The sequence below is a fragment of the Aplidium turbinatum genome, chromosome 8 (assembly GCF_918807975.1).
Source record: "Aplidium turbinatum chromosome 8, kaAplTurb1.1, whole genome shotgun sequence".
In the NCBI taxonomy this organism is placed as follows: Eukaryota; Metazoa; Chordata; class Ascidiacea; order Aplousobranchia; family Polyclinidae; genus Aplidium; species Aplidium turbinatum.
In genome coordinates this window covers 15,144,330-15,216,234 of record NC_137479.1, presented here as the reverse complement: position 1 = coordinate 15,216,234, position 71,905 = coordinate 15,144,330, and the positions used below count along the sequence as shown (strand labels likewise).

At 37.1% G+C, this 71,905-nt stretch overlaps 5 protein-coding genes across 6 annotated transcripts in view; 2 read left to right on the top strand and 3 right to left on the bottom strand.

The window, feature by feature from the left end:
- LOC145775352 (protein unc-93 homolog A-like) overlaps positions 1 to 9,377 on the bottom strand; it is a 13,904-nt gene extending 4,527 nt beyond the window's left edge. The window contains exon 1 of the mRNA XM_082586640.1: positions 9,241 to 9,377. Coding sequence (XP_082442766.1) covers positions 9,241 to 9,325 — 85 coding nt within the window. The 5' untranslated portion in view covers positions 9,326 to 9,377. The remainder of the gene's footprint in view (positions 1 to 9,240) is intronic.
- Positions 9,378 to 16,723: 7,346 nt separating this feature from the next.
- Positions 16,724 to 21,897, top strand: LOC145775895 (uncharacterized). Its single transcript, XM_082587292.1, has 4 exons — positions 16,724 to 16,904; positions 17,858 to 18,663; positions 20,695 to 20,798; positions 21,401 to 21,897. Exons 1-4 carry the CDS (start codon positions 16,750 to 16,752, stop codon positions 21,659 to 21,661), a joined length of 1,326 nt encoding a protein of 441 aa, XP_082443418.1. The 5' UTR covers positions 16,724 to 16,749; the 3' UTR covers positions 21,662 to 21,897.
- A 5,140-nt stretch (positions 21,898 to 27,037) lies between these two features.
- LOC145775780 (uncharacterized) lies at positions 27,038 to 38,026 on the bottom strand. Its single transcript, XM_082587148.1, has 6 exons — positions 36,934 to 38,026; positions 35,956 to 36,730; positions 35,295 to 35,363; positions 30,380 to 30,468; positions 30,089 to 30,212; positions 27,038 to 29,603 (listed from the first exon to the last, which is right to left on the bottom strand). Exons 2-6 carry the CDS (start codon positions 35,980 to 35,982, stop codon positions 29,469 to 29,471), a joined length of 444 nt encoding a protein of 147 aa, XP_082443274.1. The 5' UTR covers positions 35,983 to 36,730; positions 36,934 to 38,026; the 3' UTR covers positions 27,038 to 29,468.
- Positions 38,027 to 44,013: 5,987 nt separating this feature from the next.
- LOC145775324 (N-acetylglucosaminyl-phosphatidylinositol de-N-acetylase-like) lies at positions 44,014 to 50,982 on the top strand. Of its 2 annotated transcripts, XM_082586599.1 has the most exons (6): positions 44,014 to 44,178; positions 44,696 to 44,813; positions 45,338 to 45,590; positions 46,533 to 46,617; positions 48,199 to 48,353; positions 48,504 to 48,702. In XM_082586599.1, the coding sequence occupies exons 1-6, from the start codon at positions 44,077 to 44,079 to the stop codon at positions 48,559 to 48,561; spliced, it is 771 nt and encodes a 256-aa protein (XP_082442725.1). In that variant the 5' UTR covers positions 44,014 to 44,076; the 3' UTR covers positions 48,562 to 48,702. The 2 variants fall into 2 exon arrangements, with proteins under 2 accessions (XP_082442725.1, XP_082442724.1); XM_082586598.1 differs by lacking the exons at positions 44,014 to 44,178; positions 44,696 to 44,813; positions 45,338 to 45,590; positions 46,533 to 46,617 and having other exon boundaries at positions 48,224 to 48,353; positions 48,504 to 50,982.
- Positions 50,983 to 51,087: 105 nt separating this feature from the next.
- On the bottom strand, positions 51,088 to 65,189 carry LOC145775378 (progesterone-induced-blocking factor 1-like). Its single transcript, XM_082586668.1, has 15 exons — positions 64,890 to 65,189; positions 58,854 to 59,032; positions 58,505 to 58,605; positions 57,625 to 57,783; positions 56,584 to 56,710; positions 56,246 to 56,379; positions 55,850 to 55,985; positions 55,076 to 55,275; positions 54,751 to 54,865; positions 54,308 to 54,451; positions 53,601 to 53,792; positions 53,211 to 53,371; positions 52,987 to 53,059; positions 52,499 to 52,666; positions 51,088 to 52,352 (listed from the first exon to the last, which is right to left on the bottom strand). The coding sequence occupies exons 1-15, from the start codon at positions 65,035 to 65,037 to the stop codon at positions 52,020 to 52,022; spliced, it is 2,370 nt and encodes a 789-aa protein (XP_082442794.1). The 5' UTR covers positions 65,038 to 65,189; the 3' UTR covers positions 51,088 to 52,019.
- Between the last annotated feature and the right edge of the window lie 6,716 nt (positions 65,190 to 71,905).

The following is a 71,905-nucleotide window of genomic DNA, read 5'->3' as shown; positions in this document are numbered from 1 at the left end:
AGATTACGAAAAAAGGGCACTTTTGTTTAATAAAAGGCCAATTTTTTTTCAAGTTTTAAGATAAAACATAGCGATAATGATAATCCGGTATACGAAGAAGGGCACCGTGCTATGTTATGATGATGTAACCTACTGTCAAGCCTTAAAGCAGCCTGCGGCCATGGCCGCTAAGTAGTGCTTGAATGAACCGCCGGTGCTACCTCCTCAATCGGCCAAGTTTGGCCGCCGGTCTCTTCTAGCCAATTATTTAATTTCGCAATAGAATGATCGTGGATTAACTGTCGAAAATATTAGACCGAGAGCCTACGACAGAAGATTTCACCCCATAAGGTACAAAAGGTTTGAGCCCTTGAAGTTACTGGGGTCAACCATGTCACTCACAAAAAGTATGGAAGATTGACCGCACCGGGTGGATCTGGACCCTAGAGCCCCCTAAAAAGCCCAAAAAGGGGGTTAATTTCACCCCATAAGGTACATGGACCAAACTTGGTGAAAACGAAGTTCTATGTCAGGACATCACAAAAATATCAAATCTAACAATATTTTCGAGTGGAAAGGTGATGTAAGACTCCCCCCAAGTGACCCCCCAGGGGGTTAATTTCACCCCATAAGGTACATGGACCAAAGTTGGTCAAAACGAAGTCTTATGTCAGGACATCACAAAAATATCAAATCTAACAATATTTTCGGGTGGAAAGATGATGTAAGATGCCTTCAAAGTGACTTCCCTTAATGTGACCCCCTCGGAAGGTTTATTCCACCCCATAAGGTACATGGACCAAACTTGGTCAAAATGAAGTCTTATGTCAGGACATCACAAAAATATCAAATCTAACAATATTTTCGGGTGGAAAGGTGATGTAAGATGCCTTCAAAGTGACTTCCCTTAATGTGACCCCCTCGGAAGGTTTATTCCACCCCATAAGGTACATGGACCAAACTTGGTCAAAATGAAGTCTTATGTCAGGACATCACAAAAATATCAAATCTAACAATATTTTCGGGTGGAAAGGTGGTGTAAGATGACTTCAAAGTGACTTTCCTTAATGTGACCCCCTCGGAAGGTGTATTTCACCCCGTAAAGTACATGGACCAAACTTGGTCAAAACGAAGTCTTATGTCAGGACATCACAAAAATATCAAATCTAACAATATTTTCGGGTGGAAAGGTGATGTAAGATGTCATCAAAGTGACCCCCAGAGGGTTTATTTCACCATAGAGTACATGGACCAAACGTGGTCAAAACGAAGTCTTCTAGGGCACCACAAAATATCAAATCTAACAATACTCTCAGTTGGAAAGGTGATAAAAGACCTATCCAAAAGTGAATCTCCTCCTATAGTTTAATTTACTTCATCCCTTTCTCGAACCAACCTTGGTGTAACGAAAGTGCTATGCCAGGACAGTACGAATGGATTAAATTTAAAAATATTTTTATATAGGTTTTGATGAAATACATTCACAAGCTGTCCCATGATGCATGAAATGGAACTATAGCCTACTTTACAAAAAGTTTTTGTATAAATCATATTAAGTCAATCGAAAAAAGGCAACAGGACATGACAATACATGGCTTTGTAACACCAAAAACAGAAAGTACGTAAGAAGCATATAGGCTACAGTAGCCAGAAAATTGATCCAAGATCTTGATACCACCACTAAATGTGGACTTAATCGAACAACTGACTATCCAAATCAAAACGTTTCGAAATGAATCATTTGGAACGTTAATTTAGGCAGTAATGAACATTTTCCAGCTGCTACAATAAATAACCCAATAAACCCAATGTAGTAAATTTTTGTTTAATGCCATTTGCTTCATGTCTCCAATCAGTTATTGTAACTGTTCATTCATAAACAGAGATTGTTTGTGTAAATGTAAACGGTAACTCAATTGGTTAGCGCGTCACTTCTGGAACGAAGAAGCTTCAAGATCAATAGCGGCGCTGGTTCGACTCTCGGGGTGTGCGCTTGAGCAACGCACGTTAAGGGCTGCTCTCCATTCAGCGGCATCTAATGGATGGAATAATTCCCCGACAACAAGCCTTCAACAATCGGAAACTTCACTCTGTCAATCTCGGTGACCGGGCCTGCGCCAGTGATTCAAAGCCTCTACAAGTATGCGAAACTGCCAGGATTAAGCTCTGCAAGAAGCTTTCCCAGTCCGAGGATAAAGATTCAATCAATCAATCAATCACTGGTGTCGCTTTTACTTTCTTCGTCTTATTCTTCAGATTCATACAATTCTCCTGTTATATACAGAGAAATAAAGACTGTACGAAACAATTGCTATTATGCACTACAGATATGCGTAACATACAATAGTAATTTTATTATCTTTTACAGACGTCTATTTTTCTTCGAATAATGCAACATTGCAACTTACTATTAACTGGAAAAAGTTCAACATTTATTTGTTATTTAGTGCACCCAGGCATTTTTCTCAAGATTGCAGAAACTATTGGTTATAGGCAGTGGCGCCGGCAGGGGGGGGGCAGGCGGGGCAGCTGCCCCCCCAATGTTTTGGGCATCATCTTTTTTTCTTTTTTTTTTTATCAACACATATATTTTTTTTTTAATATTTGGATCCCAACCTCAAGTAAGTCAACTCAAGTTGCAAGGGGGGGGGGGTGGGGGAGGTAAAAGCTCTCTCTTTAAAAAGAAGTATGGAAAACTGTAAAACCTTGATGACTAAATAGTACAGTAGATAAAAAGATTTTCTACAGAAGCAAAGATATAGACTTTTTAAAGTTTTAACTAACATCACATTGATGTAGAAAAATAACAACCTGTTAAATTTTTGATACCTCAAACTCCCATGACTTCTTCCGCGCACATTTTGGCATTGGTTGCTTGCAGTGATCCTTTCACTTAAACAAAACGTTTTGTTTCAGCAGTTTTGAGTTGTTCGATTCTTTAGTTGTAAAAGAGACTCAATTTCTCCAATATTTATCATTTATGTTTCTTCTTTAATCTCAGCAGAGTGTAAAACTTGTAAAAGTTTTTTTATCCATACGACGTCATGAATGAAATTATATCTCAAATCGGCGTAATGACGTGACATCATCTAAGGATTTTACCGAAAAATAAATTAACAAATTCGATCGTCAAAAGTGTTTGGTGGTGGTAAATATTACGTAATGAAAAAAATGTGATAAGGTTGGAAGACATTACGTCATGTATTTTCAATACAAATATGAAGTTTAAAATTTATTATTTTGTTCATAGTCGTAATCCACCTTCAAAGCGGTACTATAAAGAACAATTTTCGATAAGGGGGGCATCAAGAATAAGTCGACATGACTTTTAACCCTTAGAAGGTTGGGCTCCTGGAGTCTTGCTCAGTTTGGGGGGGGCTGTCAATTCTTCTTATGCTTTAGGAGTGATATCTCTGTTATTTTGGCACGGTTTCAAAATTTGGGATTCACTTTGTATAATTATTCACGCTGAGCATATCCGAAAATTAAAACTATATGAATTTTAGAACTGCTCATATACGTTGAAATGTTGAGGTCACTTATGAGTGTAATTTGTAGCGTGAGTTTACACATTATTTTTTGGTAGAGTAATAAAGAACGTGCATAGTAATGTTGTGATTAATTTTTTTTACATTATTTTACATACAGCCAATGCCATTTACGCTGTTAAACAATTAGGATTAACGAGACATGGGCCAAATTAATTACTTTCATCCAGCTAATGGGAAAATGTTTTACAATAGAATATGAAATATTTCAGAGGATGTGCTGAGAAACGCCTTATATCTTTCAATTTATAACCTTTATTCGCTCAAAATTTCAGCTCAATAGAGGTGAATAAAAGTTAGGAAAAGTCAAGAAATCTCGTAGTCGCAGCCTCAGTGGTTTTAGAGATACAACTGTTGATACAAAAAAGTTGAATTGGCAGCCACCCCCCCCCCCCCAACCTTCAAAGGGTTTGCATTGAGTCAACAGATCTATACCTTAAGGTTTACGTCAGCTCCGGAGATCAGTAAAATATAAGGTTGTCATTTTCAGTGCAACAAGACCATTGATTGATTGGTTTAGTGAGGATTCGTAGTCCCATTGCTTTCATTTTGAGTGATCATACTGATTTTCAATTTATTCCCACAAGACGTTACGTAATGAAAAAATATATAACTAAGGTTGGAAGACATTACGTCATGTCTTTTCAATTCAAAATGAAGTTTAAAATTTATTCTTTTGTTCATAGTCGTAATCCTCCTTCAAAGCGGTAATACAAAGCACAATTTTCGATAAGGGGGCATCAAGAATATGTCGACATGACTTTTAAGGTTTACGTCAGCTCAGGAGATCAGTAAAATATAAGGTTCTCATTATCGTGATTGTAAGCCGCGGGAAATTTTTTCTCTAAAAACAGATTCCCGGGAAGCTAAATATTTTTTCCAGCCCTGGTAAAAAACAAGAGAAATTAAATAATATACTCTGTCTTGCACCAGTGGCGTAGCCAAGGGAGGAGGGTTCGGGGGTTTCAACCTTTCAAATTGAATTTACGGATGTTAATACATTGTTTACAAGAAAAGTTTCAGCCTATGATGTAATTTCTCGTCAAACTGTGCAAGGATGCAAGCCATCTGCAACTGCTGAGATCGCTTGTTCGATCTAGATTAACATCTAAACAGCTATTCGTTATACAAAACTTGAATATATCAGAAATAGCCTAAAGTAACTTCATTGTCTCAAAGCTTTTTGTTTGACACTCATCAAGATGTATGACCTCTATGACGTTACATTTTTTAAACTTTGGGTTGACTTCAGAGCATAAAAGTTAGTGACTTACCGGAATAAGATCGTTTTTTGAATCAACCAAGGAGAAAATTGATAAATAATAAAACTGTAATAATCTCGCAAAAAAAGCAATCAACCTATGTCTCTAAAACAAAGTTTGCCTAATTTTAAACAAAACTGTATTAAAAGAGCGAGTTTTGCCAATACCAAACATTCAAATATCTCAGTCTGAAATTAGCAACATAAAAACATAGAGACTTAGCTTTATTTCCGAAAAATGCCGAAGAAAACATGATCTTATGCTTTTGCTATGCCACCGGACAGCACCATTTTACAGAAATATTCATACGCACATTTTTGTTGAAAATGCTCTCAGAATGCACCAAACTGAAAGTAATTTTTCAAAATTTTCTGGGGGAGGCCCCCCAGACCCCCCGCCGCTAAGTGTCGCCTTCGGCGAACACGCCCTCGGGCTTCGCCCGCCGGCTGTCAACACCCCCCCCTTTCAAAATTTTTGACTATGCTATTGTCTTGCACTGTCAATATTTTGCCCCTCCAATGTTGAAGGTCTGGCGGCGCCACTGGTTATAGGTTCCTAAAACGAAACTTTACAGCCAGTTATTGGCTAATGTTTACAGTAAGAAAGTAAACGACTGATAGACCAGGAGAAAGTTTTATATTTATAAAGGGTAACCCAAGCGACATCCAATGCTGTTTACCTTCTTCTTGACTTTCCTGGATGAGATCAGATTCCACGCAGAGACATCTAAAGATGCTTTATACCTTTACCTTCAAACCACACCACTTTATAAGAACCTCCTTCTTCTTTCCAGCCATACTCTAGCAGCAACGTTGCTGCTTGTTCACTTCTAGTTGAAGATAACCACCATCTTGTGATGAGATGTGTGCGCCTTGTCTTCTGGAGAAGTACTCGTAAACAAAGTGGTAGAGTACTACTATCTACAGTAGCTTCTGGTATGCATGATATCCTTTCATTTTCTTTTTTGGGTTTGTAGCCGTCTAAAAACATTTGTAAACGGACTTCGTTGACATAATTAATTTTCTTGTTTTTGTACATGTTACACACAAAGTTCTCTATGGCGATGATAGTGTCTTCACTAATTTCTTTGTCGTGTCCGAGTTGGCTAAAAGCTGCCTGCGCTTCGTGGTTTCCTAGGAGTAATTTCAGCGGCCGCACTTTCCCTTTCCTGCTAAATGACGAGGTGTAATCAGAATCTGTAAAGGCATGATATGCAGGTAAACACTTGCAAATCGTCACTCCAAGTGCGGTAGGCCTATGCAGCTGGTTGATGTTGATGTACCGCTGCGTGTTATTGCTTTGCAAGCCAGCTTCTATCCATATCTTTAATGAAGGATCAAAAGTTCCATAGCAACGTAAGCCAATTACAAGACAGTCAGTGTCAGACGTGCGGATAACCACATTGCTTGGGGCTGGTACATCGCAGACAGCTTGCTTTATCTCTGTATATAACAGGAGAATTGTATGAATCTGAAGAATAAGATGAAGAAAGTGAAAGCGACAGCAGTGACAATGAAGAATAAAGAAACGACCGTTTACATTTACACGAACAATCTCTGTTTATGAATGAACAGTTACGATAACTGATTGGAGACATGAAGCAAATGGCATTAAATAAAAATTTACTGCATTGGGTTTATTAGGTTATTTATTGTAGCAGCTGGAAAATGTTCATTACTGCCTAAATTAACGTTCCAAATGATTCATTTCAAAACGTTTTGATTTGGATAGTCAGCTGTTCGATTAAGTCCACATTTAGTGGTGGTATCAAGATCTTGGATCAATTTTCTGGCTACTGTAGCCTATATGCTTCTTGTGTACTTTCTGTTTTTGGTGTTACAAAGCCATGTATTGTCATGTCCTGTTGCCTTTTTTCGATTGACTTAATATGATTTATACAAAAACTTTTTGTAAAGTAGGCTATAGTTCCATTTCATGCATCATGGGACAGCTTGTGAATGTATTTCATCAAAACCTATATAAAAATATTTTTAAATTTAATCCATTCGTACTGTCCTGGCATAGCACTTTCGTTACACCAAGGTTGGTTCGAGAAAGGGATGAAGTAAATTAAACTATAGGAGGAGATTCACTTTTGGGTAGGTCTTTTATCACCTTTCCAACTGAGAGTATTGTTAGATTTGATATTTTGTGGTGCCCTAGAAGACTTCGTTTTGACCACGTTTGGTCCATGTACTCTATGGTGAAATAAACCCTCTGGGGGTCACTTTGATGACATCTTACATCACCTTTCCACCCGAAAATATTGTTAGATTTGATATTTTTGTGATGTCCTGACATAAGACTTCGTTTTGACCAAGTTTGGTCCATGTACTTTATGGGGTGAAATACACCTTCCGAGGGGGTCACATTAAGGAAAGTCACTTTGAAGTCATCTTACACCACCTTTCCACCCGAAAATATTGTTAGATTTGATATTTTTGTGATGTCCTGACATAAGACTTCATTTTGACCAAGTTTGGTCCATGTACCTTATGGGGTGGAATAAACCTTCCGAGGGGGTCACATTAAGGGAAGTCACTTTGAAGGCATCTTACATCACCTTTCCACCCGAAAATATTGTTAGATTTGATATTTTTGTGATGTCCTGACATAAGACTTCGTTTTGACCAACTTTGGTCCATGTACCTTATGGGGTGAAATTAACCCCCTGGGGGGTCACTTTGGGGGGAGTCTTACATCACCTTTCCACTCGAAAATATTGTTAGATTTGATATTTTTGTGATGTCCTGACATAGAACTTCGTTTTCACCAAGTTTGGTCCATGTACCTTATGGGGTGAAATTAACCCCCTTTTTGGGCTTTTTAGGGGGCTCTAGGGTCCAGATCCACCCGGTGCGGTCAATCTTCCATACTTTTTGTGAGTGACATGGTTGACCCCAGTAACTTCAAGGGGTCAAACCTTTTGTACCTTATGGGGTGAAATCTTCTGTCGTAGGCTCCCAGACTATATGTAGTATCAAAGAGTGACGCAAAATTAGGTCAGCGCGTCATAATCGCCACTGTTGCATTGTGCGGGGAATATTTGTTATCAATTGATGAAATATAGGCTATCCATCGTCGATCGCCAGCGCTGTAAGTCTTGTTTGTAATTTCCGACGTTTATTTTAACAGAGTCTTAATCCGAAGTGCTAATTTGCATCGGCTGGCAATATTGTTGTTTTTATGTGGATTCGATGTTGTCGGACATTGAACCGTTGTTAAAAAGAAGAACTAAGTTAATTGACATCAATGGGGAAAACATTTTTTGATCATATTTTGCAAAAATTATGCTTCTTTTAGTAATGTCTTTTAGTAATGTAACTTACATCATTAAAATAGCTAAAACCTCAATTGCTAAGGCAACAGGGATCAGATGTCAGTAGATGTAACAGAAAAAATATTTCGCACTTGCTAGTGCATCGTCAGTTATGATAAAGGGCAGTTAAAGCCTACAAGTAATGTTTTAATCATTGAAATACTTATTTTATTACCTTGCCGTCATCGTCAACACATGTCGAACGTTGTTTTTCGTTGCTAAAAAGAATTCTAGGGGAGTGGCGAATTTCTATAAAATCAGCCACATTGGAGACACTCGTGCGAGTGTCGTTTAAATAGTAGGCTACTGGATTACAATCCTGATAAAGCAGTTATTGCGTGGTGCAACGATTCTATTGTAGGACGTCGCCCAGGCCCAGACTTTAACAACGCTAAGTGATCATTTTAGCATTGTTGCAAGTTTAATTCTATTTACTTCACAGTGTAGATTCAAACGATCTGTTATAGCCTGATGCTGCGGGTTCTTTTTGGCAATATCAAATTGCCAAAATCGAATTTGATATCAATATCATGGCAATATCAATTTGATGGCAATATGGATATCAATTTGGATGGCAATATCGAATATCAATTTGGATATCAATTTGGATGGATATCAATTTGATGGCAATATCGAATTTGATATTGCCAAAAAGAACCCGCAGCATCAGGCTATAACAGATCGTTTGAATCTACACTGTGAAGTAAGCAACGATCATGCTGCTAAAAGCGAAACTCATTCAACTACATAATTCTATTTACTTGTGAATGTGCTATCGTTATTTTTATTTTGTATTTTGGCCTCCAAGCACGCAGATTTGGCCGCCGAGAAGGAGCTCCCGGTAGGCCACGATGGCTGCCGAAAAAAACGAGTTATAAGGCCTGTAGCCTACTGTGTTGCAAAATTTTGTGCCGTAAATATTATTTTGAGGCAAAAATGAAAGATTATATTTAGGCTAAAAGCGAATAGCAGAAATTGTTATATTGCAAAATGTGTAGTAGCTTACATGACTTTAAAAGGGCACCATTGCCCCCCTGCCCCTCCATCTGCAGAAAATTTGAGGGCAGGGGGGGCGATCGCCCCTTAATAAACATTACAAAGTAAAGTACTACAGTAGACACTTATCACTCACTTTCAAGTGTCATGTATGAAGCAAAGTTGCATAAGAATGCAACTGCAAGCATGTATACGTTTCTTCTGCATCTGCAGTTTGCCATTTATTTGATTTATTTTTTTCAACAAAAACGAAATGCTATACTATAAACCTACAAGCTTCGTATAAAGAATCAAGATAAAAAGAATTTACATAATCTGTGAAAATTGGTTATAGGTAAATTGTTCGTAAATAGTTGTTCGTAAAACAATTGTTCGTAAACAGTTGTTCGTAAAATTAAATCCGTAAAACAATTCTTTGTACTGTAAAGCATTTCTTCGTATACATCAATTCTCAATTGCATGCACGAAGAAATGCTTTAGGAAGAATTGTTTTACGAAGAATTAATTTTACGAACAATTGTTTATGAACAACAATTGTTTATGAACAATTGTTTACGAACAATTATTTTACGAGCAACTGTTTACGAAAAAAAGTCGGACACCGTGAAAATTGAATGCAAAACTTTTGTTTCATTTTAATTTTTGCACATCGACCATTTGTAGTTTGATAGTCTCCTATATGTATTTCCAGATGGGGCATTCTTCAATTAGGTTATTAAATCCGATATCAGAAGATTAAAAAAATGTATTTAATATTTTATCAAAGATAACGCTATTCGTGTAGAATGTAGATTTACTGCTATTTTTAGAGTGCTGCTCAATAATATATTCTAGAAACATACTTTGTTCATGAAACACACCAAGAAATTTGCCTAAAAATTTTAGAAATAGTTTAGCCTATGTCTCATAATGCTTTACTTCTCAAAAATTTCATAATAGAACTGAAAACATATCAAAACATTGCTCAGGCAATCAAGAATGTTTGCTTATTTTATCATTTTAATTTGTGACTGAAATAACAAAAATACCAAATCAATATTTTACTGCTGAACGTCAAACTAATCATTCATAGCTGAAAATTTCTCTTAATTTCTCTAAACTCAATAGCTCTTGTGAAATAACGAATCTCTCTCCACAACCTTGGACACAGTATAATAATGTGAAAAGTCGTAAAAGTCAATGCTCTGTTTATTTTTAAAGTTACGACTCTTTGGAGAATAGAACACGCGATAATTTTAACAGCTCATTGCACTTTGTTTTACTGCTCAGTTACCATCTTTTGTTGAAATATGCGCGTTATGAAGGCGACGCGACCCTTGGACCAACGGTCGGTTTAATTTCTGTTTTCCAAAAACCTGGACTCAGTCGTTATTGAATTTGTACAGAACAAAATCAAATCGGGTTTTGGATTGAAATATTTTGTTTCACTCACACATGGGCTGTATCCAAGGGGGGGTGAGGGCCGAGGGAGGTGATCACCCCCCCACTTATTTTAGTGGTTTGGAAGGACTAAGACGATTTTATCCCACTGTCTAAAAATCACCTTTCTCCCCCGAATTCTGAAAGTGAATAGAGCCCCTGCACTCACAACTGTTTATCGTAATTTTATGGATCTAAAAACTATCTCTGTCTTATAGGATTAGGCCTGTACTTTGTAGCAAACATTTTGCTTCTCTATTTTCAAACCAGCATCTTCATACCAGTAGTTTAACCTGTTTTTACTTGTATCGCCTTATGTTGTGGCCTACACATTTCCAGCCAGTAAATTAATCATCTGGCATTGATTCAACATCATCAACGTAAAAAGTAATTGATTTACTGACTGGGTTGTTTCAAAGCAACTCATCAGTTTTAACTTTACTGTAAAATAGTAGGCTATTCTTTTGTAAAAAATGCTTGCTTAGGCCTACATCTTTTTTAAATTATCTCGACTAGTTCAGTGTAATTGCGCTAATAATTCTGTTCTCAATTGTTCTGGGACAATAGTATATATACGAATTGCCGACTGTGTACGCTTTTCAGACGTTGGACTTTAAATCGTTTCCTTTTGTGGCGCGTAATCAATTTTATGAACAACAATGTGTTTTAGCAACGCACTCATTTTGTTTTGCAAACAAAGCAAGATCGATCAAACAATTTACTGTACGTGGAAGAGCCACTGTTCAATTAAAATGACAATAAATCGACTTGCACAAAATGGATATTTCGATGATTTATTGGTTTGATTTTAGGTTGTTAATAAAATTTAAAGATGCCATTAAACTACATGTTTAATGCTGTGAACTTTGGCACGGCAGCAATATGTGTGTGGTCAGTTGCCTAAGCACTGCTTTTAATTCAGGTTTCTTGTTGAATTTATGTAGGTTGCTGGTAATAGGAGACAGATGGCTACAAAAGTTTCACTATTTCAATATTTCAGTATGACGCAATATTGCATTACTGTATTTACTGCGCAGTGGAAGAGAACCATGTACCATGGTATGCTAAATGTCAAGACCAGGCTCGTTTTTCTTGCGTTTTGCTTTAAAAATACAGTCTTGGTACTAAAAATATGTCCAATCTTTATTGTGCTTCTCCCACTCTAAGTCAAGGATGAAAAAACTCAACGGTTTTTATCTTTAATGCCAAAGTCAATTGTAGAACTTGGTAAGCCATAGTGTTGTCATTTCTAAGTTCAATTTAACTACGATTGAAAATTAATCATGTTCGGCTGATATATTTTCTTTAGAATTTTAGATACAGCTTTTACTTCCGTAAAGGCAACTTCGTAAGGATGCAATTTATTTCTTCTTTGTCGGAAAGCAACAGCAATGATAAAGTTACCAATAGTGTACGCCTTACGGGAACAAAACCAACAAAAGGAAAAGGTGGCTAAACCACAGAAGTTTACATGCATGTGATGCAGATTTATTAGGCTACCCAGTGCTCCATAGACATCAGCTGGTTTGATTTTTTACGGTTTATCACTTAAATTGTAGGTTTTCCAAAACTCTAGCTCACATTTATGAAATTTCTGATCTACGTGTAAGACAACCTGAGGTATCGGGCAGTGATATCCAAATCTTATTTATTTGAAATGAAACCATTGCTAATCAAACACTGTTTTCAACCAATTACAGATTGAACCGAGGCCTGTGCCAAATATCATAATTCAACTTATTTACGTTGTTCCCACGAAAGCTGTTTATTGCCGATTATTGACGAATGCGCACGGCACGATGAATGAGTGTGTGGTTTGGAAAAAAAATTGTCATGACGTGAGAGAGAAAAGTCAACAATAGTTTTGCACCATGTAATACAAACTCAGGAAATTTGGACCCATTTAAATTTAATAAAACTACAACAATCAACTGACTTGGCAAAACATCCGTGCTTGTTTGTCCAGTTTCGAAAAAAGAAAGCTTGACTCGTCATCATCTGTGTTACACAAAATCTTTTTTGCCAGAAATCATGACGACTCTTATGCTCGCTTTGTAGCGCCGACAAGGGGGTTCAGGGGGTATTTTTGGACCTAGGTCCGAGATGATTTTAGGCCCCCGTAACCTTTCTAAGGGAATTAGGAACTTGAAACACCATCATGTATTCTTTAAAAAAAGTACGTTTTTTTTAAAGTGACGATTTAGGGCCAAAAGATCTTTGTGATAAAGTGCATAAAGTGCCCAGTGCCTGTGCACAACCCCGGAGGTGAAGCATCGTCGATTGATTTTGCAAATAGTAGGGAATTTTGCTTTGCTTGTGTGTACTTTTACCCTAATTCTTTTACAATCGCTGAAACATATTTTAGTTGCAGACCTTCTTAGTCTGTATGCTGTTGTTTTTGGTAGGCTATCATAAGCGCAGTTCCAAACAAGAACTTTCCAATTTCCATCTAGCCTACTAGTTTGCACGTGATGATTCACTCCCATGAAACCAGTATAGCTGATGTTTTTAATGTTTCATGTCACAATAAAGCAAATCGGATTAAAAGATTGGAAGTTTGATCGAATGTAACTCAACAAGGACGATAGGCTACTGTTAAACAAACTTTGCCTATCAAAAAGAGTATTATTAGTATTTGAAATCAAAATTCTAAAGTAACCTACTGAATCTTTTGAAATCTGGATTTTCAAAGTTAAGCGGAAAAAGAAACACAATTCCATAAATTGTTCAAAAAGCATTTTTAATTATTTCAAAACGTAACCTCAACTTAAGTCTGGGATTTTAAAACAAAACAAAAAACTATCAAATTATATAAAAGGAGTTGTTTTAAACATTGCCGTCTCAACAAGCTGCTGTGATTTATCTAATAACTTATTTTCAGATTAAATAGGAATAGGCTACGTGGTTGAAATATACAATATTATAAGCCACTGAATATTATTCCAGAACATATCCAACCTTTCGGTAGACTACGTACTTAACAATTCGTGTCTCTATCTTGCAAATGGAAGAAAAAATTGCCGCCAGGTTGTTTCAATTTTATAGAATGCAATAATCTCAGCACATTCCATGGTGCATGCGCACACAGGAATTTACAAATAAAAAAATGAAAAGAAAGACTCTATTGATGCATTGGGTTCGGAAATTAGCTATAAAATTACTTACATCTTTTAGAAGAAAAACTGAGACATGGTCAATGAAAACATGATGCAATCTAGTCAAGATAAGTTTCTAGGCTGATGATATTTACTGTATAGGCTCAGTACCATAGAGCAACTCTTTGGCCTCTTGGCTACGATTGCAAATGCTATAACAACAGAACAAAGAAAACAAGATTTGTCAAAAATCCGATGTAGCCTACCGAATAATGCAGCATAGTAAAGGTGAATTTTTAGGGATTGGCTTTGCACGTTAGTCCAATGACATCTAATGTATTTCCGACATAACACTATGCAACAAAAAGTTTGTTTTATTAGGTCTTTAGTGATCAAACGTCAGTCGACAATCCTTCTTTTGTTAAAAGTAAGACTACGCTGTGAAAGCAACTTCAAGTCATTATTCTTTTTTAATGTGTTTTCATTACAGCTATACTGGATAATTCGAAAACCGAAATCCACATGGACAACTAAAGCTCAGACCTATGCATAGTTTTTTGAGTGAGGAGTCTGAAGACCTTCTGCTTCTCAAGCGCCTCTTAACAGTGAAATAACATTAATAAATCATGATATTTAGATGTTTGTTTAACCTAACAACGCAAACAAAGCTGAATAATTCATAATAGGGTAGACGCGTAGTCGGTATATGTTTATTTGTCATAGAAGGGCCTTCGTTCGAACGACCGGTAGATGCCGTGAAAGTGGGCTACTGTGTATTTAATAGGTTTGGTTTTTGTTTGTGCGTATACCAGTGAACACAAATGCTGTAGATTAAAGGATTTTCGAAATAACATGTTGTTATAGAGAAGTTTTCGAACTTTTGCTACACGTATCAGAGTGATTAGTGTTTAAAAATAGCTCTTATCAAAGTGTGCTATTGAGTAGTTGATAGTGTTGTGTCATTTTTGTGTTAAGAGGAGTAAACAAGTTCATACCCTTTCAGCAGATACTGTAGACCGTTTTCTTTCTTTTTTTCTGTCAGACAGACATTTTTCATAAAAGCATTTAGAAAATTTAAAAAAAGTTTTATTTAAAAAAAAGTGAATTTATTGTAGTTCTCCAGAAAACATGCGTGGATAGATTAAAAGATTATTCTCCATCAGAGTCGAGTATTAAACTAAATTATAATTTTTCAGATGATAAAAATTAATGATGAAGCGAAATTGCTCAAGACAAAAGTTTGTGGCAAAACGCTCCTAATAAAAAAAAATCTGACAGCCTCTATTCTTGTGAACCCTCAAAAATTCTTTAACAGCAGTTTAGCACAGTTATGATGCCACAAACATTAAAACAACTTGCGCAATCGGATTAAACATTATTGAAAGCATTGGTAGAGAGTTCATTTTCTTGTACCACAAACATATAAAACTCAGTGACGTGAATGGGGTTTAGCTTATTTAACTTTGTTTACGAAGAAAAAAATTATGGACATAACAAAATAAATAAGAAATAACCTTCAAACGTTGTCACCACATGGTTGTGTCCTCGCCAGGAACAGGCTAACAAGTACATCTACAATATACTGTACACACAAAAAAATGACGATTAGAATTTCAATTTGACTGTGCACTAACTACAAACGATAGTTTTGAATTTGATGTAGACACACAAATATGCCCTTGGAAGCGGACTAAGCATGATCATAACGATGGTTTGCTATATATTCAAATGTTTAAAAACAAATAAATTTGTGTTTTGGTAATTCGCAGAAGCTGAAGTACAAAAAAGTTGCTTGAATTAGAAATATAGTAAGTTAGTTTAAGATGAATTTGCTTTGGCGTCTGCAAAAGTAAAAAAACCATAACAGTAATTAACATTTTGGCTCAAACTATGACCCGAAAAACTTTATCTTGTGTATCTTTATTAAGTTATGAAATTACCGGCAGACCAAATTCATTTGCGGTTGCTTATACCTTGTATCAAGCCTGATTTGCTCCATAGAAGATGTTATCGCTCAATCACATGCGTTAAAAGCAACAGAGGATAAAATAATAGTTCTTAGAAAGATGGTTAAATATGTAGCATGAACCTACTCCCGAATGGAAATGTTGAAACAATGATTATCTTCTAAACATTCTTCAAACGTTCAAATGTACAATCAACAGAGCGAATTAGTTCAGTAGCACCACAGCATGTTCATGATCATGGCACTTCGAACCTACGTTTGATGATGTCAAAACCGTGTTGTGTCAAGCAAACGTTGTTGTATGTGAAAGTAAAGTTGGTACGCTTTATCTGTTTGCCATCACAAAGCCTATCGCTGATTGTGGTGGAATTAATTAATGGGGCTTCGTGACAGCTTTATGAAAGTTTGCTTTAATTTATGACAGTTGTTTCAAATACTTTTACCAACCACCAACTGTCTTGCCACGCTCAAAGATTGGTATTGACAAAGCGTATTATTTTTGCAATGGGAAGCTAGAAGCAGACTAAGCTGTTTTGTTTGTATGAGTGTAAAAACAGCGCTTACATGCAAAAAAGCTATAGCAACAGATAGAATCCCAACAGTAAAGGCTGTTTTTCTTTATTCGACGTTTTTTAAGTTGGAATCGTCTCGTTAGTTTCTAACCAATTCATCGTCTTAGGCGTTGAAATAATGTAAAAATGGCACCTTTTACTAGCTGAGATTTCGTGTGAAAAATACGACAGCTTACATACGTTGGTCAAAATCACACCATATTGCGGTTAATTTCAAATTAAATTTGTTAAAGAACAACTTTAACGGCACAACAGAAGAGTCATTGGGATTTCAGATGCTTTCAGAATCAGATGAAGTGTTCATAGTGCGCAGAAAAATTATACGGAAAGCTATCGTACAATGCTAGGCAAACATAGCTGCGCAAATACATGAAAAAGTTTGATGACTCTTGAGAGTTTAATATTAATGTCTTGTCTGGGGAAATGTGAGCAAAATATATTTGTAGATAAATTAAACATAATTTTGAGTCTTAAATAGTGTGATATACACAGGTTTAGGCGAACTTTTAAATTTATTAAACTATTTGCTAGAATCTAGATTATAGAATGTACATCGTGCCAGCAGTTTGTCTGGTCCTTTGAATCTGTTTAAAATGGTATCTGCAGTTTCCGAATTTTCGCCAATTCGTGTGGATATTCGTATTATTTTGAGAGAAGGTTGCAAAGACAACACAAAGCTTGAGATAACAGATGGAACTATTGCACCACCTTCTTCACCAAAAGAACAAGTCCGAAACAAATCAAAAAGGTAGATAACGTTTGAATATTGGTTGTTTAAAAATAGCCGTATAGGGACCAAAACATTTTGGGGATGGAAGGCGAAACAAAAGCTTCCCTAACTTGAGCAATTTTTTAAAAAATGTCCTAATTTGTATGTCGAAACAGCTATCTTCTGAGCTATCACTGTGAAACTGGCCACGTATCTTGGCCAACAGAAACTTTGCGTTTGATCTGTAAGCTTAACATGAAGTGGAAGCAATTATTGCCAGTATTTTCACAATCTTTTTACTACATTTCAATCAGGGATGATTTCAATTTTGGAAATTTGCATAAAGGTTCACAAATAGTAAAAATTATAATTTCATATATTTTGTTGCAAATATCAGTGGACAATATATGAACACTGAACATATACTTGTTTTGGATAGTTGCATCAACGGATTGAACAGATTCAAATAATTTGATATTTTGTGGCTGCTCAAACCAGCATTAAAGATTATATTGATTTTGTGGCGATTGCATCAAGTGGGTTTTATGGTTGCTGAAATCAAAATAGTATAGCCTACAGTTGCAAATGTAGAAAGTTAACAATATTTGGTTATTTTTGTCGCAATAAAACTATTTGTTCTAAGTGAAGCAATCTTACAACGCTTGTTACATTTGCCAAAAATTGTAGGGTTTTGCCCAAATTTGCCACCTTTGACAAACAGACTATCCCTCCCCTGCTCCTTGGCTCGCACCGACGTTTGCTGTTGTTTATTTTTGACCAACGTAAGTTTCCCTTTAAATTAATTGCGGTGTTACATATTCACTAAAGTGTTTGACTGAAAGGACACTTTATTAGTTTCATCAAGTTACTACATGGGAACTATTGGACCAGTTGCAGTTTTTGCCATATTGTGTAAAGATTAGTCCACTTATACAGTAGTGGCATATTTGGAAAAAATAAAAACCTGATAAAATCTCGTTTTGTTTCAACAGAAACGAAAAACATCAAAAGCATCCGATCAAACGCGAATTACACAGTTTACGTTTAAACACACCAAAACTTCATAGCCAAGATTATATAAGTACAAAATCAAGATTTGCAGAACTTCCAAAAAAACTGCCTCAGATTGCTTGGAAAAGTCCTGAATTAGAAAGGGATTCTTCAGCATCGTCTGATACCTCAAAGAAAGTAAACTATCAGGTCAATAATCTGCAACAGCCTGATCATGTTGATGACCAAGTTTTGAATGAACAGGGTCGTTCTCTAAGCCCAAAACGGGAAAACTTCTCGATTAGTCCTTTTTCAGAGCGTCGTGCATCAAGAGTCGCAAAAAAACTCTCCGCTTGGGAAAAGTGTTCATCTATACAGCCTCCAGGCAAAGGATATTTTAAAGGAAAACCTGCTCTTACCCCATTTACAAGGCTGGGATGCTACCGAATGCAAACGTCTAAATCAAAATTATTGTTTCTATCAAAGCCATCAGAAGAAGAAAAAGAAGCCCGTTGTAGCACTGCAGATATTCCTCGACCAGCAACCACTTTCCAATGCAAACAGAGGCCGTATTCTCAGATTCCTCTCAAGTCTAATAGAAAATACCATCATTACTCTCAGTATTTGTCTTCATCACGCGGCAACCGAAATGATAAATACCAGGAAGTGCTTTCAAAATTTAACAAAAGTGAGGCTCAATTTGATACACAGCTAGAAGACGGCACTCCTTCAAGTACCGACATTCACAAGGCAAAAACTAAAAACGTCAAATCAGCGGAAGCATCAATGTCCACTAGCAAAGTTCCAGGTATGCTGTAGCTTACGTAGATTCAAAAATTAAAAAAGCCCCTGATTCCTAAAATGCACTTGTTTTTTTTTCAAATTGGTTCTAGTTTATGAGATACAGCAATGTTTTTGCAGTTTCGAAATTTCAAGTTGCCTACCCATAGATTTAACATCGTATCGTTCACTGGTCAACAGCAAATTTTAAACGGAGATCCGATTTGGTGATTTTTGAAGGGTTTTTGACGCTGATTCCGCAAATCTCTTTATTTTTTCTCCAGCACAATAGGTTTTAAAGATTTTTTATATCTTTGTTGTTTAAATTTGACCAATGTCGACGCAAAGCCCACGCAATTTGACTTAATTGTGACAATTTGGACTTCGAGCTTGCACAACGCAGATTTCACAATGCATTAATTTTTAAGAACGTATTTTTTATGACTAAATACGAAACCAGCTCTGGCAGACTGCTTTGTCGTTACTTTCGCCGAACAACCCAGCAAACATTATTTAGACATCGCTGAAGATAAATGGTTACATGCAATCAAAGCCACCATAAACATACAGAAATTGATTCGACCAACCACTTAAATCCCATGTCATCAGCAACCTCCGACCCCTGTGGTGTGGATTCTTCAACTATGCCCATTTAAACGTATTCTTTTTTGACGCTTTGTCTATGTAAGCTTATGGCAATGGACTGAAATTAAATTGCGTTTTTCTTTGTATTCGTCTTGTTGAACTGTTATAATTTACTAGATGGATGCCCATTTACACTTATTCTTTATTGACGCTTTATCGATATAAACTTACGGCAATGGACTGAAACTAAATTGCGTTTTTTCTTTGTATTCGCCTTCTTAAACTGTTGTAATTTACTAGACGGATGATCAGGTTAATGTATTTCTTGAATTTTGTACCAGAATATTGTTGGAAATCGTGGGAGAACACCAGTTAAGATTTAGGCTTGCAGGTTTTGATTTTAATATTATGTAACCATCTATTTAAAATATAATTTTTATGCGTGTTGATAACATCGGAGTTTGCTTTATTTGTTCGTTTTACGTATTTTTCAAATTTTCTTCTTTTTTTACATGTGCTAGCTGAAGATGCTATTACTATAGCGAAATCGATTCTTAACTTAATAAATTACACTAAGAGGTTAGATTGTTGTGCAAATGCCAGCATTTGATGAATGCAAATTAGCAGTACCATCTAAATACGTAAAAATACCTAAATACCTAAGATATTAAAGTGAAGTATTTTCAAAACCTGATGTGATGGAGAAAAAACGAACGCAGATTCGGAATCAGGGCAGAAGCATCATAAAGAAAAGTTTACTTGCATCTCTGATTAAAAAAATTAGTTAAAATTTGTTGACCAGTGTTATATAGACATGACAGGAAATTATCTTAGACATGTTTCCGAGTTGTATAAACGCTGTTTGGAACTAATCGAGTTGGTTAAATCCAAACAAACAGCTATTTATTGTTTATTTTACAAGAGTGTAGAAACAATCTCTGATAGAAACGTTTTTTAAACAAAACGAAAACAAGATTTAAGCAAATTCGTTTCCTTATGCATTAAACAAATGTTTCAGCAGAATAAATTTTTTTGATTGATTAATTTGAATCTTTATCCTCGTACTGGGAAAGCTTCTTGCAGAGCTTATTTCTGATAGTTTCGCATACTTGTAGAGGCTTTGAATCACTGACGCAGGCCCGGTCACCGAGATTGACAGAGTGAAGTTTCTGATTGTTGAAGTCTTGTTGCCGGAAAATTATTCCATCCAATAAATGCCGCTGAATGGAGAGCAGTCCTTAACGTGCGTTGCTCAAGCGCACACCCCGAGAGTCGAACTAGCTTGATCTTGAAGCTTTTTCGTTCCAGAAGTCACGCGTTAACCAACTGAGCTAACGGGGTGGATTGCTTTAGCTACTGTTCCTTCAAATTAAGTGTCTTAGTGAATAATTTGACTTTCATCAATTAAAATTCGTTTCGAGTGCCTTATTTTATAGGTAAGTAGGGCTATATTGATTTAATATTCTTATGACAGAACCTGAAGTCACACGTACAAGATCAAATGCAACCAACAAATCTTCTGTGAAATCAGACGATGATATCAAAATACCAAAGGTCACACACGCAACAAAGTTACAGGTGAGATGAACTGAAGTCACTTCACTATCATTTAATATATGAAGTTATGGTTTTGAATTGCATGTGACATTTTTTTACAAACCGTTAATTAACGCCTTGAACCTGTCTACTAAGTAGGGTAAACTAGGTTTTGTCTTTTTTTCATAGACGTTTGTGGATGCGGTAACGGGTAGGTTGCGATAAAACTTGATATTGCCTGATGTCTTATCAAACTTGTGTTTTTTTTAGTGTTTTTTGCATGTCACTGATAAGAAAGCCCCAAGTGGGCCACTAATCACCAGCTCCTAACTCAAAGTAATTTTATCAACGTTAAACTTGTTTGCCTTTGTAACCTACAGTCAGGGCCATTGAGACGATATCTTGGGCCTGATGCCAATGAGATTTTTGGGCCGTAAATCAAAAAATTTTGTAAGAAAACGCACTGTATCCAAAGAATACCCGATGGTTTCTTTATGATCCCAGGCCCCTCAAAAAGATTCCGAGCCCCTAAAATTATCCCGGGTCTGGGTCCAAAAGTACCCTCTGGACTCCCTGCCAACGCTACTGCTCACAGTATTTCATTTTATAATACTCTTTCTATTACTTGTTTTTCTTTTTTTCAGGTAAAACAAAACTACACGTTTACAGCTCCATTTCATGAAAGGCCACCAAAGTTTAATACAGCAAAGGCATCTGTGAGAAAAATAATTCCCAAGCCTTCGAAGAAGCAAGATTATCACTTGAAAAAGGACACCGTAATATTTTACCGAAGAAACACTTCCAAGGTGCAACTTTCTCCATTTCGTCGAACAATGAAAATCAACCAAAGCTCGACTGGTATACTCCCTCCTTCTACTAATACGTCTGTGTACATATTTGATTGACTGTGGCCATTGACCAGCAAATGACAAGATAGCCTATGTGGTTGTTTGAATAGTTTACTGTATATCTTATAGGCCTAGCCTATTTTATTGCTCTTTTTCGTACAAAAAATGTTTTTGTGGTTATTGCTTGGGCGTGTTCTGAATATTTTTGTCTTGCTTTGTGCTTCATGTATTTAGTGCTTTTGCTTTGCTATGCAGTAAGTGGGGTCTGCGTTCAAGAAAAACCGTCAAGGTGAGCTTTTAAAACTTGTTTGTTCCTCGAAGATTTGCAAGTTTAATTTGAAATCTAGAAGCACGTAGGCTAAGTTACATTGAATATTCAATAGTCCTCTGTTGAATTGTCCTGATGTGCCGTTCAGTCTGTAAATAGGCTATGCATCATCTTTAAAGGCCCCGGGGTTGCTTTGTGACTACGGATGTTAAAAGGATAATTTCAACCATAATTTCATTCAATTTTCAACCGATAATTTCAAAAGGATAATTTTCAACCGATAATATCATCTTGCAAAGAAAATTGACTTCGAGAGGGTATAATCAAGGCGTGGTGCAGTCAAACCCAATGCTTTACATTACACTTCTGCAATTTTAGCTCTAAAGACGTTTCTTAAATGCATCAAGTTGGAACCAAGAGCTTGATCGGAAGCTGAGTCAATGCTAAAGTAGCTTACAACTAGCAGTTTAAAATTTGTGACTGCTTTGCATTATATGGAATACGGTCCTAAACAAAATTCACTGATGAATTTAATGAAATTAAAGGAAGATGTAATCTAAGTAAGAGAAAGCTGAGAAGAGTAGGCTACTACTCGCAAATTAAAGCTGCAGTGGCAATGATAAATTTAAAGGAAAATGATTTTTTTTTTCCTGAGGACAGAACGCTTATATAACTCCACTTAACTAGCTGAATCATTCGAAGGAAATGTATTCTACCGTAGGCTACATTGCAAAGGGGATTCGATAGTAATTGTTGGAATTGACAAACGTATCAACAAACTCAAACATATCGTCGATGAGTTTGAAGTTCCATGAAAATTTCATCGTATGTCTGTTGTGTAGTTGCGGGCATGTGGGACAAATTTAAACCATTTGTAGGCTACAACAATGACATTTTTCAAGACATTTTGGATGAGTTGGTACTTTTGACAGAAAACCACACAGCAAACTTCAATTGCAAACCAGAACAAACCACCCCATATTTCGAAAGGTTTTTCCAAATAGTTTTGTGATGATTTTTTTTGTGTTCCGGTAGCTACCTCCAACGGTTGCGCTTTGAGAACGTGGTTTTAGCAAAATTACTGAAATTTGTAAAGAATTGTTTGCGCTCCAGTAGGCCTATGACTCAAAACCGATTGAAAAGCCTAACTATGACTTACATGTTGTGCATCAATTCAGACGTCGCAAAATTTTATCATTTGATGCTGTGATCCGTAACTTTGCATTGCAAAAAGTCCAGAAAGGGTTTAATTAATACAGGGATGTCCAAAGTCCGGCCCGCAGGCCAAATCCGGCCCACGAGACGTTCTTGTATGGCCCGCGCCTGTTGTTGTACAATGTGTTATTTTTGGCCTGCAGACACACAAAAATCATATAAATTCAACTTGCAGTTTTCAGAAAAATTATTGTAATCTGGCTCGCGTGGGAAAAAGTTTAGACACTCCTGAATTAAATGGTTGGTTGAACTATTTTCGTTGCCTGTAGGCATATTGTGTGTTTACAAAGCTTTCTAGACAAAATAGTTTGCCTCAATGCCATTTTTGCTGCAATTGTAATCCAGCGATTATTGATGATCTTTACATTGAACGAAGTTCTTTTCATGCTGAGGAAAGTAGGCTAATTTCAGCATAACATGAACATGCAACGCAAGATACAAATCAGGTGTGTATTTGCTAAAAAATATTATGGGGCCCATTTTTCGTATTGTTTCCCGACCAGTGCTGACTTCTCTCGGAGGCCCTGAGTAAGGTAGCCTACTAGGCTTACTACTGTATGATTTTCTCAAAGGAGAGGGGCATTCGAAATGTTTTTTGCAACGAAAATTATTTTTTTAAAAACGCCCATTTCCTCGTTACAGTATAACCAGTAAGGGATATTGGATAAGATTAGTCTACCATAAACTCAGCTTGCCTTGACGATAATTTTTTAATTTGCAGCAGCATAGGTTGCTCATTCATCACGACCTCCTCAGAGTAATCAATGTAACCATGTGAGATTTTTATTAAGGTTGTGTATTGGGAAATTTGCGAGGTAATTGTGTGGAAATCATAGTAGTATCGGTCGTCTGGCAACATTGGTTTAGGATTGATTGATTGCATTTATAAAATTATAAATGTACCGTGTTATAAACCATAACAAATTTGAATAATATTATTCCAGTAGGCCTGCTGGCAGAGTGGCAGGGTGCTAGTGTAGAATTGGCAGCCTTAGTCATTGACGTCATTAGACGATGTAAAGTCATACAAAAAGGTGCAACTACTTTTTGGAAGAAGGAAAAGGGCTTGTTTTTGCAATTTTTTGCTTGTTTGAAACCTGTTTTTGATTGGAAAATCTGCATGCTCTGGCAACTCTTGTTTTGCAATGATTTTCATTTTTCATTTCAAAAGGATTTGAAGTAAATTTAGCTTAGAGTCAAAATTGAAATTCCATTAGCCTCCAGTTTGTACGTTGGATGGACCTCACTAAACTAATGGACCTCACTAAACTAAACTGACGTCAGTGACCAGGGCAGCCAATTATGAATAATCCCCATATTGTCCATAAATTATTCTATCCATTAGGTGCTGCTGAATGACAAATACTGACAAATAAAACATTGATTGATTGATTGAATGAAGAGCTGTCCTCAAAGCACATTATTCAAGTGCAAACCCTAAGTCGACTCCAGCCACCCGCACTTGCTGTTGTTTCTCTGGGCAAGAAACTTTACGACAATTTCCTCTACGGTTGTCGGAAGGCGTAGCCTACACCGATGCATAGCGCTCAAGTCCGCTTTCCCGCAATGCAGGATAAAGATATGAAAAACAAAAACAAGCAACCAAACTAGTTCTGCTTAATATTACTGTTTCTTTGTAGGCTATATAGATACCGTACACAAAGTCAAACGTTTTAGAAACTGAGCTATCAGGGTGCACAGCAAATTGCAAAAAGTTCACTTGACTGCCAATTGGTTGGTTGGTTTTGAATCTTTATCCTCGGACTGACAAAGCCGTGATAGGTACAATATAACTGTAATTAGTAATTTTGTCCAGTTTGCCAAATTGATTTATGTATTGTGTTTGAATATATTTTGGACGAATGTGTGCTGGTATCTGGAGCGAGATTTTAAGGTCAAGCTTTGGCATGTTGAAACTTCCAAAGTGACATATCATTGGTTGTTACATTGCATTATGCACTTGCAGTACGAATGAACTTTTTTTCTAAGGAAAGTGGTTGCAGTATAGAGCAGGAGCATTATAACTAGAGATGTACCGATACCAATATTTTGGCTGATACCGATCCCGATACCGATATCACTTTTTTAGGCCGATACCGATACTGATACCGATATTTTGGCCGATACTTTGGTGTTACAAAAAGAAGCAATTTTGGTATTTGCAAGGAATTATATCAAATGCTAAGTTTTACCTTATTTGCATAAAACTATTAAAAAAAGCTTTAAATTGGCATAATTTATTAAAGATTCAAGAATCCAATCTCAACCGCATTGTTGTGTCATAATAGTAGGTTTTAGTAATGAAAAGCCACCGTAATTGATGATTGGGGTATAAGGGAAGAAACATTACATCATAATTGGGGTTTCTGAAAAATTAATAAAGTGTTTTTCGCAAACTCTCCAAATAGGCTATCATAATTGATAATAAGATGTAAAATGTAAACCAAGTGATTTGTGTAGTCGTACAAAAAACTATTCGACAAGTAATGTGCAACCTAAGGGCGCTTGTTGTTTAGTTGAAAAGCTTTTGCCCGGCCAAGACTATCCAGGTAGCAAAAATGCACAATTCTGCATCGCTCCCACCCCGCCAAATGCTCAAAAAACCCGTGCAACTCGGCTGCCCCCAGCAAGCCGGCTCCACCAGTCGGCGATTCAACTTCCACCCTTAGCCGCAACAAACTCACCAAGCCCAAACAATGTCACGGCAGAATAAGTAGGCCCAAAAAGAAAGCAATGGGACCATGAATCCTCACCAAACCAATCAAAATGGTCTTGTTGCGCCCAAGATGACAACCTTATTGCGAAGAAAGGAGCGTCCCCCCCGGCACAAGGCTGAGCACTCACCAGCACAGCGAGCTGCCGCGACCCCCCAACCACAGCGGTGGAGCTTCCACACTAGCCATTTCAATTCTTGTCGATGTCAATTCTTGCTACAAAACGGCTGCCGAGAAACATATAGTTGATTGGATGGTCTAAATGGCTAGCGTGGAAGCTACACCGTTATGGCCAGCGAATCGCAACAGCCCGCCGCACCAGTGAGCGCCCAGCCCCGTGCCGACAGCAGGGAAGGAAACTCCTGCGCCCACAATGAGAGTCGAGGTTGTGACAAATTGGTGGCAGGTGCCACTGCCGCGGCACCTGCCACTGTTTTTGTGGCAGGTGCCACCGATTTTAGTGGCAGGTGCCACCGATTTTGGTGGCAGGTGCCACGGTTTTTGTGGCAGGTGCCACCGATTTTGTGGCAGGTGCCACTGCTTTTGTGGCAGGTGCCACCGATTTTGGTGGCAGGTGCCACGGTTTTTGTGGCAGGTGCCACCGATTTTGTGGCAGGTGCCACCGATTTTGATGGCAGGTGCCACTGCTTTTGTGGCAGGTGCCACCGATTTTGGTGGCAGGTGTCCTTGATTTTGTGGCAGATGTCACCGATTTTGGTGGCAGGTGTCACCGATTTTGTTACAGGTGTCACCCAAATTCGTGACATGTGTCGCCCAAGTTTATGTTTGTTGAATATTATTCTAGTCATAATAATGCAGCGATAGATTTCACGCTACAGTGGTCACAATAGTTAGCCTCACACTGCTGTAGTAAGGTTCTGCCGATGTTCTACCACCCAAAATCTCACGCAAAATATAGCATTTCATTTGATAAAAATGAATTTATGTAAAATCAAGTTATTTTTGCCAATTTTTAAATTTCGCAGTGACCCTCCAGTTGTGCATATTGCAAGAAAAACTAGTAAAGCAAGTCGTCCCGATCTTCCACTGTCCCTATCTTATGTAAAGGCATCGGCCTATTTGAAACAAAGTTTAACCTAGATCGAGTTAACGCAGCTATAGTATAGGCCTACTAGCTTACTGCGAACTTCAAACACGTTTAATCCCTTTCATCATAGCCGTAGAATTAGGCTAAACATAGAAGAATAAAACAATTTATCATAGAAGAATATTTATTTCATTTATTATTTATTTGCGTCAGACAAAGCTGTGTCCATATCCAAAACAAAACAACGAAATAATACACAAACTGCAAATGCACAAAGGTCACAGAGAGCCACTTTGGATGCCGCCGGTTTAAAAGCTCACTAAATAGGCAGTGTGTTCACATATCTACTGTTATAATTTACTGTTTACATATTTACATATCTATTCTTTACATATCTATTTAATTTACATATCTACTGTTATAATTTACATACAATGAGCGTTGGAAGAATTGAAAGTATTCAGAACGATAAAACAATCAGATGACATCATGTCTGATATAAAGCGATTCGAGGAGTGTATGCAACGGTTAATAAACGAAAACATGTTTTTCCTCAATGAAAGCATCAAACGTTGCTACATTATTCATTACTTTAATGTTCACGGGCACTGACATAACGAGGCAAATTGTGCAATATTCTGAAAGAGTAATTGTAAGCAACAAGCAATCGTTTCATACTTATTATAGAAGAATATAGAATATATTATATTATAGAAGATCTAAACTTGTTCCACAACTGGGATGAGTAAAACGACATACAATAAGATCTAAATAAGTTACAATGTTTTTTACAGCGGGTGAGCATTTAGAAAAATGAGATTTTGCATTATTTGCAGCACAGTACTGAGAGCGTACTTGCCTTGAAATATCATTTTCATCTGAAAGAGAACTCTCAATAAATACACCGAGGTATTTTACAGAGTCTGTGAACACAATTTCAGATTTACCTAGATGTAGCAAATAAGCACGTGAAAGATAAAATTTTTGGGGAGAATAACATACCAAATTACTTTTTAGAATTGAAAGTAATTTCATGTTCAACAGCATACTTGTGGCAAACATCTAACAAATTTTGTAAGCCACACAAACTAGGCGAGATGCAGCAAATGTCATCAGCAAACATAACAGGCTATGATCTAGACAAGAGTTGCCAACATAGCAACCAACTTTTGTTTTATTGAGCTCATAAGAAAGCTAATCAATATATACGGCAAAAAGATAGGGGCTTAACACCCCACCTTGTCTGACTCCGTTGGACACAGTAAATGATTGGGACAAGTGACCTCCCCACATCACTTGCATGGTTTGTTTACTAGCCTAAAGTTTACTAACAGTATTCCCATTAGCGAACAAAATACATAGGCACGTTACGTGTGATAAGCGTTTCAAACAATAAATGATGATTGACTTTGTCGAAGGCTTTTGAAGCATCCAAAAAGACAGAATATACAGGAGTGTCATGACCGATATAAGAGGACACTGCTTGTTTTAATAAGAAAACACTCATGTCAGTACTATGACCAGACTTAAACCCAAATTGATTATCACTGGTATTCAAGAAAGGCAATAGATGATTCAAAATAAAACGTTCAAACAGTTTTGCATTAACCATTTTGGTGGTGCAAACAAAATTTTGTCAATACAAATATATCTATGAAAACGTAGTAGGCCTAATTTACAATTTGACTAAATAACTGGACAACTATCCTCTCAACGGCCCTACATACATCAGACTGTTATGCCCTTAAAAAATTTTGTTAGCCTTCACCTTCAGGCTTAGCTCATGATGTACTGGATTGAAAATCATATTGCTAATTATAAATTTCGTCACTACCAAGATAATGTGTTAGTCCGAAAATAAATACTTAACTTCTTTAGCCTATGTAGTACCGTATGTAGGCTGTTGGTTTATTTGTATTTTATTTCATGTTAAGCCAGAAGGTTCACATCAGGCTACCACGGTACGCTAAAAGAAATACAATATCTTATTAAACACGACATCGACTCCAAAATTATAAAGCAGCGGTTCCCAACCTTTTCACACCGGGGACCTGTAAAAATTACATAAAAATTGGGGACCTTCATCAAACGATCGTAGGGAATAGAATAATCCTATTTGCAATCTTTTGAGGACCAAAGTTGTCTTTGCATACCGTAATGCAAGATTTCCGCATAGACCATGAATTTAAGAAAAAAATTAAAACAAAACGTTAAATCAAAACATTTCAAACAAAAATGTCAATCCATGAAAACACACACAAAATCAATATATTCGGCTACTAGGAAATTTATTGCCGTTTCGCTGTTGCCGTTATCTGAGGAAATAAGGAATTAGAAATAATTGCCTCTACCCAGGGATCAATTTCGAGTAATGGGTAGTACCAAATTTAAGTCATAAGTAAAGTAGACAACCGGAAACAGACATTGTCGTCGGCTGCAGCGTGGGTCAGGTGTACGTCCGCGTCGGAAGGCGTACACCGATGCATAGCGCTCAAGTCCGCTTTCCCGCAATGCAGGATAAAGATAACAAACAAACAAAGGAAGATTATTTCGAACGCCTAGAACCGTTGGACGTGGAGTGAACAACAATTCAGTCTTTGACTCCATGTTTGATGAATTTCACTTTGATAGTCCATTAGGCTTCAACACATCAACAATGATGAGGGCACTAAAGTTTTGAAAAGAACCGGATTTGCAGAAAATCTGTAGAAGTTGCTTCATCTTCGCCATGGGTCTGTTTGGGTGTTGGTTAATCTGTGATGGGCAATAAAAATCGATGAAAATGAAGGCTGCATGCCAGGGCTGAGGCGCGTTGTGATATAAAGCGCGCCTCTTTCCAGAACTAACTGTTCTAATGTAGGGTAGTAGGCCTATTTTCACTGCAAGTCTGCAATGAAAGTTAGGCAATCTGTAGTGCAAAACAATATCAAGCACAATACCATCTGGATGGAATGGGCTACATTTAACCAATAGGTTTATATACTACAGTAATGTAGGCTACAGTAAAGACTACGTATGTGATAAACACGCGAAATAGTTGCCAATAGTGTACCATCGTCAGTCGCCACGGATGTTTCCTAGACTATAACAAACCAATTACTCTTGCATCTCAAAAGAAAATGTTGTTTCAAGAAATGAATTTTTGACATATTTTTGTTTTGTAGCATCACCTTATGGGCTGTCGAACATATAAGAATTTAGAAGTATGATTGTGTTGTTTAAGCAAGCTGGATTCTTACCTTGATCACAAAAATGCCACAATTGTTGGCGTCGTATTGTTTCAGATGAAACAATTCCCCTGGTACCCAGCACACCTCTCTCAACGCCATGTCCGTTTTGCTCACTCGTGTGGTACAGAATATTCTAAAGCAAACACTGTGTAGCCTAAAACACAGAAATGGCAACCAGGCTTTGCTTAAACATGTACCATAATCCGCAAAAACATTACACATGAACATATACACATTGCAATGCAAAACAATGTGAGTTATGCGAAACTAAACTTTTTTTAAATCATAGCCTACTCTCACTTTAAACTGTCACATGCTTTAGAACTTCCTTCTTTTGTCGTCCCATATGGTTCAACCAGATAAACCGTGGAAGAAGGTATGTGAACATACTGCGAACAAAATTAGTTGCATTGGACAGTGGACACACACGATGAAGTGAGAGGAACAGCCTTTTTAGGCCTACAAGTTAAGTTTACCTGGTCAAGTTGCAATCTGCAAATGTGATGACAACATAGCGAAGTTTTTCTATTGCAGTACAAAATAACATATATAGGCTATCTGAAACATTGGGTATGCGCATGGGCAAAGTTACATTATACCACCGCAAAGCAAAGTCATACGGTAAGAACCGGAATGGCCCGTTTCGGTGAGTCCGATTCGATTAGTCCGATTCGGTGAGTCCGATCCCTTAACGGGGGATTTTTTCATTTTTTTTTTTTAAATTATCGGGTACCGTAGCCTAATTATCATTGCCGTTTTAGGGTTAAGGTTTAGGGCTTAAGGTTAGGGCAGGGGTTCTTAACCGGGGGTAAATTTACCCCCAGGGGGTAAATTTCACCTACCGAGGGGGTAAATTTACTGAATCATAAATTAAAGCAAACTTCATTTTTTCAGTTATTAAAAAACTGATAGTGTTGCACTCGATTTCAATTCAAATTTATGCTTAATGTAAGTTTTCTTATTTTTCTTTTATCTCCATGCAAGTAGACTACCGGTAGGCCTACCAGTTTCATTTCAGCAGCGTATGTGTGCTACATTTTTGGAAAAAATGGATACTGGAAAAATTGGATAAGTACTTTCAACAAAATAATATATCCTGGAATCATGTGGGTTTACTTTGCATAGAAGGTGCCCCTTCTATGCTCGGTGCTAAGTCTGGTTTTACAACTCTGGTGAAAAAACGCGCACCGAACATCATTTCTACTCACTGTGCCTTCATCGACATGCACTGGCAAGTAAAACCCTTCTAGAATATTTGAAAGCAGTATTGAAACATGTGGTTGAATGTGTGAATTTTATCAGGGCACGTGCTCTTAATCATCGTCTTTTCAAAGTGGTTTGCAATCAGATGAGATCAGAACACTCTGTTCTCCTTTATCACACCAAAGTTCGGTGGCTCTCTATAGGGGTCTTGTTTTGTCTCGAGTTTTCAAACTACATGGTGAAATCGAGATGTTTCTTAGAGAACGCAAATCCCCATTGAGTAAGCACTTTAGCGACAACAAACTTATTGGTGCATTGGCTTACTTGACAGACACTTTTTCAAGTTTGAACTAGCTCATTATGCAAATGCAAGGAAAAAGTGTTACCATTATAGATGTAGGCTAGGCTACATGATAAACTTCAGGGCTTCCAGACAAAATTAGATCTGTGGAGTAGAAGAGTTCAAAAAGGAGTTTACGCAAATTTTCCAACATTTGATGATTGGAATGTCAGTAGAAGTCGTAACGAGATTTCTGATCTCAAAGTCGAAATATGCCAGCACCTTGCCGCCTTGAAAAAAAAAACTTTGACGGTTACTTCGAAGGTGAAAGTTTTAACAATACTGCTCTTTGGATAACTCATCCCTTCGAAGCCAAGTTAGAAAGTATTGCTGGCGATGATCTTTGCAAAGATGAATTGATTGATCTTCAATGTTCAACAACGCTTTGTTCCAAATTCTTATTGTGCAATGGTGACTTTTCCAAGTTTTGGTATGGATTAGTCGAAGAGTTTCCTACGCTGACTAAGCGTGCATTTGAAGTTATTATACCTTTTCCAACTACTTATCTGTGTGAAGCAGGGTTCTCTACATGGTTGACTATTAAAACAAAACATCGATCTCGCTTAGTTCCCAAAGACGACATGCGAGTAGATCTTTCAACGACTGTTCCAAGAATCTCCAAAATTGTTCGTGGAAAGCAAGCACAAAAGTCATTTGAGTAGACATTATTTTTCACAGGAACCCATCAAGAACAATCGTGTCTTCGGCAAATAAACAGCTTGTTTTTGATTATTGCCAAGGTAAATCCAGACAAAAAAGGATGTCTTGAATTTCTTCCCTTGGTTGACTGGACACGATGACATCACAAGAGGCCACCAAAACGGTGGGGGTAAATTTTACTTTTTTCATTTGGCCAGGGGTAAACGAGACAAAAAAGGTTAAGAACCCCTGGGTCATTCCATTATATTTCAGGTCATGAAAAAACCAATACTCTTGGAAATGTTTCATACTTTGGCAGTAAGTTCACAATCATTAACTGAGCACACCAAAAAAAAAATTTTTGAAATTGACCAAGTGGTTTAGAAGTTGTGGGGGTTTGAAATTCACCACCCGACAGGGGCATCGTGCCCCCCCAAAATTCAAGTTTTGCTAATATCTCGTAATTTATAGCTAAAAAAACAACCAAAATATGTAGAATACCATTTTTGGAGGCAAGGAATCTGAATTTCTTGTCAAAATTGGTGAAAATATATCATTTATAGATGAAAACAACATTTCAAAAATTTTGGGGGGGATAACTTTGGGGGGTGCTTTGGTCATGTAGCCATGACCAAACTCAAATTTTTTTTTTCTGAAATTATTTACCTGTTCATGTTATGTCTTTATGATGAGTTATTTTAGTTGTTCCATCTGTTTTTTGAGAGGGACTGCAGTTTAAAACTGATACTCAGTTTGGCAAAATTCCAATTTCTTTGACATGAAGTTTTGGTACTTTTGAAACAGCAAATTGCAATGTCTGTCATCTGACAGTGATTTGTTTCAATCCATATGATCAAAAAAGTTAAAAGTATAATTAAATCCCATATGTACAGCTTAGAAATTATTGAGTGAGGATCAAGTATATAATAAAAAATACACCAAATTGCACATCAGTCTAGTTAAAAAGTTTGTTCAGTTCTTGCGAGCTAAAGTGTAACTTCAACCATTGGATGTGGAAGGTGGAGTTAGTTTCAAAAGTGCAGAAATGGGTGGCATCCAGCATATCGTCTTTTCCAAACCAAACTGTTTAACAACTCCTTTCCTGCTGAATAATAAAAACATCATAGCCAGGCAGTTTTCTACTTCAATGAAAAGTTAGTTCAGAAATGATAAGGGTGCATGTGCTGGTTTGATAAAAAACGGTAGTAAAATCTTGATCAGACTAGGTGTGTGATATCAGCTGAATAATAAAACATTGGTAGTTTGACACATAAAACAATTCTTAAAAAAATGGACCATAATATGGCTGAACCCTGCAAATATTGTGACGTTAGTTATGTTTGTGACGTTAGTTAAAGCATCAGTTATGTTTCAATTATTTTCATTTTTTCAATATATATGGGTTGATATTTTCTAAGTTGAATATTTTGGTTTATGCAAAACTTACATCAATCAAATTTCGTGAAAATATTATACTTCAATTGCTTTGTTTAAAAAAAAATTTTTTTGGGATCTTTTTCTCAACCCTCCGAAATATTCCCCCAAACTTAGCGTATCAAAAATAAATTAAGAAAAACTTTAAACCTAAATTACCATTTGAAATGTTCATCTTAGCATATTTTTAAATGCAATTTACGATAAATGAATTCCTTGGATCTTAAATTGGTAAAATGCATGTTTTCCAGGGTTGTCGGTATTTTACCCAACCCCAAAAAAACCGTGTGGTTTTTTTTTTAAAAACACACTTAAAAAAACCCATAAAAAAACCCAGAGCATCATATTTGTCCAATTTTTATCAGAAAATTGAAAAAATGAACCAAAGTACTACAAGGTATATACTTAAAACAAACTTCAAATTTGGACTTAAGGATGTGATTGTGAAGGAAATTTCCAAGGATAAATTGAAAACACAGTGGATATTTCTGTACACAAAAATCAAGTAATGCCACTTTGTACTACACTAAAACTCATTTATGCAAGAAGGCCTCATCAGCCCTAGTGCATTATTTTATTGAGTTATGCCAGCATGTACTGCGAGTGAGAGGCACTTCATTGGTAAAAAGTAGTATTTGAGGTGAAATAAGCATGAATCTACCTTTTTTGCATCTTTTTTCTGTGCAACCCTGATGTTTTCAGTGCAAAAATCGTTCAAGGTAAAAAGTTATTGTCAAAAAATGAAGGCGCAAAATGAAAAAATGACTGTGCTCAGCTTCCAAAATCCTACTAGTGGCCGAAAATTCAAAGTGCTCTATCTCGGCCCCCAATGAAGATACTTCAATTTTTTTTTTACTACTTTCATCATTTTTTAGTATGTACAAAATATGTCAAAATAAGCAAAATCTGTGACTGGTGGAACCTACAAACTTTGAAAAAAATCTGATGATTATAAGTGGAATGCCCCACTGTACAATGTTAAAACAGCATTTAAAATTTGCAAAATTTTAGAAAGAATTTTGACCACCAGTCCAGGCAAGGAACAATATGGAACAACAAAATTGGAGTGTGTTTATCAAAATATAAGTCCAACTTAACATCCCCCCCAAAAAAAATGTGTATTTTTTCTTCGGCTACATGGGCAAATTTCTCCCCAAAATATATACCTCAAAAAATATTTATAATCAAATTACTCCAAAACTACATGTTTTTCTTATATTCTGTTAGCAAATTTGGATTCCTCATCCCCCAAAATGGTATTCTACATATTTTCATCAACTTCCTAGCTTCAGTATAACAGATATTGGGGCATTTTTACTCTTTGGAGCTGAAATACTGCCACCGTGTGGTTAAAATTGAAAATGGTGTAACTTTAAAATTCCTCGACCAATTTCGAAAATTTTTTTTTGTTGAGCTCAGTGGGTTGCCATCTCTCACATATGTCAAAATCAACCAAATCGGAGAGGGTGGGTGGCATTTCCTCTAATTTTGACCTGAAATATAATGGAATGACCCCCCTGGGTTAGGGGTTAGAAGTTAGGAACTCACCGAATAGTAGCAGACCCGTAAGAACAGAGTAGCCTACACAAGTATACATACCAGTAGATTCCAATGGGTTCCACTTTTGTTGTAAGCTCCCATGAATACTTCTATCCTGCTAAAATTTACCTGAAACAAAGTGAATGCATCAGACAGGCTAATCTACTTCAAACTTAAAAACATGAAATGAACATGAATTGACATAGAAAAGAACGTAGGAGCTTCCAGAAAAAACCTGATTCCTTGGAAAGTTTATTTATAAAACAACAGTCTACAAATGAAATTATCAGACGAAAGTTTACGCCTAACCATTTACAGTAAAATACAATATTTTGAAATGCCACAAAGCTTTCTGAGTTGTGCTGTCGTCCGCTATGTTGAGCATTTCAAGCAGCCCATTCGCTTTTCCATCACTAAATGTAATTAGAGCAATCCATTCAGAATTGCGAACTTCGTGCTTATGTTATTTAATTATATATATAGCTTGAATAAGTGATCATTTGAAATAATCCTAATTTAAATAATTGTAATTTTTAGTGTACCTAGACCTAATTGCCATTTCAATTAATGGTAATTGCGGTTTGCGAAATGAGATGAGATGGGAACTCAGGTCTCAGGTTATCACCAATCAATACTTTTGGACCATCGATGTTTCTGATAGTGATATATGGCTAAATTATAGTCTGAAGCCAATCGTTACAACAAGCATGGTCGAACCAACCTGACTTTGATCTGTTATATCGTGCATGCGTTGGGCCTCCTTCCATCCATGTATCCCAAAGGTGCTCTGCTTTGTACACAGTGTACATTGGCAACATTTTTCCCGATGCAGTGCCAGCAAACATAACAGATGTTGATCCTTTTGAATGATTCATAATTCTTTCAGGGTATTTGATTCCACATTTGAATATGCATCGCTTCTTGCCTGGGACGTCTGATGAGTTTGTTTCGTCATAGTTTATTATTGCCTGTGGTTCCACATCCACATTCAGAAGACTTTCTTCTAGATTGTTAAAGTACACACTCACAGTTTCAGCACTTACTTCTGCTTGACCACGCTTTATATTTTGGCAGTGGCGTTGGGTAATTTCAGCTTCACTTCGTTTTAGGAAGGAGTAACCCCAGTCAGAACCTGGAATATTGTTACGAAAGGCAGCAACAGTCTTTTCTTGTTGTGTTAGTATTCTGTGACCAATCATTCTGACGTCCAATATATCAAGGGGCTGGCCCCAATAACCACATGTTTGAATGATGTGGACTAAGGCATGCTCTTCGAGTCTTCAGCATCTGAAAATGCTGTTGGTCTTCCAACATCTGTGAATGACATTTATCACGCTTGTCGCTTATGTTTGATAGGTCGCATTGGGATTCCACACTCCTCTGCAGCTTTTCTTAGAGACAGACCAGAGTCTACTGCCTTCTGTAAGTTCTCTTCATCATAGTCCTTGTAGCTCCTTGAACCAAGTGATCTTTTATGCTTTCTAGGCATTGTCAGTCTAAGATAAATAATATTTTTGTTAGTAACTGTGTAATAAAATATATATACTGTGCAAAGTAACCCCATAAACATTTAATTATGACTTATGAATGTAAAACAGATATTTTTGCCAGAAATATATTACCAGCCTACTCCAAAAGCTATATTTATGCTAACAATAGGGTAAACTAACATTATATGCAAAATCAATAACAAACTCACATTTCTTATCTTCGTGCTTCACGGAAGTTTTCAATGTCAGAATTTTGTCAAAATAGCAGGCCTCGAAATTCGTTTTTGTTGACGGCGGACAAACGTGTCCGGTCTGAGCAGCTATCTCGGTGGACAAATTAAGTCTCACGGCGGACACACCAGTTTTTGCGTCGATCGTCATGCTTAATCACTTTATCTTGAAAATTCTTGGCCATTTGAGAACTATAGCTACGGTTTAGAATGCATTTTTTTATTTCAGCGAAGTCACTCTGAAAGACAGGCGCTTGAAGAGTCAAAGCGCCGTACCTGCTCAAAACGCCGCATAACTGATTAACTTCTACCGAACGAGGTCGTGTGGCTTCTTGCGTCACAATGCTCTGGGCACGAGTCCGAAAAACTTCTACACTAACGCTACTATTTTCTGCTGTGCAACGTTTCACTAGGCTTTTTTTTAAGTTTATTTTTGCGTGTCATGTGAGCGACAGTGAATTTTTCCTGGGCCTTTTCTTACAATAATACCAAAACTTAACAAATTTTGCTGTAATAGCCTACCGAACTCGTATTATCTAATTTTGTATCCAACCTTGCCTTATCGATATTACTCGGAGATCAAAGCCAGACATTGTGACGTAAAACTTGAACAAAGTTGCGCTGATTAGTGTGGCAGTACCGGTACTCCCATCGATTCTTAGCGAAGAATTCACCTTTGTTAGGATGATTCGATGTCATCAATCGTTGAAGCAACGTATAAATCGAAAGTTTTCCTGCTTGAATGGAAGCTACCCAGGCAACAAAATTTATCATTTTTACATTGATTCAACGTCTGCGTCTACATTGAATTAATATAAGAATGATCGATTTTGTTGTCTGGGTGAGAGATACAGTATTCACATTTTCTAGATGCGCGCTAAAATGCGCGGGAAATTATATTCTCGCAACAATTGTTAGTACTATGCAATGACGATTTGTGTCGCTAGTTCCCATGTTATTTCTCGGCGGACAAATATGACCGATCTAGATGGTACTTCCCGCGGACATCACATGCTGTGACGGCGGACATGTCCGCCGTGAATTTCGAGGCCTGAAATAGTATTATTTAATATTTTATATATTATACAGTTACTGCTAATATTCTATGGGGAAGAGAATTACTGTCAAAAACTGAAAGAAAGAAGTGACCGATTAATATGGAATAGTTCATTTGACTTTATTTTATCTATAACGTAGAAAAATCCAACATACCAAAAACGGTATATTGAGTAAACCGCCATGGATAGTTAGCTACCTGCCACGGATACCGGTACAGTACCGTACTACCGGTAGTTAATTAACTGCCACGGATAGTTAGTTGACTACTGCAGATGTGAACTTGACGGAGCAATGTATCAAGGTATCAATCCTGACATAGATATATACATGTTGCCTTAGTTAACTGCCGCATATATAAGTTTCCTGTTATTGATTTATTGAGTAAACTGCCACGGATAGATAGTTAACTGCCACGGATAGTTAGTTAATTGCTACAGACGTGAACTTGATGGAGCAATGTATCATTGTATCAATCCTGATATGGATAGGCTACCCTATATGTTGCCTTAGTTAACTTCCGCATACATAAGTTGCCTGTTATGGGTAGTGACAGTAGATTACCGGGACGAGCAACTCCGTTGTTCCGCCAACATTAGAAGGGTAAATTGCCAATTTGACATTTTTTTCACGCTTTGCTGCTGGCTTGCTTTCAACTAAAAACTTTAAATTACTTCAAACATTATTTTGTAAATAAAATAAAAAATTACCCTTCTAATGTTGCGGATGAACAAAAAAGCGGATGTAGTTAACAACCCCGGTAATCTACTATCCCTAGTTATGGGTATATTGAGTAAACTGCCACGGATAGTTAGCTACCTGCCACGGATAGCTAATTAACTGCCACGGATAGTTAGTTGACTGCTGCAGATGTGAACTTGACGGAGCAATGTATCAAGGTATCAATCCTGACATAGATGGGTGTTGCCTTAGTTAACTACCGCATATATAAGTTGCCTGATTGATATATTGAGTAAACTGCCACGGATAGTTAGTTAACTGCCACGAATAGTTAGTTAATTGCTACAGACGTGAACTTGACGGAGCAATGTACCAAGGTATCAATCCTGGCATTGATATATGTTGCCTTTGTTAACTTCCGCATGTATAAGCTGCCTGTTATGGATATATTGAGTAAACTGCCACGGATATTGAGTTACCTGCCACGGATATTGAGACTGCCACGAATATTGAGTTACCAGTAACTGCTGCAGATCAGGGTTGCCAGGTCCACTTATGGAAAAAATGCCAAACAACTGGTCAAAAAATGCCAAATGACCTAAAAAAAATGCTAAATAGGCAAAACGCTGCAAAATCGAAGGTTTCTTCCTTATAAAAGTAATAGATTCGGTAAAAAATGGATAAAACTGCAACAAAACTCAGCCTACACTTGCTGCTATTGCACAACCTAGTATCTTCATTCTTGAGAGTACGATACCGTGCTCTTCAGAAAAAAAGACTTTTGAAAAAATGACAATAATACAAAAAAATCCTTTTAGATCTTGATGATATTTCCAAGATCTGGTTAAAAAACTGAGCTGAAATACCATCAAACGGCTGAGAACCACATAGAAGTTGGAACACATCACGTCATCATGCTGTTTTGGTAAAATCATACTGGACTACTGGAGCGTGAAGTAAATTTAGTCTCCAACCAAAATTGCAGACTTAATCGAAAGTAATTTTACCAAGGACTACGAAAAATTGATTTTTAACAAGAAATTTCGCTTTATTAGGGAGTTATTAACAAACCTATTACCCTGTCAACCATTTTTGGGGAACGTTTCAAAGTTTACCCGGATTTCAAAGTATCCCCATTTTACGGTAGCTGATTCCAGTGATTCGTTATGCGAAACTTGAATATATCGGAAATGAAGTAACTTCATTGTCTGAAAGCTTTTTGTCTGACACTCATCAAGATGTATGACGTCTATGATGTTACGTTTGCTAAACTTTAAAGCATAAAAGTTAGTGACTTACCGGAATAAGACCGTTTTTTGGATCAACCAAGGAGAAAATTTATAAATAATAAAATAAAACTTTTCAGGTGAATAAAGCAAGACATAGGCCTATTCTTTTAGTTTTCAAATATTTAATGATTTTGCAGGGGTCAAAGGTTTTTATTTGTTTAATTTAAAGTTTATAACTCCTGATGACAGCAGATACGCTGCTGGCGTAACAAAGCTTCGATGGCACAGAGATAACGCAATGAGTCTCAAAGAATTTATTTTATTTTGTTAGTTCGAATTGCAGAATTTAGAACGCCAAACTTTTTAACTAGCCTTTTCAGAATGAATAGATTTTTGAATTTAAAACGTAAGAATTATCGTAATGCTTATTTTATGTTGTGTGTGAAACTTGTTTGTGCGGATGTAAATAAAGCACTTCCAAAATAAAAGAAAAACAAGCAATTACATAATTTAAAATTGGCAAATTCCAACAACATGTTTACGAACTGGGGTGAACTCCTGGTGAGATTCCGTCGCAGAGGTGAACCGTTTGTTAAAGCGGAGAAGATTGAAAGCGACGAATTGCCATTGAACAGAATCACTTGGGAAAGCTGCGAGTGGAAGGTTATTTAAGTAGAAAATGATTTATCAAAATTATATTTGTGCACAACAAGTGAGTTTTTTAGAAACGTAAATGTTATGGAAGGATTATATTTTGTAGAAAGTTAAAAACAATGGAAATTACATCGCGGGTCCCTACAAGTTTATTGTAAAAATTAAATTGCTGAGAATCGGTACAAGTTGGTGAAGTTTAACTTATCACAAGATAAAGCTAGTACGGTACTTACTTTGTGTTTGTGTTTAATTGATTCGGGTAGATATATAATTGTACTTTCCAACGATGGCAAAATTGTTAAAATCCGACCACAAATGAGAAAGCTACAGCACTTTTAGTGGAAGGACTATTTATCGATTACAGCAAACAGGGGGTGGCTTATGATTACAACAAACAAACGGTGGCTTATGAGAATTAGTACAAGTTGGTGAAGTTTATGTCATCACAAGATAAAAATAGTACTTGTTTTGGATTTGTAGCCAATTGATTCAGGTAGATGTATGATCGTGCTTTCCAACAATGGTAAAATTATTAAAATCCGAGCAGTATGAGAAAGCTACAGCACATAGTGGCAAAGGTTTCATATTTTTGATGTTAAACTTTAATTAGATAAATTTTTAGTTGAATTTATGCAAATTGATAAGTTTTATGCCATCCTAGGGCCTTGTATCGAACTCTCGACGTTGGTATAATGTTTTTATTGTGAAAACATAGTAAATTGTCAAAAAAGCCATATCCATTCCGCCTTATCACCTCCATTCCGCCGCTTTTTACTTTCCTTTTTTTCACCCTCCCAATAATAGTTGCGTCCGTTTTGTGACGTCATATTGACCAGAAAGGCGAATTCCGGATTCTTCTACAAGAGCACCGTATTTTGTACATCACTGAATCCATTTGAGCTATTGAGAAAAACAGATTTTTCTTGCCTTTTTTCCTGCAAAAACTTTAATAACTTTGTCAAAGTGAACTTGTCTAGCTAACTTTGATTCTATGCTGAGTCTTGCTACACTATGCCCCCCCCCCCCCCGGACAGGAGCATGTAACCAACTTTTATGATTTAATTTAGGGTGCTTTTAACAGAACATTTTTGCACGTAAAGCATTAAATCACCACTTCGGGCCCCTAATTTGTGCACAAAACACTCAATTACCTTTCCGGACCCTTTTGCTGCATTACGTCCCCCCCCCCCCAGGGACTAAAGAATAGCAACTTTTATGCTTGAATTTAGTCGTTTATGATCGTCTTAACCAAACATTTCTGCGCGTAGACGGAAAAATTACAATTTCGGGCCCCCCAACAATCACAGGCCTGGGCCCTCAAGGGTACGGTATGCCATACCTCCTCTCATAGGCCTTGAATCCATGTACCGGTACATCTCTGGTGGCCGGCAGTCGCGCAAAGTGGTGGTGGCAGTTGGGCAAATGGGTGGCAGGTGTCGCACGAACTAGTGGCAGGTGTCGCCCAAATTGGTGGCAGGTGTCGCATAAATTGTGGCAGATGCCACGCAAACTGGTGGCAGGTGCCGCGCAAACTGTGGCAGGTGCCACGCAAACTGGTGGCAGGTGCCGCGCAAATTGTGGCAGGTGCCACGCAAACTGGTGGCAGGTGCCGCGCAAATTGTGGCAGGTGCCACGCAAACTGTGGCAGGTGCCGCGCAAATTTGTGGCAGGTGCCACGCAAACTGGTGGCAGGTGCCGCGGCAGGTGCCACTGCCACAAATTTGTCACAACCCCTATTGCACAATGAGGCCGCCATCCCAGGCGCAACAAGACTACTTACTGATTAGTTCAGTGAGGATTTGCAGTCCCACCGCCCCACCCCGAGCCCACCCACTCCGCCACAACATTGTTCAAGCCTGGTGAGTCCACCACAACGAAAGGCGGAAACCAAATCACAAACTGACAGAACCAGCCCACCAAAAAACAACCAAGCCACACCAGTCCCTCAAACGTCCAGCAACGCAAAAACGATGCAAAACTACACATTCCCGCCACCTGGGTAGTCTTGGCCTGGTTTTATGCTCTGCTGAGAGTAAAAAAAAACACAAATGATAAATATTGGAGAAATTGAGTCTCCTTCACAACTTAAGAATCGAACAACGCAAAACTGCCGAAACAAAACGTTTAGTTTGAGTGAAAGAATCACTGTAAGCAAACAATGCCAAAAGGTGCGCGCATGATGTCATGGGACTGTGAGGTATCAAAAATTTGAACAGGTTGTTATTTTTCTACTTTAATGTGACGTTAGTTACTACTTTAAAAAATCTATATTTTTGTTTCCGCAGAAAATCCGCAGCAAACGCCTTTTTTTACATGTTTAGTATCGGCCAAATTTTGCCGATACCGATACTCAAAAAATGGCCGATATCACTGATACAGATACCGATATATCGGTACATCTCTAATTATAACTTTAGAATTACCCTCAGAGATTATGTATGATTAGTTAATAATGGGTGCAACCTAGTTCGTACCTTGAACCATTCGTACAGTCAGTTCGTACCCTGAAAAGATTGAGAGAAAAAATTAAAAAAGCCGAAGTCGCTGATCGCAGTTTAATACGGTAGCACAAAGCCGAAGTCGCTGATCGGAGTTTTCCCAAACAATTTGAAACACACTCGAGGGTTAGGGTTAGCGGAAACTGCGGTTAGAGAAAACTGCGGAAAAATGTTTGCGAAAACTGCGATCAGCGCGGGTTAGGGTTAGAGCATAGATTACTTTATGGTTAGAGTTAGGGTAAGCGGAAACTGCGGTTAGCTGAAACTGCGGAAAAATGTTTGCGGAAACTGCGATCAGCGAGGGTTAGAGCATAGATTACTCTATAGTTAGGGTAAAGGTTAGCGGAAATTGCGGAAAAATGTTTGTGGAAACTGTGATCAGCGAGGGTTAGGGTTAGAGCATAGATTACTCTATGGTTAGAATTAAGGTTAGCGGAAACTGCGGAAAAATGGTTGTGGAAACTGCGATCAGCGGACTTCGGTTTTGAGCTATTTTTTCTCTCGATCTTTTCAGGGGGGATATTTTAAAATGATTGCGGAAACTGCAATCAGCGACTTCGGCTTTTTTTAATTTTTTTCTTTTGCTGTTTTCAAGGTACGAACTGTTCATGGTACGAACTGTTCAGGGTACGAACTAGGTTGCATCCGTTAATAATACCTTTAAGGACTGTATGATACTCTATTGCCTGTGAAAAAGAGGTAATTCGATAATCAAGATTCAACAGACCACTGCTTTGTGTAAGAGAAGTAAAGTAGTGATGTTACAAAGAGAAAAACTGTGCCCACTGTCCGCAAACTGCATCCCACAAAATTCAAAAAATTTCTTGTGGTTTGTAAACTGAATTGGTGGTTTGTGAAATGGATTTTAAGCAAGTTTAGTTTATAAATCTATTTTGTTTTATTCTAATAATGTTGAACGCTGTCTTCAGGTTTGCTGTCAGGTTTCTGTATGATATTTAACTTTATCACAAGTTTATAGCTTTATATTTTTCTGATAAATTGTTATGCTAATACTTATTGGCATATTTATTTTGTTGCTTTGTGTTGTGTTTGTTAAAGCATCACTTCAGTTTTCATCAAGTTGCATAGAATTTGATTTAAAAAAGGTTAGTGTAATAAAAGATTAAAAGTATATCTTCATATTCACTCACGTCCAATTAATTGTATGGGCCTAACCCTAATCAATTTTGTGAGCATTTTTTCAAATTATTTATATTTGTTATAAGTAATTGGCAATGGTTTGAGGTTACAATCATACTGTGGGATTGTAATTTTATAGGGCATGAGTATAGATATTTTAGAATTATTAAAATTAGATGACAATATATTTTACATATTACACAATATACAAATTATCTAAGCTTTGGTCAAAAAAAACTTTTTTTTTAAATATAGAAGTATGGAAGATGCCATCTATTTCATAACATGTTATGATTCTTTGTGGGTTATGAATAATATCTCTTGCTATTTTATGCGAACATGTTTAAAAACTTTATCTGCAAAGGTTATAGTGTTTAAAAACTGATGTATTTATTATAATACCTACATTGTTTCATGTGTCAAAGGATTCCCATTGCCCAGTTCAGTTATACCACAACTATGTAATTTTTCCTTTTTTTTCAGGATGATAATGTTCTGTTCATTATAAGCCACCCTGATGATGAGTGTATATTTTTCTCACCAACTATTCAATATTTAACAAGAAAGCGAATTGCTGTCTCAATTTTATGCTTATCAACAGGTAAAAAGTTATCCAATATTTTAAAAATTTTAACATTTGTTCATTCATTAGAAAATGAAATTATATTTTAGCCTATTGAATTAAAAGGTTATTCTATGTTGACTAAAAATATCTAGGTTGTAGTTTGACTAGCTGCACCTGCTTGTGGAGTTGTTATGGTCAGGCCAATTAGTTTGGAATTGCTTAAATTTTTGAAACGTTATGAATCCAGCTTGTTCAGTACGGTAGGCTATAAATTGTACGGTATTGAATATACTTACCTTACACAGTACACACGTTTATTGTGTTGCAAACCATTTTCAAGCTACTATTATATATGTATATTGCAACCTTGCATACTCAGTGTTATCACATAAAGCTGATCACCAAATCAATTACCATTGACTGAAACTATTGATTATATATGTCATATTTCATTACAACAAGGTAAAAAAGATACTGACTTTGTGACTCAATTATTTTGCTCATGATATATATATCTATAAATGTGGTTGATGAAAAATTGTGATGTTGCTTTATGGCAGGTGATTTTTATGGAAAAGGTAACGTTCGGATAAAAGAATTATTCAAAAGTTGCCAAAACCTTGGAATCGGACAGGAAAATATTTATTGTGTGAATGACTTCAAAGATAATCCACAGGAACACTGGAATATAGCATCAGTGGCTGATACAGAGAGAAAATTTATTAGAAAAGTCGAAGCTTCTGCAGTTTTCACTTTTGACAAACGTGGAGTGAGTGGCCATCTCAATCATACAGCTGCTTTTGAAGGAGCAAAGTAAGTAATATGATTTCAATATCTGCAGACAGTGCACACCGTTTCGACCTCCCGGTCTCATCAGTGCAGTAGTTACACTGGGATGGCCATGGAGATATATACCTGTAAACTTTATTGACTTTGCATCTATTTAACATGGTTTGAATTTCACAGTGTCTATGCAATATTCATATTACATTATCACATACAGAATCTTGTTTCAGGCCGTAGAGGTTAGAAAAAAAATACATAGAGGATAAAAAAAATACAACTTTTTTTTGCCCCAATTGCTATTAAAATTTTGGGGTAAAAAAATCAACGTCATTCAACAAAAACTGTTCACCTTAGCAACTTTATTTTTATTGGACTGCTGTTTGGTACGGTACCAGGCTGTCTCCGAAATGGGATTTCTCCGCATTGGATTCTCCGAAACGGGCCATCCTGAACTGTGTCATATAAAAAGTTTTTTACTGTGATTTTTGAGCCTTTCATGTAAAACAGACTTGTCAGAAAAAAATAGCAGTGTAAAACAATCCAGTGGTGAGAAAAGCTTCAAGTTAAATGTATTGTAAAAGTATTGAAACATTTTTCATTGCAACATTAAAGTTTTTTAGGGGGTTGCTTTTTTGCCCATCTTTCTACATTGTATTTTTTGCATATACCGTAACAGTAATTTTTTTGGTCACAATTAAAATAGAGCTAAACATCGGTGAACCGTTGGATGTAGTGTCAGAAATGCATTGATCTACAGTTTTACACAACAAGATTATTGTTGGTTGGTCTTAGTTAGTTCAAGGCCAATCAAAATGCATTTATTAATACAGTAAAAGCAAACTCAACAATTTAGTGTCGTATTCTTTTGCACTAATATAAATATTTATTTAAGTTTAATGAAATACCATACACTTTATTTAGTTTTATAAAATGTTGCAATTTCTGCAAGACTTTATTCTCATTTTTCAGATACTTGCAGGAAAACAACTTAATTCATAAAAGCATCAAAATCTTCACACTAAACACAGTATTTTTAGGTCGGAAATACATTCAGGTAATGCAATTTTTTCATATGCATGAAAAGCATCTAACCACGTTCATATACGCTTATTTGTCAGTTGATACTAGACTTCTGTCCTTGGTTTGGAGATTATAATTACCTATGTGAGTGGAAAAATGGAAGAACTAATGTTCACACCTACCCTCCCGGCATGTTGTTGAATGTCTGCCCAGCACAGCTGTGTGCTTTCGATAAGTTTCCGACCGACGTTCCTAATAGCGAGCAGACCATTATGCGGCTTTGCAAGACAACTTACCGTAATGCAAAGGCTGTGATTAGTTTTGTCGCATACAGCAGCTTTGGTTTTTAGCGACACACGCACCCCAGCAGCAGTCAATTTTTTCATTCACTTCGGAATGATTTCTCGTTTTGTTTCGATCTATGAGGTGCATTTTTTAAGTTTTGAATTGTGATGGGATTGGACGTTAAAATGATGTAAGAATAACAACTTTTGTTGGCTGGGACGATAATTGTTTCCACTCTTTCAAAAATTCTTGCCAGCTTACAATGAAGCGTGGCTTCAGAAATTCAACGTCTTATTCGTTGAAGTACCACTCGTTGAAGTTGCTGTTCAGATAACCGCTCGCGTTTCGCAAGCTTGTGAATGCCGTTGGGGGCTATAGCTTGCAAGATTGCATGTCCTCAATCTTGTTTAAATAAGTTGAAAAAATTTTATGCTCAGGAAGGCTTTCAAAAAAATAAAACTCTAAAGAATGATTTCGCCATAGGTTCAAGTTTAGCTGCCAGAATGAAAGGAAGAATGGTTTAAAAATCACTTACTGAGAGTTTATCTGAAAAAGAACATCTTAGCATTAAACAAAAAGCAGTTGGTGTTTATGTTGCAACACATTACGGAGTGTCGAGATTGTTGAGATTTCCATATTTCGAAAAACAAATACCCACCTCTGAATGGTTTAGAAATGTCGTATTGCAAGCTATTTACGTTTACAGCTCAGTGTTAGCATCAACTTGTCTGTATTTCTGCACCACGATCCTTAATTTCTAACTGAACTTGAAGGTCGATTTGTTGTTCAATAAACGATCTCTTGGAAAACGTTCAAATATTACGTAACGCCTTCGAGGGGGAGGGGGGTTTATGCAAAACGTTACGTTAGCGTCACATCGGGGGGAGAGGGTTCAAGCAAAACGTTACGTAACGCTTTCGAGTACGAAATGGTAGTTTTTTGTGCTGAATTCGTAGTGAAAAAACGTTACATGGGGGAGGGGGGGTAAAAATTCGGAAAAAAGGCGTTACATAATATTTGAACGTTCCCTTGTGGGGGCGGATCCAGTAAGTAGCCTTGGGGGTATTTTCAATAAGACGCAACGATGTGTAGGTTTACATTAATCCGACCTTGCTAATACACCGTGAATAACGTTACGTTTTTGGGGGGCGATTGCCCCTCCCCCTCTAAATCCGCCACTGGTCTTTTGTAATTAACGTTTTATAAATTGAGCAACTTTTTAAATATATATATTACTAAATGTCTTGCTTAGAAGAATACATGTAAAGTATTTGATCATTTGTAATGTCTAAGCGAATTTAAGTGCTTTGATCACTGTTGATATTTCCAGGTGCTGGACATATTTTTCTCGAGCTATTGTTTCTTTTCATCGTCTACCATACTGATAGTGGCTGGGTTGCGGGAATATTGCGTGGGTTACAAGTCTATGCTGTGCCATAAAACTCAACTAGTCTGGTTTCGATACCTCATCATATTATTTTCAAGGTAAGTGACTGAATTGCGCATGAACAACGCTTATTTGTGAAAAGCAATCAGCGGCATCACGCTTTTTTTTTCGGAACGATAGTCTCTTCTGTTTCCATCACATTTACTTATGACTTTTGACGTTCTTTTTATTGCGGAACTTGTTTTCAGATATATGTTCATGAATACGTGGTCATTGATGAAGCATGCTTATTCCAAGGCTGATTAATCCAAAACAGATTCGGAAACACTTCTTTTGTCTGTCTGCGGCAATCTTAACCCTGGTCAATCTCTTGTTGATGCTTTACTCGTGGGACATTGGTTTGCGTTACAGCGATGACATTTTGAAGGCTTTGTACTTGAAGCGAAGCGCGGAAATCGATTCGTCTTTCAGGTTTGATGAGCTCGGCGTGGATAGAAGCGGTCGGTACATAATTAACCAGAATGTCAACACAGGCCTGAGGAAAATCAGCAAATATTCTGTAACTTTACTAACGCATTGCACACTGAATAATTTGATTTATTTACCTCGACTAATCAAAAATTGGGATGGACCTGTTTCTGTCGCAGTGTTTATCGATTCCTTGGACGATTTCAGTCTCATTTTAAAAGCTTTTGCAATATGCAATCTAGACATCGTGCATTCTGCCAACTTTCATGTCATCCGCCCATTAGACAAATCGTTTTTAAACAATAAATTCCTATTGCAAGATCTACAAATGACAGGATTATTTGATAATCCCAGCGCATTGTGCTACAAGTTTGAAGTGTTACTACACAACCTAAACGAAATCCGAATGAATTACGTCACCAATGTGTTTTACCCCAGTAATTTACTGCGCAACGTTGCGAATGATGGTGCCGCTACAAAGTTTGTGTTGAACTTAGACATCGATATGCTTCCGAGTAAAAACTTGCTCAAAGTGTTCAGTTCTTTCATTGACTCGAGATCTAAGAGCTCTGAGTCTCATGAAAACACTGCCTATATTTTACCTGCATTTGAAATCGAGCCTTCGCACCTCAACTTAGATCGTGTGTTTCCTATGGATAAAAGTTCATTACTACGTTTCGTACAAAAAAATGTTGCACGTCCGTTTTATCATTCTATCTGCGATCACTGTCAAAACCGGACCGACTACGTCAGGTGGATGTCTCTGCAATTAGATTCTGTCGAGCCGCTCTCGGCCAGTGCTGCCTACAACGTCAGTTGGAACCACGGCTACGAACCATTCTTTATTGCTTTGCGGGATACCGTGCCAAGGTTCGATGAGCATTTCAAGCAGTACGGGTACAACAGGGTCAGTCAGCTCTGCGAAATGCACGTTATTGGCTGGAATTTCCAAGTTCTTGATCTTCTTTTTGTTGTTCACATCGGTTTGAAAAACGATGCCTCCTCCTTTCATCAATTCAAAGAAAAAGAGATGACTTTAAATTGGAAACTGTACAGGGAGTTCCGAAGACGAGTTTCTTTAAAGCACCCCGACAGTCATCGCAATTGTGATATTCCTCCTGTTTATAAACTCTGATTCTTGTTTGCGTAGGTTTGTGTTTGCGTATTGCGTAGGTTTGAGTAGGATGGATAAGAATGGAAAATTTAGCAATGAACAACTTATTTGATGCGTAGTTCATTTGTTTGTGTTTGCGTAGGTTTGAGTAGGATGGATAAGAATGGAAAATTTAGCAATGAACAACTTATTTGATGCGTAGTTCATTTGGTTGCGTAGAATCAGATACTGTGTTTGTGTTTCACCCTACGTTAGGCATTTGTTTTGAAATGTACTGGTATTCCAAATTCATTTCAACACTTGTTTGAGATAGCTATACGTTAACTCATTTTTACTCTAATTGAAAATCAAATTAATCATATTTAGCTAGAAATCAATTTTGGTTTATATTCTATACAAAGAAGGATGTATGAAGTCCGTCCTGCACCATGCGTTATTTTTGACCAGCAGACACCCCATCCTAAAGTTCCACTTTAAGTTTTTAAAAACTATTTACAAAGAAAATATTCATGCACAACAACACCACTAAGAATGAGGCATATATCTTGGGAATATGAGATAGGCTACGACAGCCTGTGTTCTGGCCATTTATCGTTGTTTCTAATGTTCGTGCTGTACGATATACATCACCAATCCTGATACCCAGATTCCACACCGCCAACAAAGAAGAGTTGGATCAAGAAAAGCCCGAAAATTTTGAGCAAAAAGACTAAGCGCACCATCTTGAAAATACAGCGCATCATTGCGGCTAAATCTATGATTGGAAAAATTGTGCAGCATTTTAAAGCCAACACTTTTGTTTACCAAAGTTTAAGGCTAACAAGGTGGTTTATAATGTAAGGAAATACGAAGTGGCGTGGTAGGTGAGAAAGTCTCCAGCTACTCTTGTCGGCGACCTGAACACATGTCATCCCCTTCCTTTCAAAGTCATCCTATTGGTTATGAGGGCAAACAGTTATTTAACGCACTTCCAGTTCATGCAATACTGTAACATACGAATGTAACATCATTTTGAAATGCTGTGTAATGGTTTCCATTTCATTTTTTCAGTGTTGTGGTTTACTCGTTCTAACATCAAATTCTCGTACTTTTTACGCTTGGTTATGGATATTCGTTTCGCTACCTATGAAATACAACCACTTGCATTGAAATAAGAACATCTGCAGAGGTGCTCCTTAAAACTATTTCTTTCATAAGCTTTTTAGGTCTTGGAAGAATATTTTTTCCTCAAGTGATCACAACGTTTTATTTATAAAAGTATATTTTCTAATGTGACAAAGCGATCATGACATGCTCAGTCTTCTTGCAACAATCCCACTGAGGATTCTCGCAGGCAGGTCAATGAAAATGCATACATTCCTAGTTGGCAAATGAGTTACAGGAGAAGAATCAACGTAAAAAGTACCGTAAGTCTACAATTTGGTACGAGAAAATTCAACGTACAATTGCATCAATAGCCCAAGAGTTGTAAGGTTATTAAGATCATCTTCACAAAACGGCCTCTAAAATCAAGAACTTCGGCAAGTGAACGGATTGACGGTTTTGTTTATTTACACTAAGTTGGACCATTTGCGTATTCTTCATGTCAAGAATATGCGAGGCAATAGAGTATAAACAGATACATAGTTCCCACCTGCAGCAGCTTAAATTGGCAACATTCCAGTTTCGTTCACACTTGCTACGGCATTAAGATCGTTGCAACAAATCCCTTGATTAAATTTATACAGTAGGCTACAATACGTAAATTATTCTTAGTGTGCAATTACTAAAGCAATCGCTGACTTGCAACTATACTACTATTTTGTAAGGAAAAAAACTCGTTGATAACTAAACAAGAAGACCCTGATGCATAAAATATTAACGCCTCGTCATGTGATAAAACAATGGTACCTCACTGCAAAAACTTATTGCAATGATGTCATCCGTTCAGAAGCATGATTGTAAGCAATGCCAGGGTTGTGTTCATTGCAGTATCAGCTTATGTGCTTCATTTAGTTTTGCGACCATGGAATTGCAAATGCTCTTTGATCTTCCAGAAACGAGATAATTCAACTGCTTGAGGATTTCAAAAGAAGCAGAAAAGTGTCAGGAAAACATCGAGTTAAAACATTCTACTATGTATAAAATTTGATGATATTATCGATAAGGCGAATAAATTACGCTGCATTCATTTGATTAAAAGTTAATTCTTGAATAAGCCCTTCATTTTTCTATAACGTTCCGGATTGACTTGAGACTTCGTACTTTTAGTGAATACCAACGGGCTAGGGCAAAAAGAACTCTCATCTTCATCCGGCCTTTTCTTACCCCGGCCCTTCAAACGAGGAGAGCCTTTGATTGGCGCCGGCGTCGACTTCTTTCTGCTTTCAAGCGACTCCAGGAAGTTTCTGTCGTCATGGCCGCTTCGAGCCGGTGACGTCATGTTGGACACGACACGCTTAATCAAAGCAATCTCCTGCCGATGATTCAGCAACCTGTCCAGATCGCTCGACATCAAGCGGTTGGTTTCTCGTAACTAGAAATTTGGAAAACAAAACGACGCTTTTAAAATAGGTGGCCGAGAACTTAAAACGCATAAAATCGACAAACAAAAACTGTCAACAACTCGCACGTGCACAACGTGAGTTTCATTGTCAGTTATTTCGGTGCTGCCATTCTCACCTCTTTGTTTTCGGATTTTAAATCACCCGCTTGCTCTTCCAGCTGAAGAACAAGATTCCGATGTCTTTCAACTTCTTCATCACGTTTCCTCATGGTTTCTATGAGGTAGCTGTAGGGTTGCTGGCTCTCTTCCAACAATTTGTTTGAACTCTTAAGTTTTCCACAAACCTAACAGTGTATAATACATAAAAAAATTACATTCACTGTAAAGTGTAAATACTAAGGCATTTCAACTATTAAATTTCAACTTAACTGTGCATATCCTTGGCGACAGTTAGTTTAGTTGTTTTCTTTCCACAAAGGTAAGAATTCAATTGACTGGCAAAAGCAGCTGTTGAGAACTATGTGGCAAGAATTAGTGGTGCGGTACTGATGAGCCCAGCCTCATGGGCAAAGCACGTGTCTATCGTGGAGTTCTTGCTACACTCGACTGCCGAGAAACACATATTAAATTAACGTTAACCAACAATTCACTTTTTTATTTTTACCTCCTTCATTTCTTCTTCTCTTCTTTGAATTTCTGCCTGCAAGCTGGAATTGATTTTCTCAACTTGTAAGACCCTATTTAAAAATAATAATAAGTATTTTAGTATGTCAAAACGACTTGTTGACACCAATAAGTTGCTTAACCCATATTTTAATAGGCGTTTTAGATCACTGTGATTTTAATCCAACGATCACAGGCATCAGCTAAAAATAGGAAAGTATTTGCCTTCGAGCAAGGTGAACGCTTTGCTTCATTCTCCGTTTTGCGGTTGTTGGAACATTAGCGCCATATCCGTAAGAAAATAAAACTCTTTCCGCTTCTGATGGATCTTTTGCTCCGTCTCCAACTTCCACCTCAGCTGCTTGCATCACAACGTCATCCATTTCCTGGGAAATGAACATTATATCCATAAAAACGGTGAAATGATAATGACCTTAGTTTCCGACTGTGTTTTCTGACTCTTTAGTGGGTTTAAGTAATTTTACAGTAGTGACAGTAGGGTAGGAACAAAAAAAAATTTTTTGCCGTGTTTTTGGCAAAACTTTCTAGTCTGCAAGGTGTACGATTCCTTTTAAAATGTTAACAAAAAAAGGAAACCGTTTAGTAAGGCATTACCTGTTCAAGCTTTTCATATGCAGTTAACCTGCTTTGCAAATCCCGGACAGTGGTACGTAGTTCTGTATCAGTGGCTGTCGTCCGACGTTGCATTTCGCCGTAATCCGTGGTGACTGTCTCCAGTTTCTTCGATAAGCGTTCGTTCTCATTTTGAATTCGCTCCAAGTTTTTACAGGTTTCTTCATGAACAAGCTGTCACGTCACAAGGATTTTACCAGACGAAAGACAGAAAGCAGGTCATAGACATTTTCCTTAATCAAAGAACTGTGTGCAAGTCCGTCCTGCTAGCTCAATTGGTTAAGCGCACGACTTTGTGCACGAAGAAATCGCAAGATAAAGCAACACTGGTTTGGCTCTAAGGGATGTGCGCTTGAGCATTGAGCAATGCATTTTAAGGACTGCTCTCCATTCAGTTGCATCTAGTGGGTGGAATAATTCACACACAACAGCGTTTCAATAAAAAGCAAAAATTTCACTTTGACAATCTCGGTGACCAGGCCTACGTCAGTGGTTCAAAGCCTCTACGAGTATGCGAAGCTACCAGGATTAAGCTCTCAAATAAGCTTTCCCAGTGGGAGGATAAAGATTTCCACAATCAATCAAATATGTAGGTCATGGCTATGATTAAAGGAGCTGCATTGCAATACGTTAAATCCCAGCTACCGGTTGCATTGAAACTGTGCATGGTTGCCTTCTTAAAAACGCACCTGCAAGCGATCCAATTCAAAAGTTTTTATTCGAGCTTCGTTTTGATAATCGGAAAGGCGAGCGTCCACACTACTTTCCAAGGCTTTCAATTCGCTAGTGTAAACGTCGCTTCTTTTCTCTGCGTCATCCCGCAACTTCGCAAGCTAGAACATAAAAAACGGTTATCGGCATCAGTAGTGGACAATTCAAACAACCAGCAAGGACATAAGTTTACGAAGGAGCACAGTGTGAAACTTCCAAGAAGGTGTTCAGATTGCGATCATGGGTAAAACCAACAAGCGCTATTCGAAAATACATGTTAAAACATTTTCTTTTTGCGTAAAGTTTTTGATCTTGATTTCCGTTGTGAATTTGAAAAACAATTTGCCGATTGGTGCAAGTGATCAACACAAAATTATTTGAAAGTGGTTTGATTCGTCGATGTCAATGCAGCAGCCACTACCTGATCGCGTTCTTGCATCGCCAGATCTCTGGCTTCTCTCAGTCCACGATTTTCTCTTTCATAAGACTCCTTTGAGTCTGATCGAAGTTTTTCCAACTCACTCTCGGTTTGAAATCTGCCGAGTCAGTTTAACAAGTAACGTTTCCATACTTACATTTAGGAAAACAATTTAAATATTATCACCACCACCAAGCAACCTCTACGGACGTTCAATCAATGTAAAAAGAACAGATTTTGCCATCTGGCCAAGAGCTTCGTGATAAATCCAAGTGCAACCATACAGTATGTTCAACCCATTGAAAAAGAAACACCGCTTTGACACCACCTTATTCTATCAAGTTCGGTTTGCAGCCTTCTTTCGTAGACCAATCTCGCTTCGTCTCTTGAGGCAGCGTATTTCTCATACAATTCTTCTCGGGCGGATTTCGCGCGTTCCAGCTGATCCTGAGTGCGACGAAGCATGTCGTCCGAGCTTTCAAGCTTCACAGAACACTCGGATAGATTTCGAGTCAGGTATTCTTTATCCTGTGAAATAATAACAAAAATAGTTAACCACTTTGAATGGTATAATGATAAAATAATTACGTTTTTTGTTTTGCGCCCATTGCGACAACATACAGCAAACTGCAATCACAAATGCCAGCTGGAGCAGTAAAAGAACATACAGTGATCGAGCCAGCTGCTCCCATTATTTTGGCAAGCTGATACAAGGTTCAAGAAAAAGGACCTTAATCACCACTCACCATGTCACGATTTAGCGCTGAAGCGAGCGATTTGCACATAATTCGAAATTTGATTTATGAAATTAAAGCGGCAAATCAGCTGCCCAAAAAAAACAAATTTTCAAGATATTGGTTACACCGTTATGTACTTTAAGTCGACGAGATTATACTGGACCTAGAGCTACAATTTAAAGCTCTTTCGTCAAAGACACCAAAGAACACTGCTGATACGAGACAAGACACTGAAAAAATATTTCTTGGTGACAAACTGCATCTTCAAGACTTCAAATGAAAAAATCATTTACAAAACACAGAATATAAATAGCATCTCTGTTACAAACCACCGTAATTACGAAGTCACAAACTAATTTCGATACCTGCTTCAACAATTGCTGGACTTGGTGCATTTTGTCTTTTTCATCACGCAGCTCAATCACTTGTTTGTGCAAGGATTTATTCTCAGCTTCGAGGTAGGACTGCTTCTTTGCAACGTCAGAAAGTTGTTGGTCCATGCTTTCAATGCAGTTTTAGCATAAATTTCGATGATTAAACAACGTAAAACATTTTTACAATAATTAACTGCATCCGAGACAGCAAAATCCATCATTTTTACAGCAGACGCTGAATCAATGTAAAAATGACGGATTTTGCTGTCTGGAATAGAAATACTTAATAATGCAAACACACTGCTGTGGACGACCTCCAATCTCATGGAGACGTTGTTGTACAGTAGCATGTTGTTTATTTGCAACGTGCCACTTGATTCTGCATACCGATTTCTCTCGTCCAAAACGGAGTCGAATCTTTGCACCTTTCCAGCGTTTTCGTTCAAACCTCTTCGCGCAGCTTCCAGATCAAGCTTAGCAGCTTCCAGCTGAACTTCAGCGTGGGATCGGCAGCGACGCTCCTGTTTGTAAGGCAAGGCGAACAAGTTCAAACTCTCCTAAACCAGCTAGCAATAGGTTATTTTAACGTCGCCAACTTTTACGTTATTTTAAAGTCGCCAACTTTTCCTAGCTGAGCGAATTTTATAATATGTAGTTTTGATACGCAACATACTTTACTGTTTGAAAACTTGTAGGAGCGGTTAATTTTTTTTTTTTTTTCTTACCTGCATCAGTTCTTGTTCGATCGCATGCAGAGCGTGGGATGTTTTGGCAGCATCAGCTGACAGCTTGTCTCTTTGTACTCGCAAATTGTCACTTTCGATTTTAAGTGGTTGGACAGTTTCAAATAATCTGAAGGTAACAAAAGTTCTTGTTATGATACAAAATTTAGTTGCTACGATGAATTGATTCAGTTTTTTTATTTTTATTACGACCGAAATGTACAAGTCTATTCCATCCATGCAAATCTTGTCCAAAGTGCCACCATATTGGACTGACACAGTTGAGACGAGAAAAATTACTGGTTTTAGGTCATTCCAATGTCAAAGCAAATTATTTTCCTTGCCAGTAGAATAAAACAAACCGAGCGCACTGCAACTACGAAATATCACGAAATGGACAGCATGCTTTGAACAAACAGTGCAACGTTGTAGTGTTTTGCTAACACTGCGTTGTTGTTTGTTCTCATGCAATGCATTTTATGAGAAAAAGACATTTGCAATCCACAGCCTACTTCACGAAAGTAATCACTACCTTTGACTATGTAGAGTCATTTTGGGTTATTTAATGTGTTTATAGCCAGCCCAATAACCATCAAAACGTGAATTTCAAATTTTTCCGTACTGACTTCAAGCAAGCCTAACTTTCCTTCTGCCATGTAGTTGTAGGGGTCATCACTCTTCAGTGCACTTTCCCCCAGCCATAGCACTACTCGCTTTTAAATATTTTTTTACTAGTCGAACGTATTACATGTAAACATTATTCGATGAAAAGAAAAGGTCTTAAAAACATTGGGTTGAAAGAGTTAATGTCTTGAAACAATGAAACAAATGCTTCAATCTCAAGACCTATCTTTAGCTTCACTTTCATTTACTATAGGCTACCTATTGTAATAATTAAGTTAATTAAAACGCTTTCTAAAATATTGAAACAGTCAACCTTAATTCAAGAATATTTAGATACTCTTGAGACTGCACATAATCTCTTGGTGCCCGCATGTGGTTGGCAAGCTGCTAAAGACATTGAGTAAAACCACTGAAACTTACCTCATTGCAAAATAATCAGCAATCGACATATCATCGACAGGTTGAGCTTTTAGTTCTATATACTCCTTTTCAGTGACATAAGTATCTCGTTGTAGTTGATTACGAATATTGGATGCTTTTGACTGCAAAGTCTTATTCGTTTGCTCCAATTCTCTTTGTCTTCAAAATTAAATGTAATTTTGCAATAAAATATCAAGAATCAAACCATCTTATATGTAAGCAAGTAACTTGTTTAAACCATTTACAAAAAAATTTGAATTTTTACACCTGAGACATAAACTTCCACTCCAGACTGTGAGGTGTGGAGAAGAAGTCTACGCTCTCGACAGAAAGATCACACCCGCAACAGTCAGGGTCTGCTACTATTCGGTGAGTCCGATTCGGTGAGAGCCTTTTTCGGTGAGAGCCCTATTCGGTGATTTTTTTAAATTTTTTTTTGAAAATTATCGGGTACCGTAGCCTAATTATCATTGCCGCTTTTACATCGTTTTAACGTCGCTAAACGTTGAAATAAGACCCTAACCCCTAACCCTATAACGGCAATGATAATTAGGCTACGGTACCCAATAATTAAAAAAAAATCATTGAATAGGGCTCTCACCGAAAAAGGCTCTCACCGAATAGGGAAATCAAATCGGACTCACCAAAACGGGCCATTCCGCAACAGTCAACATAAGGATTAATTCATGGCCTGTTTAATTAAAATTGGTTGTTATGATGATAAAACAGTTTTATGTCAAAAATTCTGTACATTTCATTGTATTTGTCAACCTGGTTGTTATTTCATTATCAACTTTCATCACCAGTCAATTTGATGAAAAAATATTAAATATATATATACCAGACACATGAAAGGATAAACTAAATCAAAATGTTTAACCTGTCTAAAATGATTTTTAATTCTCTTTGCGTTTGTTCTTGGCGTTTCTTTGACTCATTTTGTTGAATGGCAAGGGCACTTTCTAGTCTTGCTTGAAGAATCTAACCACCAATAAAATTTTCAAATATTTTAGAAAATAACTATTTAAAAACAGTGTGATAAGTGTTAAAACGTAAACTCACTTCTTAGCGAAATGTTGTAAGAAGTTTTTTAAGAAAAAATTTATTGACTCAAATCTAAATATAAATTCAGCAACAACAAACTGAACATAAATTAAATCTCTGAATAATTTTCAGTTTTTGCTGTACTTTAGATTGATTCAAAAGCGCAACAGTGTGTCATGCCATACCTGTTTTTTGTGCATTGTGTCATGGAGTTTTTCTTCTAGCTCTTCAATTTTACTCATATGCTGAGCTTTCAGATTGTCAATCACAAGTGATTTTTGCGACAGTTCAATTCTAAGCAACTGAATGTCATGCAGAAGCTGTTTCCGTTCGACAACATTTTTAAGTTTCTTCTTGTTTTGACCTAAATCAAATATACAAAGAAATATAAGTTATATCAACCAAAGACAATTTTTACACCAATTCAACAAACCAGATAATGACAAAATATATGCAATTTAACATGATTGATACTACAAATTTCTTCATATACTTTAATTTTATGAACAATTGATGCAAAAGATATGACCCATGTTATATAGTAGCGTAGGCGTAGAGTTTTAGAAACTACCGGGGGTGCAGTTATGTCAGAATATCACATGCATAAACATCAAATACGGTATACTATATACTCGAGTATAGGTCAAGATTTTCGCAAGTGATTTTCACCTTAAAAAAACAGGTTCAACTTATACACGAGACAAGCTGTTGTCTCCAGCTCGGCAGCTTTCAAAATTAACGCATTTTTGCTGCGGCAAAATCCTTGCCGACGTAGATTACGGATTGTGAAATGGCGTCGGCCAAAGTAAAAGTTTTGAATACGTTTATTCGCAGTGATTCAAACTTAATGATTTCTTGTCAATTCTAAATTTTATACACCTGTAACACTTTATACACTTGTTAACCGATCTATTTTTATCTTTGCGTGCAGGATATAATCGTTCGTTCTTATTACGTAACATTCCATGATTGTTGAAGTCAATGTCAAACCTTAGCGGCCGCATAAAACAATGATGTCAGGTTAGCTGGGTGATAATAGCGGTAAGAGGCGTCGTTAATGCAAGCGATATCTGCGACCAAGACCATTAAACACCTTTTCTTTTATCGGTTTTCGATTTAATTCTCACACATTGCGAACTATCTTTGCTTCAAGAACATCGTGGGGAGTCATAATAGCACCTTTTGCTGGCCTAGTTTTGTTTGAGTTCACCCTGACAGCAAAATCCATCTGCAGACGTTGAATCAATGTAAAAATGGTGGATTTTGCTGTCCGGGCAACCACTCAAGTCAGAAGTAACAGTTTTTCCTTTGCCCTAGTTGGACTAGTGAATCTTTTTTGCCCGAGATAAATAATTGCTGGCGCTGGCGGACATTAGCTCATTTTTACATTGATTCAATGTCTGCCAGAGTTGAATGTTCATGTGTTGATGAGAGGATTTCGATTCTTGTGCCTCTGATAACAAAACAATGCATTCTGTTAAATCATACTTGATCTCACAGCAGGAAGACCTTGTTGAAAATAGCGCGTTTGGATTAAGTTATTCTATGCTCTACTTTTGAAATGTCCTCAACGTATGTCAATACCGATAAGAGCAGGGGGTGCGCTGCACCCCCTTACTCTACGCCAGTGTATAGTAGGCTACTCGACACAATTTAATGCACTACATACAATATTATTAGAAAAAAAATAAAAACAACCAGAAGTTCAATAGTTGGTTTCCAAAGTGTAGCCACCCATGCTAAGGTATATATATAGCTTTCTGCAAAACATTGATTAGTGTTCTTGTTTTAAAACAGTTTTTTTATTGAACAGCGTGGTCTAACTTCTTTTCATTGCGGGCCAAAAACTTTTTTTTCTTGCGGGCCAATGTTTTTAAATAGCGATTTATAGGCTTATTGCTGGCAAATCATACATAGCCTATGCCCTATGGCATATAGTTACTACTCTCTAAAATCTTTACAGCTTGTTTCACCATAAAAGGGGGATCATCTTTAACTTTATCAACTTTAGATTTTAATTGTAGACAATAGCGTTGGTATCCACAAGAATCGTAGTTGTGGCCATGCGAACGCAAGCGTAAAGAGCCTCATTTCCAAGTTGATTTCGATTTTTGGTTTTAATATTGTTTATTGCCGAAAACGTACATTCGCAAATGTATGTACTTCCAAACATCGAGTGGCCTGCGGGTTCAGAACAGCATCTTTTAAAAGGGGAAACTTCTCCTGTGACACTAACTTCCAATAGCTTGCAGGATTTTCCATTTTCCTTGACAGCAAAAACAGATCGTTCTGAAGTCATCAAGTTCACATAATTGGAGTTGAAGCTCTGGGGGATGTGTACTAACTTAACTCTCACGCCCATGGGTAACATTTTTGAATAAAGTGGTATTGTTATGCATCACAAAGGATCATTTACAAAGTATTTTTGTCAATTACAATAAAACAAAAATTGAAGTGATATTGCTAGACTGAAGCAAAGCTGACTATCAGTTTGCGGGCCAAAAAAACGGAGCTCGCGGGCCAAGTTTGGCCCACGGGCCTGTAGTTGGACCACGCTGATAATCTTTGCAGGCTTTACTATCATAGAGTATATACACACACAGTAGGCTACTTGTTTTGTGCAAAGACACAGTTGTTCCTTCTGGGGCTTTACAAGAAATGTCTTTTACTCTTAGCCTAGTTATAAAATGTTGCATGATAAATGTGACACATGATGTTGATGGCAGGTAAATCTTATTGGTTTTAAAGAAAAATATCTTGAATAAAAAATTTGGTGCTGGTTAAAGATCGGCCGCCTTGGTCAGTGACGTCACGAAAAAGTGTGACGTCATGCAAAAAAACGCAACTACTTTTAGGAAGGGTGCAAAAACGCGGAATAGAAGTAAAAGCGGAATGCTTAACTTAAACTGTACTATTTTGTACCAATTCTCAGCAATTCAATTTTTACAATAAAAATACCAAACCAACACAAATTAAAAATGTATGTTTTGCTTTATTAACCTACCAAGTTTCACGTTTATATGTTATCTACAAAACAAGCTTTTTTCCAAGGCGATTCGATCGTGGTTCAGTGTTAGCCGCCCACAGTTTGCTGTGATCGATGAATACTGCCTCCACCAAATATGCTGTAGCTTTCTCATTTCTGCTCGGATTTTAACAATTTTTCTATTGTTGGATGGCATTATGCTTCATCTACTCGAATGCATTAATTGCCAATCTAAAGTAGGCATTATATTTATGTAGCGCTAACTTAAACTTTACTATTTTGTACCAATTCTCAGAAATTCATTTTTTACAATAAAAATACCAAACCAACACAAATTAAAAGAGTATGTCTTGGTTTATTCATATGTTAACTTTCCCATTTATATCTAATCCACAAAACGAGCCATCGTTGTTCAAACGTAACCGCTCGACGAAGCTTTTTTCCAATGCATTTTTCAAGGCGATTCGATCGTGGTTCAGCATAAGCCGCCCACAGTTTGCTGTGATCGATGAATACTGCCTCCACCAAATGTGTTGTAGCTTTCTCATTTCTGCGTGGATTTGAGAAATTTTACCATCGTTGGAAAGCACGATACTGCATCTATCCGATTTAATTGGTTGCAAGTTTAAAGTATGCATTATATTAATCTAGCGCTAACTTAAAATTTACTATTTTGTACCAATTCTCAGCAATTCAACTTTTACAATAAAAATATCAAACCAACACAAATTAAAAGAGTATGTCTTGGTTTATTCATATGTTAACTTTCACATTTATATCTAATCAACAAAACGAGCAATCGTTGTTCAAACGTAATCGCTCGACAAAGCTTTTTTCCAATGCATTTTTCAAGGCGATTCGATCGTGGTTAAGTATTAGCCGCCCACAGTTTGCTGTGATCGATGAATACTGCCTCCACCAAATATGCTGTAGCTTTCTCATTTCTGCTCGGATTTTAACAATTTTACTATCGTTGGATGGCATTATGCTTCATCTATCCGAATGGATTAATTGCCAATCTAAAGTAGGCATTATATTTATGTAGCGATAACTTAAACTTTACTATTTTGTACCAATTCTCAGCAATTGAATTTTTGTTAGAATCCGTTAGAATCCGAGTTATATATCCGTAGATATCCGTGTTAGAATCCGAGCAGAAATGAGAAAGCTACAGCATATTTGGTGGAGGCAGTATTCATCGATCACAGCAAACTGTGGGCGGCTAACACTGAACCACGATCGAATCGCCTTGGAAAAAAGCTTCGTCGAGCGGTTACGTTTGAACAACGATGTCTCGTTTTGTAGATAACATATAAACGTGAAAGTTGGTAGGTTAATAAGGCAAGACATACTCTTTTAATTTGTGTTGGTTTGGTATTTTTATTGTAAAAATTGAATTGCTGAGAATTGGTACAAAATAGTAAAGTTTAAGTTATCGCTACATAAATATAATGCCTACTTTAGATTAGCAATTAATCCATTCGAGTAGATGAAGCATAATGCCATCCAACGATAGTAAAATTGTTAGAATCCGAGCAGAAATGAGAAAGCTACAGCATATTTGGTGGAGGCAGTATTCATCGATCACAGCAAACTGTGGGCGGCTAACACTGAACCACGATCGAATCGCCTTGGAAAAAAGCTTTGTCGAGCGGTTACGTTTGAACAACGATTTCTCGTTTTGTAGATAACATATAAACGTGAAAGTTGTTAGGTTAATAAAGCAAAACATACTCTTTTAATTTGTGTTGGTTTGGTATTTTTATTGCAAAAATTGAATTGCTGAGAATTGGTACAAAATAGTAAAGTTTAAGTTAGCTCGACATAAATATAATGCCTACTTTAGATTGGCAATTAATCCATTCGAGTAGATGAAGCATAATGCCATCCAACAATAGAAAAATTGTTAGAATCCGAGCAGAAATGAGAAAGCTACAGCATATTTGGTGGAGGCAGTATTCATCGATCACAGCAAACTGTGGACGGCTAATACTGAACCACGATCGAATCGCCTTGGAAAAAAGTTTGTTTTGCAGAAACGTGAAAGTTGGTAGGTTAATAAAGCAAGAATTGGTACAAAATAGTACAGTTTAAGTTTAAAATCAATAGGCATTCAGCTTTTACTTCTATTCCGCGTTTTTGCACCCTTCCTAAAAGTAGTTGCGTTTTTTTGCATGACGTCACACTTTTCGTGACGTCACTGACCAAGGCGGCCGATCCTTAACCAGCACCAAAAATTTTTGTACAAATGATTGCATTTTCGTAGAATCATATTATAATTGAGTAGTGTAGGCCTATGCTGTAGTGATGTAAAAACTCTATAGTCCTAGTAATTATTTTTGTTCTTCAAAATAGCACTTTATAAAATGGTTGAGTAAAATTGAAATGGTTTGTCACGTACCGTACCGTATATTATAGATTTATCTGTCCTATGTAATATTGTGCTCTGTTTAACGTGGTGTATCTTAGGTATTGTAATATTCTACTGTTTCTTACATTGCATTTTTATTCAATTACCGTCTATTTTAAAAGTTAAAAATAGCCTAAGTAATGAGCTTGCAACAAGATCATTGTTATGAAAAGGCAGTGGCTATTTGACCGGCGCCGATCTTTGAATCTAAAACACTATTTGACCGGTCATGACATCACTATATAGGCACTTTTTTCTTCGTGCGAATTGCCAAATGCGTCGTTCGGCAAACACGGTCACATCCTCTTATGACGAACAAAAAATTATCCAGAGAAATTCTCAAATTCAAGAAAAATAAAAAACTCTAACTTTATTACTCATATTTGAAGAAATAAAAAATTGGGCTGTAGGCTACTCAAATTAAAAATTGACCACAAAAATGCAGCAGCCTAACGATTGAATCACTTCGGGTCAAAATTTAGTTAAAAATTAAAAAAAAAACACTTCCGCGTAGTATCGAACTCATTCCCTCTGGAACACCAGCCAGAGGCGTATCCTACACGCCACCGAATCAGTTGAACATAATTGTCGAATTTATAACTTATATTATATAGCCTACAGGCACTCTTCTCGTCTTTTGCTTTGAAAGAGAAAAAAGTACCTATATAGTGACGTCATGACCGGTCAAATAGTGTTTCAGATTCAAAGACTGGCGCCGGTCAAATAGCCACTACCTTATGAAAACAACAAGGTTGTAGCATATTACATGTAGCCTACCGTAGGTTGCAAAATATTTTTCACCTTCTTGAAAATATATTTTCTTACCTTCCTTAAAGTTTATTCCACTATTTGACAAATCAGTTAAATCTTCCAAACCACTAACTGCAGATCCAGAGTCAGCCAAAGCACTCATGGAAATCGATGTATCACTGCTGCCCATGTCATGAGAAGATGAAGCATGACTACTTTCCATGTTGACACAGAGGTCTTACTGTTTTAAACAAGCATGCAGATCTAACGCCGTCAATGTTCTTTCAAGACAAAAATTCAGTACAGTCTAGTTTTTATTACGAAATTATCAATACATGAGCCGCAGTTTACACCTGCTCGAAATTCAAGAACAATTATTATTACAAAACTGTAACTGTTGTTAAACGAACTCATTCAAGTTTAAACTTTTTTCGAAGATATCATTCAAGCGTGATATTTATATTTTGTGCGCTTTGATAAGGGGCAGAGGTGTGCAGCAGTCCGAGTTTTATCTCAGAGTCAGAGTCTTGGGTGTCGGCCGGAGTCAGAACGGAGATGGTGTTTGAAATGTTTGGCAAAAACAGAAGCCAAATTGGAGTTTGGGGTCAAAATTACCAAAATATTTCAAGCAACAAGCAAGTGGATTATTATTGAGTCACAGACTCCAAAGTCGGAGTGCAGCAGAATTTAAAAAAACTTGACTCTGCACACTTATGATAAGGGGACTATTTTACAAAGGAAAAGGTTCGAACTACTACGGGATGGAGTAGGGATGGTAAAAATTTTTGTTTTTAGTGGGTTTTTATATCGTTTTTTTTTTTAATTTTTATTTTTTTTATTATTTCCAGTCATTGCAAACATTTTTTTTTTTCAAGTCACAACTGCTTTTAATGATTATATTGAAGAACTGCAAAAGAAACCGTAAAATTATAGCTGTTGAATAACTTGTCATGAATTCATTTTTTGTAGTTTTGACTTGGTTTTGCAAGTCAGAAGTGTGATAACATGCTCAGAAAGTGGTTAGGAATAGTATGGAAAAGATTGGCTTGGTTGGTTTGATTTTGAATCTTTATCCTCGGGCTGACAAAGCCTTGATAGGTTATTCCTGGTAGTTTCGCATAGGCTACTTGTAGAGGCTCTTGACGCAGGGCCAGTTGCCGAGATTGGCAGAGTGAAGTTTTCCGATTGTTGTTGCCGGGGAATTATTCCATTCACTATAGGTGCCGCTGAATGGAGAGCAGTCCTGAAACGCGTTGATCAAGCTCACACCCCGAGAGTCGAACCAGTGCCGCGTGGTCTTGAGCCAGGTGCATAACCACTGAGCTAACAGGGCGGAATGTTGACTTATCATTTAGCTCCAGTGTGTATGAAGTCTTTGTGAAGAACTCAACTGTAGCACAGGCTGCTTGAAAAATGGTGACCATGTCACGAACAGTCAACCTCTTTTGTTGTTTGTCTTAATTTCTTTTATCAATTTGTTTGCATTTTTCGTTACATATAGTGGGCTATTTGTGTAGGAATAGTAGGCTACCCTAGTATGCGTAGGCTAAGTGTTCTTTGAAAGCTATCTGATGGATCTTTCGTCCAGTCCAGGCCCGTAATTGCCGGGGGGGCTTGGGGGGGCAATGCCCCCCCAAGCTCAAAGTAAGAGATACATATTGCAGCACAACAGAAGCATGTTGATCAGCCACAACTGCCTAGGCACAAAAGAAGCAAGCTGGATGGTTACTTTGGGTCAAGTTTTTATGTACCTGCAACACCAGAAGACCACTTAAAAGACTATATTTTGAGGCCTATGACATGATGGTAAATGGACTCAGGGACAGGTACATGCAAAAAGACTTGGCCAATTTAGCCAACTGCCAAGAACTTTTATTGAGTGCTGTCAAAAACCTGGAAATTGGTGGAATAAAAGATGTGACTGATTATTATGATGAGTTAAACAAACATGATTTAGAGGCTCAACTGAAGGTGCTCCACACTTTGTTTAAAGAGCAGAATGGAGGAGATATTGAGCATACTAAACTGTCGGACATATTGGCATTTCTAAAAACTGGCTAAACTTCAAGCTCTTCAAATCTGTTGGGGGAAGTCAAAAAACTGGTGAAAATGATTCTGTTAGTACCATCAACTAATGCTTGCAGCGAGCGTTCATTTTCAGCAATGAAGCGTTTAAAAATTTGTTTAACCCTTTTTCCTGTGACGTATTTTGGCCAGTTGACTTGCGGACGGGGGGGTCGGTTCGACACTATCACTTTGAGCTCGTGTAACTCAAAAACTACGCAAGATAGATCAATCAAATTTTCACATGGTGTAGATAATTTATCTGACAACATAACATCGAAACTTTTTTGCAATTTGTTCAACAGCGCAACTTGAAAAATCAAATAATTTGATGGTTGGTCATATTTTTTTATTTGACTTGAGAAATTGCTTCTTAATTAACTTATAATTGAGTGTGACGGGTTAATTCCATTGTGTAGATTTTAATGTCTTACGCGGAGACGTCGTCCACGCTTCAATGAAATCGTAATTGGCGTCCGACTCGCGTTTGCTTGTTGTTTTGCCGGAGGCATTGCAAAAAAAAATTGCTTTGTTGCAACATTTGCAGAGAATGAGACATAATCACTGCAAAAAAACTATTTCAAGTTCTTTTTGAGCCACATGTTTATAGTCTACACTTTTTCAAACGTACTGTCATTACTTGATATTGGAACTAAATCAAGCAAATTTTTTTCACATTCACACTGTCTAATTTGGTTATGTATGATCAAGAAACACTTTGCATTTCACAGCACATCTCAGGAAGCTATTTATTCGTTTTTAACATTATTTCAACATCTAAAGAGGTTGAATCGATGTAAAAAGTGTCTGATTTGCTGTCTGGGTAGCGATTGAATACAGAAAAGTAAGGTAGCCTAGTGGTGTCACGTGGTATTTGAACAACAACCAGGCCCGGATTTAGGGGGGGGCAGAGGGGGCAGTTGCCCCGGGCCCCCCGACTTTTGAAGGGCTCCCCTATGTGTAAAAAAATGTGATTTTGTGTTATTTTTTTCCTTTTGGCCTTTAAAGTTTCTGCAAAATGCTGTGCAGTACTGGACTGATGTTACTGTAGACGTAGAGATGGTTTTTCGCGCCGTAGGCGCGAACATTTTTTTTGCACGGGGGCCCCCCGATCTAAAAGTGCCCCGGGCCCCCCATCAGCTAAGTCCGGCCCTGACAACAACCTATCCAAAGGTAGTGACTTCCTTCAATAGGAGCTTGTTCCATTTTAGGCCATCATGCACTCCAAAAATAAAGAGCGTCTAAAACTCCTGACTGATAAACTATGTCACGATGCATTCCAAAGTGATATGTTTCAATACTTAGGCCTACCAACAATGATCACTTTGAATGAAACAATTTTGCAAACAGTTGTGACAAAATGTAGTGATAATAATCGTTTAGTCAAATCGTGTTGGTATAGGTTATAGAAGAGGTCGTTTGCCAAATGGAACTCCCGTTCTGCGTAACAAACTCAAAGTCGTGACATAACGATACAAAAAATAGAAAAAAAATCTTTTTCAGGCCAAGTGCTATTGTCGCAAAAAAACAAACAATCACTAAAGTGTTGACTTTTTCCTTGGGCAAAATTGAAGGTTGTTGATATTTTAAAAATGCACGTTTGTGTCAAAATGATTGAAGTGTTTTTTTTCATGTTGTTAACTAGATTTGCAAAATAACGTTTTCTACATTTTTTTTCTAATTTGTTGGACATGCATTTTGTGTCAAGTTATTTATTACGCATTAGAAGATTTCTTTCTGTTCAAATTTTGAAATAGCATTTTAGATGCAGTTTGCGGTTGATGGCGTTACTGCAAAAGCCATCTTTCGTAATTGACACACACCCAAAAACAAAAGACGCATAAACTACTGCTGGCTGATAGACCACGTCACAATACATCATAATGATGTTTTTCCGAACCGAAGACCCAGAAAACCAATTTCGTCGTATATTAGTTTAGACGTCTGCAGACGTTGAACCAATGACAAAAAGTGATTTGCTGATTTGAAACAAAGTGAGTGCTGTTTCCAATGTGCAAACATTTTGATAAAAAGTAATCAAATTTTGGCCACAGCTTTCTGGTCCATTTAGGCTACTATGGTCAATCAACTCACGTTGCAAATAACTTGTTTTGTGTAAGGTCTTGCTTGTGAAAAAATCGAAGTAAAAACACAAAAATGAAGTAAGCTATATTTACAAAGTGTTATATTCTTGAATGAACCATAGTTTTTAAAAAAAATAGTTTGAACAGGTTTCATCTGCTAGAAACTATAATTGATATCATCTCGAAGGATCAAATAGCTGCGAAAATCACTTCAAAAAAAATCACACACATATTTTTATGCCAAACGATAAAAATCGTTCTTCTTTTTTTCAAGGATAAGGAAAACGATCCGTATAAAATATAATTCAATTCAATATATTTTCGTTATTTTGTCAGATATGCATTTTGTGTAACAATGCTTTAGAAAAATTGCTGAGTATGGTATAGCGTTTGAGATGCAGTCAGAGAATACAACTCTATGGTTGATGGCGTTATTACAAAAGCCAATCTTTTGTCAGGGAAATGTATTCGAAAACAAAAAGGCACAAAAGCGCTGACTGATAGATTACGTTACGATACGTTACAAAAACGAGGCATTGATTTCAGATTCTTTCAACCCAACAAACAACTTTGCTCCAAATGACACAAACGTCCAAATTTATGGAGAAAAATATATAGGCCTACACCGTTTTGTGAAAATAAGCTTTTGTAGACCAACATTTGAATGAAAAGTTTGAAATTATTGAGTTGGTCCTAATAGTGTTTCTGCTGAGATATATCAAAACTTTTCAATCCTCGTATAAAAAAATAATTTTGTAATCTCTCAAGCAACTGCAAAATTACCATTTAGGTAAAGATTCAGTGATGATAAAATAATATGCACAATGCTTGTCAAAGCACAATAATTTAGCTGCGCGTGTTTTTCCACAAAAGCCAAGCAGTTTAGATAGTCTGTGTCAAGTTCTTTTCAGTATCCATCAATCTCTCGTTTTCATAAAACATTTTCACAACATCCATAAATATTCATGTGAATATAAGTGTACACTGCACAGGTACATGCAAAAGTTTATTGGCAGGTCAAAAACGCACTCCTTGCTTTCGGACCAGAAATCAAGAAATATACCACATCAGTATGTTTGTTTTATGAGATAAACAGAGTTTTGTCAAGAATTGTCCTACTGCTTCTTGTTATAAGTTAGAAACAAAATGTATTGGCCATAGAAAACAACGTAAAACTACATTTTTTTCAGCATAGCTTATCGGGTGCTCTCTTATAATTTCAAAGAAACTCAGATGTAATTAAAAGATTAATCAAAGCAACTCAAAACTCGAGTTTGCAAACAAAAGGCGGAATCATTACGGTTGAATGCTTTACAACAAAGCCAACTCATGAGATATCTGCGTCGCAGACCACGCACTGCGGCGCTCAGTAATCCTATTAATCCGTATAATTTGAAAACAAAAGGGCTAGCTAGTAGCTAGCTAAAATATCAGAGTATGTTATGAAAATCATGTAATATCTTTAAAACTATAGACAGTAGCAACGTCATTTAAAGTGGAATAAATACTTGAATAATTTTTAGGAAAAGTCAAGAAATTTCAAAGCTGTGGATCGCGCAGTTCTTTAATGATATTGCTTTGAAAAGTACCAAGTCCCCACCGACCCCCCCCCCCCCCCCACAGGAAATAGAGTTAAGAACATCTATGTCTCATGACAGATTGTATGATTTATTGCTGTTGCATATACACAAAGAGGAAGTCTCTAGCTTGAATGTAAACGATATATCAAGGGACTTCATCAATGCAAACTCTGCCAGGCAAGCTACATTTGGTTTTCCAAATGAGTAATCCCAGACCCAAGACTTTCTATATTTAATTTGTTTTGATTCTCATATGTCACTTTGTACAATTATCTTGCTTGTAATTTTGTAGTTGTTATGTACTGGTAGGGTAATAGTTATAGGGTTATTCCAGACAGATTGCGCGATAATGATTTTTAAATTTGGGTGAGTTTTTTTGGCAAGGCATCTCAGGTAAAAGCAATTACAATGGAGTAAGATGCTGGTTTTGGAAATATTGTCCATGAATATCTCTTAAAAACAAATCCATCAACATTGGTAGGCTATTGGTATCAGCTTGGATAGCTGTCAGTGTTTTTTGACGTTTACTGCCGAGTAGGGGAGAGTGGGGTTAGTTGGAAGGCGGGGTTAGTTGAAAAATGATCATTTTTTTAACTCTCGATAACTTTTTTAAATATTTACTGCCAACATGTGAAGTAGTTTATAAAAACACATAATCCATGTTAGTTTCGATTTGTTGAGTCAAGGTATACCTGTTTGGCTAACAATTTACTATTTTCTTACTTTCGAAGTAAAATTTTTGGCGTATTAAAAAACATCTTATGCGTCGATATCGTTAAAGATAGGCAGAAGTTTTTTGGTGTGTGTCATCTGTAGGTGTTCAGCAACACTAAGACATAAACAAATTTTAGTCCAATGCGCCATGCTTGAATATTTTAGGAAAATAGTTTGTCATATGCTAATGGGGCTAGTTGGAAAATAGTGGGTGGGGTTAGTTGGAAAGTGGTTTGATAACGGTATGACTATGTAGTACGATAAGAGTATATCGTCGTGGTATGATAATAAGTAGTATAAGCTCCAATGTATTTGTTTTAAGCAGACATACATTGTAAAATTTTAATTTGAACAACTTGGAAAGTGTTATACATACGGCATCACAAGTTTTAACAATGCGTTTATTAAAAAATGGTTTTACGATGATTAGGTGTAGAATTCATTGCATTTTGATTTTAAAGCAGGTAAACATATTTGCTTACAACCCCATGTAAAATGTTTGTTGGTTGAAAAAAGAGTATCCAGTTCATTAGTGGGCATTAAACTGACGTTTTTCAACTAACCCCAGGCATGGGGTTAGTTGAAAAATCAATTGTATGTTTGTTTATGTTAAATTTTCATTAAAAGTTGAATTGACTCAATCCTTATT

Coding starts and splice junctions, on each gene's coding strand:
- LOC145775895 (XM_082587292.1), top strand. CDS start 16,750: ATGGTATCTGCAGTTTCCGAATTTTCGCCAATTCGTGTGGATATTCGT. Junction 16,905..17,857: donor GTCCGAAACAAATCAAAAAG/GTAGATAACGTT, acceptor TTGTTTCAACAG/AAACGAAAAACATCAAAAGC. Junction 18,664..20,694: donor GTCCACTAGCAAAGTTCCAG/GTATGCTGTAGC, acceptor TTCTTATGACAG/AACCTGAAGTCACACGTACA.
- LOC145775780 (XM_082587148.1), bottom strand. CDS start 35,982: ATGCACGATATAACAGATCAAAGTCAG. Junction 30,213..30,379: donor AAAGCATGTGACAGTTTAAA/GTGAGAGTAGGC, acceptor TGTTTGCTTTAG/AATATTCTGTACCACACGAG. Junction 29,604..30,088: donor GTGGCATTTTTGTGATCAAG/GTAAGAATCCAG, acceptor TGCCCATCACAG/ATTAACCAACACCCAAACAG.
- LOC145775324 (XM_082586598.1), top strand. CDS start 48,539: ATGCTTATTCCAAGGCTGATTAATCCAAAACAGATTCGGAAACACTTC.
- LOC145775378 (XM_082586668.1), bottom strand. CDS start 65,037: ATGGAAAGTAGTCATGCTTCATCTTCTCATGACATGGGCAGCAGTGAT. Junction 55,986..56,245: donor GTTTTGGACGAGAGAAATCG/GTATGCAGAATC, acceptor CTGCATTGAAAG/CATGGACCAACAACTTTCTG. Junction 54,452..54,750: donor CGATGCAAGAACGCGATCAG/GTAGTGGCTGCT, acceptor TTTATGTTCTAG/CTTGCGAAGTTGCGGGATGA.